Source organism: Hemibagrus wyckioides, linkage group LG01, assembly GCF_019097595.1.
Source record: "Hemibagrus wyckioides isolate EC202008001 linkage group LG01, SWU_Hwy_1.0, whole genome shotgun sequence".
Lineage (NCBI taxonomy): Eukaryota > Metazoa > Chordata > Actinopteri > Siluriformes > Bagridae > Hemibagrus > Hemibagrus wyckioides.
The window spans coordinates 4,601,725-4,659,896 of record NC_080710.1 but is presented as its reverse complement, the minus strand read 5'-3'; the positions used below and the strand labels follow the sequence as shown (position 1 = coordinate 4,659,896).

Here is a 58,172-nt window from a genome sequence, read left to right as displayed (position 1 = left end):
ACGGAGCTAAATGTTACCCCGCTGTCCGCCTCTCTTTCGCTAAGATATTACAGTAGGATGGTAAACTTATTGCAGCACTCCACTGTATTGCACATGTGAACACACACACACACACACACACATTATTTCCTATGGGGAAAAATAATTTGGTTTTTGAACAAATCGGTATTCGACCAGACTTTTTTAACAAATTAAGGTTGAACACAGAGGTACCACTGTATTTAAAATATTTATATATCAAAACCTCATTAATCATCATCATACCCTGTGAAAACCTTTAACTTTTGTCACATTACACCCTGGAAAATAAAACAAATTAAGTCTAACTTTTTTAAGCTGCATGTACACATTATAACCATTATAATTAAAGTAAAAATATAATTTTAAAAAATTTTGGTTTGGTAAAATGATTAGCCCCTTAGAGTATACCATTATAAACTTGCTCAGGTGCAAGCAATCAACTTCCAGATTAAACACAGGCTAATCAATAGTACTGGTGTTGATTACTTCAGAATAATACAAGCTATTTCTTGAAGATTCCACTGTTAGTAGTGCATAGTATGGCAAATGATTCACCATGGTTAGGAAAGTGCTTTCAAAAGTTGTAGAAAGGTACAAGTTAGAGGCTACAAAAATATTTCAAAGGCTATAGCTACCCCTTTGAGTACTGTTCAGAGCATCATTAAGAAGTGGAGAGCGTATGGCACCACCAGCACATTCCCTAGATCAGGCCATCCGTCCAAAGTGGATGACAGAGCCAGGAGGACTACCAGGAGGCCGAAGGCAACTTTGAAGGACTTATGAGGCTTTATGGCTGGGTCTGGTCAGTCTGTGCATGTGACAACTTTCTCCTAAGCTTTACACAAAGCTGGCCTGTATGGCAGGGTGGCACGAAAGAAGCCTTTCCTAAAAAAAAAGTGTGTGCTATGCAAAAACACATTTGGAAGAATCTGATACCTTCTGGCAAAAGGTGCTATGGTCTGATGAGACCAAAATTGACCTTTTTGGACTGAACTCCAAGTGCTATGTTTGGCATAAAGCAAATACAGCACACAACCCAAAACACACCATACCTACTGCGAAGCATTGTGGTGGCAGCATTATGTTGTGGGGGTGTACATCTTGAGGAAACCTCCGTCCCTCTGCTAGACATCTGAAGATGGGCAGGTCATTCACCTTCCAACATGACAATGGCCTTAAACATACTGCCAAAACAACAACGTAATGGCTTAAGGATAAAAATCCAATTGAAAATCTGTGGCTGGATTTGAAAAGAGCAGTCAATGATTAAACAGGCAAAGCTGCTTATAAAACTTGAGTCTGAGTCAGGGCCGACTGACAGATTCACTCCTAAAATACCAACAAGGGTCTTCAACATCTCCATCAATGTCATCTCAGTTTGCTCCCAGTAACCATAGTTTTCCAGTCTCTTCAACCACTGCATCTCAACTTCACACTTTGTCTACCTCAACTTTGACTGCTACTGAAGAGCACCTCAGCAGCTCACCTACCCCCACTGAGCCAGTAACTGAGAGGTCCCCAAGTTCTGCCTCTTCCCCTTATGAATCTCTTTCTGTTGCTAAGTCCAATAACCCACCACCTCTGGATCCTGCAGACTGGCCTGCTCTGTCTAATAAAGTAAGGGCTGAGTTAGTCACCCGAGGACCTTTTCAGGTCGAAAGGGATTTCATTTTTCCTAAAGGAAAAGATAAAGGAAGTTGCCATCATCATTACTTTTATTCTGTTTTAAGAAATGGTGAGAAGATAAAAAGGAGCTGGCTTGTCTATTCTAGGACAAAAAATTGTTTATATTGCTTCTGTTGCAAACTCTTCTCACAGAAGGACTTTAAGCTGATATCTGAAGGACTGACTGATTGAAAGAATGCCACCCAGGTTTTGAAATCCCATGAAAATAGCCCAGAACATCAACAAAACATGAATGCATGGAAAGAACTGGAGATTCGCCTTGAAAACTGCCAGACAATTGACAGCCATGCAATGGCTCTTATTGAGACAGAGAGAAGGAGGTGGCAGGAAGTATTGAAGAGAATAGGGGCAATAATCCAGTCCCTAGCTGAGAGAAACATGGCTCTGAGAGAATCCACAGACTCACTTTCCCACCCCAATAATGGCAACTTTCTGAAAGAAGTCGAGTTTATGGCCAAATTGGATCCTGTCTTAAAGCAACATATAAATAGGATACAGAGTGGAGCGAGGAACATGACAACATACCTGGGAAAAAACATACAAAATGAACTGATAAGTGCTATCAGTGGAAAGATCATGGATGCAGTTGTAAGTGACATCAGTCTCTGCAAATACTTTTCCATTATACTGGATTGCACCCCTGATATAAGCCACACAGAGCAATTATCAGTTGTCATTAGGACTGTGTCAGTGGAGGACAAGCCACAAGTTAAGGAGCACTTCAGGGGCTTCCTTGAAGCTGAAGCCTCTACAGGGGAAGAACTATCTGGTCTTATCTTACAGAGGCTTGAAGACCTGAACATACCTTTTGAGGATTGCAGGAGGCAGTCATATGACAATGGGGCAAACATGAAGGGCAAAAGGAAAGGTGTTCAGGCTAGATTGCTGGCAATAAACCCCAGAGCACTGTTTGTGCCTAGTATCGAGGTAATGGCTTTGCCTGGGTTCATGAATGCTCAAGTCATGAATGTGAAGGCTGTTCTCAAAGAGAAGAGGCTGATATCAACATCTAAACAATTCTCATATGAATGTCCAGATGAGCCCAGTGATGCACTGAAGAGGATGGAGACTGAATTTTTTAACGTAGTGGTGGATATGGCCATTTTCTCACTGGAGGAAAGGTTCAAGACAATAGGAGAGGTGAAGGAGAAGATTGGTGTGCTTCCCTAAGATGACAAATGAAGAACTAGTACAGCAGTGTGAAACACTTAGCACCACTTTAAGTAACGGTGAGCAGTCAGACATAGATGGAAAACAACTAGTCCTCAAAATGAGAAGTTTCCCAGACTTACCATCAACCAGCCGGCCCTGGTCTGAGTCATTCAACATGATCCATCAGGACTAATCAAGGGTTAACATAAATTTTCCCTCATAAATGTTGAATATGAAGAAAATAAATCCCTTCAATTAATTAATCAAAAAAAAGTGAGAGAAAAAATTAAAGGTCGAGGAGTCAGTGTTGTAGTTAGGTGTGTTTCGTTTATTCAGAGCTAGAATAAACACTTTCTCACTGTGGTAATAACAGCAGCAAGCGAAAACTGTTAGAGAGAATTTCACTCTGCAAGAAAACACAAAAATAATGCAAAAAGATTTTTTTCAGTGTTCATTTGAATAGTGTCTTGGTTACTCCCTGTCTTTCAGTGTCATTTCAGGTGAAACACTGAACAATGTGGGAGATGGCTCAGCCTGCAGGTAAAGGCTTTTTTGCTTTGAAGTGCCTTTGCCCAGGAATCATGCCTTTGCTCATGTTAATTCTGACAAACAGCCCAAAAGTGTACTACAAGATCCTTCTGTTTCTAATCTAGCCTGGTCCAGAAAAAGTATTGTCAGCATTGTGCCCCAATCTGGGCCCAGTGTTCTGTCAGAACCTCTACATCCCACTCACTAGGTGCTATTCAAACAGCCCTGCTCTCCCTGGCTCTTTGCTGGATTATTGTTTGCCTCTAGTGTTCGATTCTCTCGTTTTTGACCTCGCTTTTTCCTCAACTCTCGCTCTCGTCTCGCCTGTTGGATTTATTGCCTCTAGACTTACATTTTTGGGTTTTTATTTTTGTTTCTTCCTGTTCCCCGTTTTTTTCTGGATTTTTGGGTTTATTTTTCTCCTCCTGCTCCAGAGTTTTTGTGAATTCCTTTGTACCCCCCGTTTTTTTTCTAGTGTTTCTATTTTCGGTCTTTGCCTTTTTCTCCTGTCTCTCTTTGCCATTTTGTTTTTGGTGCATCTGCTTTTATTATTTCATTAAAGATTCTATGAATCGTATCTGCTGCCTCCTTCTGCATTTGGGTCCACTTAGCCTCATGGTCCCTGACATAAAGTATACTTTCACAATGATTACTAAAAGAAGAAAAATGATATAAACCTCAATAATGACAAAAGATGGATGAGTTCAAAACAGTCATTTTTTATTACAAATAGAATAAGTTTACAAATCTCAGAATGAAAAGCTGACTATTTGCAAAATTTAAAGCTCCAGGGACGGGTTCCTTTTCCATCTGCTTTTTTCATCTTCTCAGGTTGATCTTTCCATTCGATGCTCTTTCGTTGTTGTTGCTTTATCATTGACATTGTGAACATTTTCTTCTCAAATTTAGTTATACAGTGTAACAAATATACAAGGCTCGGTGGAATGGGATACACACAGAACAAAAAAATGGTAAGAATGAAATACAACTTTTATACATAATTTTACATTTTATATTTTTCTGTGTGTTGTATCTTGTAAGTGACTAATCTGCTGTAACATAAGAATTTGCCTCATGGGATCAATAAACTATATCTATCTAGCTATCTACAACTTATATTTCTGGTGTTCAGACCCAGGGTAGAAACTGTTGAGATATTGTAGTACAGAAACCATAAATCTGTGAAGGATCTCCAGGGTGTGTAATGCAGCCCCGATATATGCCAATCATTTCATCTTTAGCGTTGAAAATAGGAGACCCACTGTCTCCAGGTTTACCTGCTACAGATATTATAAACTCCTTGGTACAGGATTGTGCCTTCATGCCTAAATTTTGAGGGAGTATTTTACCATCCTGCCTCTGAAAATTCCAATTCTGAGATAAAGTGTAAAAGTATATATTGTCAGTATCCTTCACGTTACCAATCTGACTATGTAGACCAGGACCAAGTGGAGTAGTATCTCCGAACAATTTAATAAAAGCATGATCTTTTTTAATATTGAAGTTACAAGATTGTGTAAAGCTAGACTTATAGATCAATGCTTTGTTTTCTGTAGAGAAAATAGTCAATATTTTTGAGTTTGCTACATTTTCAGTAACATGTAAGGCAGTCAAGACATGTCCATAACCATAATAACAGCTAAGTCCACGAGTAATTGTTTTTGATGTAATAATTTCTATCTAGCAAGGTTGTTTCATTGTAATCATAGTTTGTAATTCATCATTATATTCTTTTAATGTTTTATTTATAAGAACTATGGGTCCATTTGAATATTCTAATTTTTCTAGACGTTGTTCTGCAATATCTACTTTACGCAAGTAATAGTTCTGTAAATGAGTCATATTGATAGCACTGAAATAAAATGAAAGGAAATGAAAAGAAATTAGATGAAATGATAGATACTCTTAAAATTCTGTTGATCTATATTCGTGATGCTCTTGCACTATATTCATAATCAATATCTATTTCTTAATTTTCGTAATTTCTCAAGTTTACAGATTAATTTTTTATTCTATTTATTTTGTAAAGCAATTTGGTCAACTTGTAGTTGTTAATAAGTGCTATAGAAATAAATTATCGTCTGATTGATAGATAGATAGATAGATAGATAGATAGATAGATAGATAGATAGATAGATAGATAGATAGATAGATAGATAGATAGATAGATAGCACTGAAATGAAATGAAATGTAATGCTAAAAGAAGTGTGTGCATCCAGGTCAGAGCCAGGGGTTTTTATATGCTGGTTTACTCCACCCCTCACCCCCACCCCACTCAGGTGCATGTACATGTCATGTTTTTGAGAATTTTCTTGAGACTTCTATGGCATCAATTTCATGGCATAAGTATCAAAAAATATAATATGCGCTAAATACATGATTGAATACAAAATTTGAAAAATAATAAGTAAAAAACTTAAAAGAAAAGAACACAAAATACTAGGAATTAAAAGCGAAATTTTATTTTCCTTACTGGCTAGAGAAGTGTTATTGGCCAGTGAACCAATGGAGAACTTTATCCCGCCCCCTAATCTGTAACATGACTCATTTCCTGGGCAAGGGGACTTCCAAGCAAAAAAAAAAACTCATCTTGAAAGGAGCGTGCACATAAGAAACAGCGTCCTCACTTTACACAATATGTTCAACTACAACACTCTGTACCTCTGGAGGATTCACATCAGGCACTGACACTCTCCACACTTCTTCTCTGTTCACATCGTCACTCTGATTACACGTTAATTTGGCTCTTAAATTCACAATATAAGAATTAAAGAACGGATTAAAACTGTACATGAAAGTTTTGAAGCTTGAATTTTTTTCCAAACTTGAATTGATGTTAAACTGGAAAGGATTACTAAAACAAGACCGATATCTAAACTTCCTCTATTGTTTTCTCTTTGCAGTCTGCTCCACCTCCCACATTGTTCTGTTTCACCTCAAATGACTGTGAAAGACAGGGTACAATCAAAATACTATTGAAATGAACACTGAAGACTTTAAAAACATCTTTTTGCATTATTTCTGTGATTTCTTGCTGTGAGAAATTCTTTCTAACAGTTTTTACTTGCTGCTGTTATTACCACTGGAGCCAGGGTTTTTATATGCTGGTTTACTCCACCCCCTGTTATTTGACTGTTTAATTCGTGTTGAATTGTTGTCACATATTTGAATGTTTAATTCGTGTTGAATTGTTGTCACATATTTGAATGTTTAATTCGTGTTGAATTGTTTTCACATATTGGAATGTTTAATTCGTGTTGAATTGTTTTCACATATTTGAATGTTTAATTCGTGTTGAATTGTTGTCACATATTTGAATGTTTAATTCGTGTTGAATTGTTGTCACATATTTGAATGTTTAATTCGTGTTGAATTGTTTTCACATATTTGAATGTTTAATTCGTGTTGAATTGTTGTCACATATTTGACTGTTTAATTCGTGTTGAATTGTTGTCACATATTTGAATGTTTAATTCGTGTTGAATTGTTGTCACATATTGGAATGTTTAATTCGTGTTGAATTGTTTTCACATACTTGAATGTTTAATTCGTGTTGAATTGTTGTCACATATTGGAATGTTTAATTCGTGTTGAATTGTTTTCACATACTTGAATGTTTAATTCGTGTTGAATTGTTGTCACATATTGGAATGTTTAATTCGTGTTGAATTGTTTTCACATACTTGAATGTTTAATTCGTGTTGAATTGTTGTCACATATTGGAATGTTTAATTCGTGTTGAATTGTTTTCACATACTTGAATGTTTAATTCGTGTTGAATTGTTGTCACATATTGGAATGTTTAATTCGTGTTGAATTGTTGTCACATATTTGAATGTTTAATTCGTGTTGAATTGTTGTCACATATTTGAATGTTTAATTCGTGTTGAATTGTTTTCACATACTTGAATGTTTAATTCGTGTTGAATTGTTGTCACATATTGGAATGTTTAATTCGTGTTGAATTGTTGTCACATATTTGAATGTTTAATTCGTGTTGAATTGTTGTCACATATTTGAATGTTTAATTCGTGTTGAATTGTTGTCACATATTTGAATGTTTAATTCGTGTTGAATTGTTGTCACATATTTGAATGTTTAATTCGTGTTGAATTGTTTTCACATATTTGAATGTTTAATTCGTGTTGAATTGTTTTCACATATTGGAATGTTTAATTCGTGTTGAATTGTTGTCACATATTTGACTGTTTAATTCGTGTTGAATTGTTTTCACATATTTGAATGTTTAATTCGTGTTGAATTGTTGTCACATATTTGACTGTTTAATTCGTGTTGAATTGTTTTCAGATATTTAAATGTTTAATTCATGTTGAATTGTTTTTTAAAAGATATTTGTTTAAATCGTTTAATTCGTTGTTTAAACCCTACCACTACACCAACCACAAAAATTGATTTTTTGTTTTTTTATTTTTGTAGAAGGTTGTTAGGTCTTATTTACCAAATAAGGCGAATTCAAATCACCTGTTTTGTCTTGTTAATCATTATTATTATTTTTTTTGTTTTGTTTTTTACTTATGAAGAACTACTAGAACTTGAATTCTACTACAAGGTTTAACAATTACCTTTCTAATACAAGATGAATAATTTACACAGATCAAACCTGGCTTAAACTATACTTTCACAAGCATTACTAAAACAAGACTAAAATCATATGAATCTTAATAATGACAAAAGATGGATAAGGTCAAACCAGTCATTTTATTAAAAATACAATTCATTATTAATTACTGCTAAACTTTTTCTCTCTTTATAGTTCCACAGCTGTTGCTTAAGGTAGTAAGTGGTGTGTCATGTTGGTATGTTTAAAACACAGGAGATTTAGTTCAAATCCATTATAAGACATGTTTCTTGTGATTTATACATAAATGCCAATTGACACTATATCAAGAAAAAAATGACAAAAGTCACAGTTACTGTTTATTTTTATTTAAATAGTGGTTATAGATTTTGTTGTCTACACAATCGCGCACACACACACACACACACATATATAAACAAATATTTTGAAGTTTTTATTGAATTTTCCTTTAACTGTTTTCACTGTTGAGTTTTTATTGAAATCCAAATGATTTATTTTAAACGTGTAAAACCTGTAATTGAGAAAAAAAATGTGTTAAAAAACCTAATCTGATTGTTTTTTTTGTCCCTTTTCCTGTGCTCTCTTCATCTTCTCATGTTGATCTTTCCTATTGATGCTTTTTGGTTGTTGTTGCTTTATCATCTATATTATGCAAGTAATAATTCTGTAAATGAGTCATATTGATAGCACTGAAATGAAATGAAATGAAATGAAAATAAATGAGATGAGATGAAAGATACTCTTAAAATTCTGTTTTTATTTCTGAATATCCTGTTTTTATCCTATGTTGATCTATATTCTTGATGCTCTTGCACTATATTCTTAATATTATGTTTTATGCTTTCTGTTTTATTGTCTATCAATATCTATTTCTTAATTTTCGTAATTTCTTAATTTTACAGGTTTATTTTTTAACAGCTTCTGTAGATTTCATATTTTTCTCTTTATTATTGTTTAATTTCTTTATTTGTTTTGTAAACTACTTTGGTCAACTTGTAGTTGTTAATAAGTGCTATAGAAATAAATTATCGACTGATTGATTGATTGATTGATTGATTGATTGATTGATAGCACTGAAATAAAATGAAATGTAATGCTAAAAGAAGTGTGTGCATCCAGGTCAGAGCCAGGGGTTTTTATATGCTGGTTTACTCACCTTGAACAACCAAGACACTATTCAAATGAACACTAAAGACTTTAAAAATATCTTATTTGTGTGATTTGTGCTTCTGCAGATTGGGGCACAATGCTGTCAATAATTATTCTAGACAAGGCGAGGGCAGAAACAGAAAGATCTTGTGGAACACTTTTGTGCTGTTTGTCAGAATTAACATGACTCATTTCCTGGGCAAGGGGACTTCCAAGCAAGAAAAAATAAAAAATAAAACTCATCTTGAAATCTCTTCACATAAGAAACAGCTTCCTCATTGCTCTATTGGTTTTTCACTGCAGGCTGCTCCACCTCCCACAGTGTTTCACCTCAAACAACTCTGAAAGACAGGGAACAACCAAGATACTATTCAAATGAACACTGAAGATTTTAGAAACATATTTTTGCATTATTTCTGTGATTTCTTGCTGTGAGAAATTCTTTCTAACAGTTTTCGCTTGCTGCTGTTATTGCCACAGTGAGGAAGTTTTTATTCCAGCTCTGAATAAACGAAACACACCTAAATACAACATTTATTTTTTGAACTTTGATTTTGATAACTGAGTTGAAGGGTTTTATTTTCCTTTTATTGAAAGTTTTATAACCAACTTTGTGATTTTAATCATTTGTTTTTGAGTCATGAACATGTCTTCAATCTTATCTAAATAAAGTGTTCAGTTAGTATTGGAACTCTAGTAAAAGCTTTAACTATATACTACAGACACCAACTGCTTACAAATAAACACTAAAGTTCCACCATTTCACCAACAACAGAAATCATTTTTTTGTTTTTCATTAAGTAGATCAAGTTTACCGACTAAGCCTAATTCTAATACTTATGACCTGGTTTATCATTTTTCTTTTTATTCCTAGGTTTTTATGAAGTTCTATTCCTTTAATAAAATTTGAATTCTACTATAAGATTTAGCAATGACTTTTCTTATGCAGGATCAATAAATAACACTTACATTTGGCAGATACCCTTACTCATTCATTTTTATACAAATAAGCAATTGAGGTTTAAGGGCCTTGCTCAGGGGCCCAGCAGTGGCAGCTTGTTGTACCTGGGACTCAAACAACACTCAGTTGCATGCACCCTTTCTCGGGAGTTGCTGTGATTTTCTTTTTCTATTCAGGTTGCTCTTTTCATTGCCTCTGCCCTCCACTCTGCCAAGAGCAGGGGCGTAATTTCCAGTGGGGACATGGGGGACATGTCCAAAATGGTGGAAGTTTTCAATTTGAATCCCATTTCTTGCATTTACATACATTAATTAAATTAATTTGTAATCGGAGTGCTGATGTGAACATAGAAGAAATGTGAAGAGTGTCAGTGCCTGATGTGAATCCTATACATATTTTATTTTAAAAAGTGAGGAAGCTGTTTCTTATGTGCACGCTCCTTTCAAGATGAGTTTTATTTTTTTTCTTGCTTGGAAGTCCCCTCACCCAGGAAATAAGTCATGTTCATTTTGAGAAACAGCACAAAAGTGTTCTACAAGATCTTTCTGTTTCTAACCTCGCCTGGTCCAGAAAAATTATTGAGACCATTGTGTCCCAATTTGGGCCCAGTGTTCTGTCAGAACCTCTACACCCAGAGATAAACTTGACTTTTTAGATTCAGCTTTTTCCATGGTGTAAGATGTTAAACAATTGTACAAGTAATCTGGTCATAAAGAGAGGTGGTGTGTCTGCTGTAGTGAGGCTGATTGACACTGACTGAAACGGTTTTGTATCTCAATATAGTTTCAGCTTGAACAAAGAAAAACTGATCCTTTCTCCAGAGTTGTTACTGCTTTTCAGAAGACAAACAAAGAACTTCAGGGCCAGGGTGAGAGATTTAAAAAGTCTAAAGACCAACCCAAGGGTTCTCATGAGTGTGGGTTATGTGATTTGAGTCAGATTGTTCACGGTCTTGAATAAGAACTTTGTAATAATGGCAGCAAGCAAAAGCTCTTTTAGAGAGGATTTCTCACAGCAAGAAAACACACAAATGATGTTTTTGCAATGTTTTTAATGTCTTCAGTCTTCATTTGAATACAGCTAGAGTCTTGGCTGTTCTCCAGGGGTTTTCCCTGTCTGAGGAGAAACAGATGTCTGTGTAGAAGAGTGAACTGAACATGTTGCAATGTGGGGATTTGAAGGCAATGAAAGTCTGTGGTGTCAATTTTACACCAAAAGTATGATTGTTGTAAAACAAATATAAATCTCGCAAATCACAGAATTGAACACAAAATTTAAAAAATTAGAAAAGAAACTAAAAGGACACAAAATTCTAGGAATTAAAAAGAAAATTTTATTTTCCTTGCTTTCTTTGCTCATAATGAAATTTTGTGTTTATTCACGCTTCAGTTTTCTTCGCTCTCTTTTCCAAGTTGCTCATTTGTGCAAATAAAAAAAAATGCAGATTAGGGGGCGGGATAAAAGTCTCCATTGGTCCACTGGTTCTCAACTGACAACCGTTCTCTAGCCAGTAAGAAAGTAGGCAAGGAAAATAAAATTTAGTTTTTTTCAATTCCTATTATTTTGTGTTCTTTTCTTTTAGTTTGTTTTTCTTGTTATTTTTCACATTTTGTACTCAATTATGTAATTAGCGCATATTATATATTTTTTTTATGACACTGATACTTATGCCGTGAAATTGATGCCATAGAAGTCTCGAGAAAATTCTCGAAAACATGACGTGTACATGCAGCTGAGCGGGTTGTGGCTGAGGGGCGGAGTAAACGAGCATATAAAAACCCCTGGCTCTGACCTGGACGCACACAGCGCTTCGGACGCGGACGTGTGGACAGTTCTTTCAGCGTTCCATTCCATTTCATTTCAGTGCTATCAATATGACTCATTTACAGAATTATTACTTGCATAAACCAGATATTACAAAACAATGTCTAGAAAAATTACAATATTCAAACGGACCCATACTTCTTATGAACAACACATTAAAAGAATATAATGATGAATTACAACCTATGATCAGAGCGAAACAACCTTGCTTGATAGAAATTATTACATCAAAAACAGTCACTCGTGGTCTGGGCTGTTACTACGGGGACGGGCATATCCTTACTGCCCTACATGTCACTGAGGACGCAGCAAACTCAGAGATACTGAGTATTTTCTCTACGGAAAACAAAGCACTGATCTATAAGGCTTGCTTCACAAAATCCTGTAAGACGGATCCGAACAGAGATCAAGCTTTTATTAAATTGTTCGGAGATACTACTCCACTTGGTCCTGGTCTACATAGTCAGATTGGTAACGTGAAGGATACTGACAATATATACTTTTACACTTTATCTCAGAACTGGAATTTTCAGAGGCAGGATGGTAAAATACTCCCTCAAAATTTAGGCATGAAGGCACAATCCTGTACCGATGAGTTTATAATATCTGTAGCAGGTAATAGTGGAGACAGTGGGTCTCCTATTTTCAACGCTAAAGATGAAATGATTGGCATATATCGGGGGTGCATTACATTCCCTGGAGATCCTTCACAGATTTATGGTTTCTGTACTACAATATCTCAACAGTTTCTACCCTGGGTCTGAACACCAGAAATATAAGTTGTAGATAGCTAGATAGATATACTTTATTGATCCCATGAGGGAAATTCTTATGTTACGGCAGATTAGTCACTTACAAGATACAACACACAGAAAAATATAAAATTATGTATAAATACACAAGTTGTATTTCATTCTTACCATTTTTTTGTTCTGTATGTATCCCATTCCACCGAGCCTTGTATATTTGTTACACTGTATAACTAAATTTGAGAAGAAAATGTTCACAATGTCAATGATGAAGCAACAACAACGAAAGAGCATCGAATGGAAAGATCGACATAAGAAGATGAAGAGAGCACAGGAACAGAAACCTCCCCTTGCAGCCCTCAAAATTTCCATATTAGTCTGGTGTTCAGAGATTTGTAAACTCATTGAACTTGTAATAAAAATGACAGTTCTGAACTCATCCATCTTTTGTCATTATTGAGATTCATATGATTTTAGTCTTGTTTTAGTAATCCTGGTGAACATAGGACAAGTTGTTCATAAGTAAAATATAATGATTAACTAGACAAAACAGATCATGAATCTTAGAATGAAGAAATGACTTGATACACCGTTTCCTGGTTTGTGGAGATGAGTCAAATAGAGTCATGTGAGATTCTTTAGAAAAGCTTCACACAGGGTGCAGGAAAATCCTTTTGCCATCTGTTACTAGATGATTGGCTGGCAACAGACAAAAAAAAACAATCAGATTAGGTTTTTTCGTGTCAGTCGTCGGCTTGAAACAACTTCCGTGAAATTGGTGAGTGTCTCCTAAAGTTTTTAAACAAATTATTTGGCAGACACTTAAAAGTTGTCATTTTAGAATCTTTTTTTTTTCATTTACAGGTTTTACATATTTTTTGATTTCACGCAAACATTTACAGCATTTAATTTCTCAAGATGACTCAGTTTGATACGAATTTTTAATATTTTTCAATTAACTAATGGTCCTATGATTTATAGAAATGGACAAATTCATGAATTTGTTCCCAGCATGGAGCTGACAATCACCATGCATCATAAACAAAGTTATTTCGGTCATGTTTAGACTGCTTTACGTGTTTTTGAGGACGTATATGTCTCAGAAATGTTCATCTTTTTTATGCTGGAGACATGTGGCTGATCTATAAGGTTGAATTTAGAAAATCATACAACAGATAAAAAAAATTACTCAGTTTGGTAAAATAAATGAATCTGAAAAGTGTATACTTTTACACTTGAAATGGAAATTTCAGAAGAAAAAGAGTAAAACTCTTCATCTGAATTCATGTATGAAGTCACAGATGTGTCCTGGTGCATTTGTAATAGCTGATGTTCTTTGTAATGTAATGTAAAGTGTTTTTGGAGAATTTGTAATGATGGCTGGGTTGTCCTTTATTATAGAAATGTACCATGAATATTTAAACTAACAAATTTCACAATTAAAATCATATTTTTCAAGTTTATACCTACATAATAATTTTACTTACTGAACTTAAAATGGCGAACGACGTGAAGCTCAAATCCTGAACTTCGCGGTATCAGCAACAGGCATTAAGGACCGCCTTTGGTCAATTGAGTTAAAAAAATGACGGAAAACCACTGAACTTCACGACACGTGACGCTACAAGAGTGAAAAAAATCATCCTCTGATTAACGTAACTACTTTCTACTCAGTGACCTTGACAGAAATGTAGTGGAGTAAAAAGTACAATATTTGTCTTTCAAATGGAGTAAAGTTAAAGTAACAAGTTTCCAGAAAAAATAATACTCAAAACGTGTACTTAAGTACAGTACTCAAGTAAATGTACTTCGTTACTGTCCATCTCTGCCTCTACAGGAAGTTTAGATTTTAGTCTTGTTTTAGTAATCCTTTCCAGTTGAACATCAATTCAAGGTTGAAAATAAATTCAAGCTTCAAAACTTTCATGTACAGTTTTAACCTGTTCTTTAATTCTTATATTGTGAATTTAAGAGCCAAATTAACGTGTAATCAGAGTGACGATGTGAACAGAGAAGAAGTGTGGAGAGTGTCAGTGCCTGATGTGAATCCTCCAGAGGTACAGCGTGTTGTAGTTGAACATATTGTGAAAAGTGAGGAAGCTGTTTCTTATGTGCACGCTCCTTTCAAGATGAGTTTTAATTTTTTTTTCTTGCTTGGAAGTCCCCTTGCCCAGGAAATATGTCATGTTAATTCTGACAAACAGCACAAAAGTGTTCTAAAAGATCTTTCTGTTTCTGACCTTGCCTGATCCAGAAAAATGATTGAGACCATTGGGCCTCAATCTGGGCCCAGTGTTCTATCAGAACCTCTAAACCCAGAGATTACCATGACCTTTTAGATTCAGCCATTGCTATGGTGTAAGATGTTAAACAATTCTGCAATTTAATCCTGCCATAATGAGAGTTGATGTCTCTGCTATCATGAGGCTGATTGACACTGGCTGAAACAGTTTTGTAGGGGATGTTGGGACAGTGCCCTCACATCAATATAGTTTCAGCTTGAACAAAGGAGAACTGGTCCTCCTTCATTCTCCAGAGTTGTTACTGCTTTTCAGAAGACAAAAAAGAGTCTCACAAGAGAAAGCAGAACTTCAGGGCCAGGTTGAGAGCTTCAAGAAGTCTAAAGACCAACCCAAGGGTTCTCATGAGTGTGGGTTATGTGATTTGAGTCAGATTGTTCACGGTCTTGAATAAGAACTTTGTAATAATGGCAGCAAGCAAAAGCTCTTTTAGAGAGGATTTCTCACAGCAAGAAAACACACAAATGATGTTTTTGCAATGTTTTTAATGTCTTCAGTCTTCATTTGAATACAGCTAGAGTCTTGGCTGTTCTCCAGGGGTTTTCCCTGTCTGAGGAGAAACAGATGTCTGTGTAGAAGAGTGAACTGAACATGTTGCAATGTGGGGATTTGAAGGCAATGAAAGTCTGTGGTGTCAATTTTACACCAAAAGTATGATTGTTGTAAAACAAATATAAATCTCGCAAATCACAGAATTGAACACAAAATTTAAAAAATTAGAAAAGAAACTAAAAGGACACAAAATTCTAGGAATTAAAAAGAAAATTTTATTTTCCTTGCTTTCTTTGCTCATAATGAAATTTTCTCTTTATTCACGCTTCAGATTTCTTCGCTCTCTTTTCCAAGTTGCTCATTTGTGCAAATAAAAAAAAATGCAGATTAGGGGGCAGGATAAAAGTCTCCATTGGTCCACTGGTTCTCAACTGACAACCGTTCTCTAGCCAGTAAGAAAGTAGGCAAGGAAAATAAAATTTAGTTTTTTTCAATTCCTATTATTTTGTGTTCTTTTCTTTTAGTTTGTTTTTCTTGTTATTTTTCACATTTTGTACTCAATTATGTAATTAGCGCATATTATATATTTTTTTATGACACTGATACTTATGCCGTGAAATTGATGCCATAGAAGTCTCGAGAAAATTCTCGAAAACATGACGTGTACATGCAGCTGAGCGGGTTGCGGCTGAGGGGCGGAGTAAACGAGCATATAAAAACCCCTGGCTCTGACCTGGACGCACACAGTGCTTCGGACGCGGACGTGTGGACAGTTCTTTCAGCGTTCCATTCCATTTCATTTCAGTGCTATCAATATGACTCATTTACAGAATTATTACTTGCATAAACCAAATATTACAAAACAATGTCTAGAAAAATTACAATATTCAAATGGACCCATACTTCTTATGAACAACACATTAAAAGAATATAATGATGAATTACAACCTATGATCAGAGCGAAACAACCTTGCTTGATAGAAATTATTACATCAAAAACAGTCACTCGTGGTCTGGGCTGTTACTACGGGGACGGGCATATCCTTACTGCCCTACATGTCACTGAGGACGCAGCAAACTCAGAGATACTGAGTATTTTCTCTACGGAAAACAAAGCACTGATCTATAAGGCTTGCTTCACAAAATCCTGTAAGACGGATCCGAACAGAGATCAAGCCTTTATTAAATTGTTTGGAGATACTACTCCACTTGGTCCTGGTCTACATAGTCAGATTGGTAACGTGAAGGATACTGACAATATATACTTTTACACTTTATCTCAGAACTGGAATTTTCAGAGGCAGGATGGTAAAATACTCCCTCAAAATTTAGGCATGAAGGCACAATCCTGTACCGATGAGTTTATAATATCTGTAGCAGGTAATAGTGGAGACAGTGGGTCTCCTATTTTCAACGCTAAAGATGAAATGATTGGCATATATCGGGGCTGCATTACATTCCCTGGAGATCCTTCACAGATTTATGGTTTCTGTTCTACAATATCTCAACAGTTTCTACCCTGGGTCTGAACACCAGAAATATAAGTTGTAGATAGCTAGATAGATATAGTTTATTGATCCCATGAGGGAAATTCTTATGTTACAGCAGATTAGTCACTTACAAGATACAACACAGAAAAATATAAAATTATGTATAAATACACAAGTTGTATTTCATTCTTACCATTTTTTTGTTCTGTGTGTATCCCATTCCACCGAGCCTTGTATATTTGTTACACTGTATAACTAAATTTGAGAAGAAAATGTTCACAATGTCAATGATGAAGCAACAACAACGAAAGAGCATTGAATGGAAAGATCGACATAAGAAGATGAAGAGAGCACAGGAACAGAAACCTCCCCTTGCAGCCCTCAAAATTTCCATATTAGTCTGGTGTTCAGAGATTTGTAAACTCATTGAACTTGTAATAAAAATGACAGTTCTGAACTCATCCATCTTTTGTCATTATTGAGATTCATATGATTTTAGTCTTGTTTTAGTAATCCTGGTGAACATAGGACAAGTTGTTCATAAGTAAAATATAATGATTAACTAGACAAAACAGATCATGAATCTTAGAATGAAGAAATGACTTGATACACCGTTTCCTGGTTTGTGGAGATGAGTCAAATAGAGTCATGTGAGATTCTTTAGAAAAGCTTCACACAGGGTGCAGGAAAATCCTTTTGCCATCTGTTACTAGATGATTGGCTGGCAACAGACAAAAAAAAACAATCAGATTAGGTTTTTTCGTGTCAGTCGTCGGCTTGAAACAACTTCCGTGAAATTGGTGAGTGTCTCCTAAAGTTTTTAAACAAATTATTTGGCAGACACTTAAAAGTTGTCATTTTAGAATCTTTTTTTTTTTCATTTACAGGTTTTACATATTTTTTGATTTCACGCAAACATTTACAGCATTTAATTTCTCAAGATGACTCAGTTTGATACGAATTTTTAATATTTTTCAATTAACTAATGGTCCTATGATTTATAGAAATGGACAAATTCATGAATTTGTTCCCAGCATGGAGCTGACAATCACCATGCATCATAAACAAAGTTATTTCGGTCATGTTTAGACTGCTTTACGTGTTTTTGAGGACGTATATGTCTCAGAAATGTTCATCTTTTTTATGCTGGAGACATGTGGCTGATCTATAAGGTTGAATTTACAAAATCGTGCAACAGATGAAAAAAATCGACTCAGACGGGTAAAATAAATGAATCTGAAAAGTGTATACTTTTACACTTGAAATGGAAATTTCAGAAGAAAAAGAGTAAAACTCTTCATCTGAATTCATGTATGAAGTCACAGATGTGTCCTGGTGCATTTGTAATAGCTGATGTTCTTTGTAATGTAATGTAAAGTGTTTTTGGAGAATTTGTAATGATGGCTGGGTTGTCCTTTATTATAGAAATGTACCATGAATATTTAAACTAACAAATTTCACAATTAAAATCATATTTTTCAAGTTTATACCTACATAATAATTTTACTTACTGAACTTAAAATGGCGAACGACGTGAAGCTCAAATCCTGAACTTCGCGGTATCAGCAACAGGCATTAAGGACCGCCTTTGGTCAATTGAGTTAAAAAATGACGGAAAACCACTGAACTTCACGACACGTGACGCTACAAGAGTGAAAAAAATCATCCTCTGATTAACGTAACTACTTTCTACTCAGTGACCTTGACAGAAATGTAGTGGAGTAAAAAGTACAATATTTGTCTTTCAAATGGAGTAAAGTTAAAGTAACAAGTTTCCAGAAAAAATAATACTCAAAACGTGTACTTAAGTACAGTACTCAAGTAAATGTACTTCGTTACTGTCCATCTCTGCCTCTACAGGAAGTTTAGATTTTAGTCTTGTTTTAGTAATCCTTTCCAGTTGAACATCAATTCAAGGTTGAAAATAAATTCAAGCTTCAAAACTTTCATGTACAGTTTTAACCTGTTCTTTAATTCTTATATTGTGAATTTAAGAGCCAAATTAACGTGTAATCAGAGTGACGATGTGAACAGAGAAGAAGTGTGGAGAGTGTCAGTGCCTGATGTGAATCCTCCAGAGGTACAGCGTGTTGTAGTTGAACATATTGTGAAAAGTGAGGAAGCTGTTTCTTATGTGCACGCTCCTTTCAAGATGAGTTTTAATTTTTTTTTCTTGCTTGGAAGTCCCCTTGCCCAGGAAATATGTCATGTTAATTCTGACAAACAGCACAAAAGTGTTCTAAAAGATCTTTCTGTTTCTGACCTTGCCTGATCCAGAAAAATGATTGAGACCATTGGGCCTCAATCTGGGCCCAGTGTTCTATCAGAACCTCTAAACCCAGAGATTACCATGACCTTTTAGATTCAGCCATTGCTATGGTGTAAGATGTTAAACAATTCTGCAATTTAATCCTGCCATAATGAGAGTTGATGTCTCTGCTATCATGAGGCTGATTGACACTGGCTGAAACAGTTTTGTAGGGGATGTTGGGACAGTGCCCTCACATCAATATAGTTTCAGCTTGAACAAAGGAGAACTGGTCCTCCTTCATTCTCCAGAGTTGTTACTGCTTTTCAGAAGACAAAAAAGAGTCTCACAAGAGAAAGCAGAACTTCAGGGCCAGGTTGAGAGCTTCAAGAAGTCTAAAGACCAACCCAAGGGTTCTCATGAGTGTGGGTTATGTGATTTGAGTCAGATTGTTCACGGTCTTGAATAAGAACTTTGTAATAATGGCAGCAAGCAAAAGCTCTTTTAGAGAGGATTTCTCACAGCAAGAAAACACACAAATGATGTTTTTGCAATGTTTTTAATGTCTTCAGTCTTCATTTGAATACAGCTAGAGTCTTGGCTGTTCTCCAGGGGTTTTCCCTGTCTGAGGAGAAACAGATGTCTGTGTAGAAGAGTGAACTGAACATGTTGCAATGTGGGGATTTGAAGGCAATGAAAGTCTGTGGTGTCAATTTTACACCAAAAGTATGATTGTTGTAAAACAAATATAAATCTCGCAAATCACAGAATTGAACACAAAATTTAAAAAATTAGAAAAGAAACTAAAAGGACACAAAATTCTAGGAATTAAAAAGAAAATTTTATTTTCCTTGCTTTCTTTGCTCATAATGAAATTTTCTCTTTATTCACGCTTCAGATTTCTTCGCTCTCTTTTCCAAGTTGCTCATTTGTGCAAATAAAAAAAAATGCAGATTAGGGGGCAGGATAAAAGTCTCCATTGGTCCACTGGTTCTCAACTGACAACCGTTCTCTAGCCAGTAAGAAAGTAGGCAAGGAAAATAAAATTTAGTTTTTTTCAATTCCTATTATTTTGTGTTCTTTTCTTTTAGTTTGTTTTTCTTGTTATTTTTCACATTTTGTACTCAATTATGTAATTAGCGCATATTATATATTTTTTTATGACACTGATACTTATGCCGTGAAATTGATGCCATAGAAGTCTCGAGAAAATTCTCGAAAACATGACGTGTACATGCAGCTGAGCGGGTTGCGGCTGAGGGGCGGAGTAAACGAGCATATAAAAACCCCTGGCTCTGACCTGGACGCACACAGCGCTTCGGACGCGGACGTGTGGACAGTTCTTTCAGCGTTCCATTCCATTTCATTTCAGTGCTATCAATATGACTCATTTACAGAATTATTACTTGCATAAACCAGATATTACAAAACAATGTCTAGAAAAATTACAATATTCAAACGGACCCATACTTCTTATGAACAACACATTAAAAGAATATAATGATGAATTACAACCTATGATCAGAGCGAAACAACCTTGCTTGATAGAAATTATTACATCAAAAACAGTCACTCGTGGTCTGGGCTGTTACTACGGGGACGGGCATATCCTTACTGCCCTACATGTCACTGAGGACGCAGCAAACTCAGAGATACTGAGTATTTTCTCTACGGAAAACAAAGCACTGATCTATAAGGCTTGCTTCACAAAATCCTGTAAGACGGATCCGAACAGAGATCAAGCCTTTATTAAATTGTTTGGAGATACTACTCCACTTGGTCCTGGTCTACATAGTCAGATTGGTAACGTGAAGGATACTGACAATATATACTTTTACACTTTATCTCAGAACTGGAATTTTCAGAGGCAGGATGGTAAAATACTCCCTCAAAATTTAGGCATGAAGGCACAATCCTGTACCGATGAGTTTATAATATCTGTAGCAGGTAATAGTGGAGACAGTGGGTCTCCTATTTTCAACGCTAAAGATGAAATGATTGGCATATATCGGGGCTGCATTACATTCCCTGGAGATCCTTCACAGATTTATGGTTTCTGTTCTACAATATCTCAACAGTTTCTACCCTGGGTCTGAACACCAGAAATATAAGTTGTAGATAGCTAGATAGATATAGTTTATTGATCCCATGAGGGAAATTCTTATGTTACAGCAGATTAGTCACTTACAAGATACAACACAGAAAAATATAAAATTATGTATAAATACACAAGTTGTATTTCATTCTTACCATTTTTTTGTTCTGTGTGTATCCCATTCCACCGAGCCTTGTATATTTGTTACACTGTATAACTAAATTTGAGAAGAAAATGTTCACAATGTCAATGATGAAGCAACAACAACGAAAGAGCATCGAATGGAAAGATCGACATAAGAAGATGAAGAGAGCACAGGAACAGAAACCTCCCCTTGCAGCCCTCAAAATTTCCATATTAGTCTGGTGTTCAGAGATTTGTAAACTCATTGAACTTGTAATAAAAATGACAGTTCTGAACTCATCCATCTTTTGTCATTATTGAGATTCATATGATTTTAGTCTTGTTTTAGTAATCCTGGTGAACATAGGACAAGTTGTTCATAAGTAAAATATAATGATTAACTAGACAAAACAGATCATGAATCTTAGAATGAAGAAATGACTTGATACACCGTTTCCTGGTTTGTGGAGATGAGTCAAATAGAGTCATGTGAGATTCTTTAGAAAAGCTTCACACAGGGTGCAGGAAAATCCTTTTGCCATCTGTTACTAGATGATTGGCTGGCAACAGACAAAAAAAACCAATCAGATTAGGTTTTTTCGTGTCAGTCGTCGGCTTGAAACAACTTCCGTGAAATTGGTGAGTGTCTCCTAAAGTTTTTAAACAAATTATTTGGCAGACACTTAAAAGTTGTCATTTTAGAATCTTTTTTTTTTCATTTACAGGTTTTACATATTTTTTGATTTCACGCAAACATTTACAGCATTTAATTTCTCAAGATGACTCAGTTTGATACGAATTTTTAATATTTTTCAATTAACTAATGGTCCTATGATTTATAGAAATGGAGAAATTCATGAATTTGTTGCCAGCATGGAGCTGACAATCACCATGCATCATAAACAAAGTTATTTCGGTCATGTTTAGACTGCTTTACGTGTTTTTGAGGACGTATATGTCTCAGAAATGTTCATCTTTTTTATGCTGGAGACATGTGGCTGATCTATAAGGTTGAATTTAGAAAATCATACAACAGATAAAAAAATTACTCAGTTTGGTAAAATAAATGAATCTGAAAAGTGTATACTTTTACACTTGAAATGGAAATTTCAGAAGAAAAAGAGTAAAACTCTTCATCTGAATTCATGTATGAAGTCACAGATGTGTCCTGGTGCATTTGTAATAGCTGATGTTCTTTGTAATGTAATGTAAAGTGTTTTTGGAGAATTTGTAATGATGGCTGGGTTGTCCTTTATTATAGAAATGTACCATGAATATTTAAACTAACAAATTTCACAATTAAAGTCATATTTTTCAAGTTTATACCTACATAATAATTTTACTTACTGAACTTAAAATGGCGAACGACGTGAAGCTCAAATCCTGAACTTCGCGGTATCAGCAACAGGCATTAAGGACCGCCTTTGGTCAATTGAGTTAAAAAAATGACGGAAAACCACTGAACTTCACGACACGTGACGCTACAAGAGTGAAAAAAATCATCCTCTGATTAACGTAACTACTTTCTACTCAGTGACCTTGACAGAAATGTAGTGGAGTAAAAAGTACAATATTTGTCTTTCAAATGGAGTAAAGTTAAAGTAACAAGTTTCCAGAAAAAATAATACTCAAAACGTGTACTTAAGTACAGTACTCAAGTAAATGTACTTCGTTACTGTCCATCTCTGCCTCTACAGGAAGTTTAGATTTTAGTCTTGTTTTAGTAATCCTTTCCAGTTGAACATCAATTCAAGGTTGAAAATAAATTCAAGCTTCAAAACTTTCATGTACAGTTTTAACCTGTTCTTTAATTCTTATATTGTGAATTTAAGAGCCAAATTAACGTGTAATCAGAGTGACGATGTGAACAGAGAAGAAGTGTGGAGAGTGTCAGTGCCTGATGTGAATCCTCCAGAGGTACAGCGTGTTGTAGTTGAACATATTGTGAAAAGTGAGGAAGCTGTTTCTTATGTGCACGCTCCTTTCAAGATGAGTTTTAATTTTTTTTTCTTGCTTGGAAGTCCCCTTGCCCAGGAAATATGTCATGTTAATTCTGACAAACAGCACAAAAGTGTTCTAAAAGATCTTTCTGTTTCTGACCTTGCCTGATCCAGAAAAATGATTGAGACCATTGGGCCTCAATCTGGGCCCAGTGTTCTATCAGAACCTCTAAACCCAGAGATTACCATGACCTTTTAGATTCAGCCATTGCTATGGTGTAAGATGTTAAACAATTCTGCAATTTAATCCTGCCATAATGAGAGTTGATGTCTCTGCTATCATGAGGCTGATTGACACTGGCTGAAACAGTTTTGTAGGGGATGTTGGGACAGTGCCCTCACATCAATATAGTTTCAGCTTGAACAAAGGAGAACTGGTCCTCCTTCATTCTCCAGAGTTGTTACTGCTTTTCAGAAGACAAAAAAGAGTCTCACAAGAGAAAGCAGAACTTCAGGGCCAGGTTGAGAGCTTCAAGAAGTCTAAAGACCAACCCAAGGGTTCTCATGAGTGTGGGTTATGTGATTTGAGTCAGATTGTTCACGGTCTTGAATAAGAACTTTGTAATAATGGCAGCAAGCAAAAGCTCTTTTAGAGAGGATTTCTCACAGCAAGAAAACACACAAATGATGTTTTTGCAATGTTTTTAATGTCTTCAGTCTTCATTTGAATACAGCTAGAGTCTTGGCTGTTCTCCAGGGGTTTTCCCTGTCTGAGGAGAAACAGATGTCTGTGTAGAAGAGTGAACTGAACATGTTGCAATGTGGGGATTTGAAGGCAATGAAAGTCTGTGGTGTCAATTTTACACCAAAAGTATGATTGTTGTAAAACAAATATAAATCTCGCAAATCACAGAATTGAACACAAAATTTAAAAAATTAGAAAAGAAACTAAAAGGACACAAAATTCTAGGAATTAAAAAGAAAATTTTATTTTCCTTGCTTTCTTTGCTCATAATGAAATTTTCTCTTTATTCACGCTTCAGATTTCTTCGCTCTCTTTTCCAAGTTGCTCATTTGTGCAAATAAAAAAAAATGCAGATTAGGGGGCGGGATAAAAGTCTCCATTGGTCCACTGGTTCTCAACTGACAACCGTTCTCTAGCCAGTAAGAAAGTAGGCAAGGAAAATAAAATTTAGTTTTTTTCAATTCCTATTATTTTGTGTTCTTTTCTTTTAGTTTGTTTTTCTTGTTATTTTTCACATTTTGTACTCAATTATGTAATTAGCGCATATTATATATTTTTTTATGACACTGATACTTATGCCGTGAAATTGATGCCATAGAAGTCTCGAGAAAATTCTCGAAAACATGACGTGTACATGCAGCTGAGCGGGTTGCGGCTGAGGGGCGGAGTAAACGAGCATATAAAAACCCCTGGCTCTGACCTGGACGCACACAGCGCTTCGGACGCGGACGTGTGGACAGTTCTTTCAGCGTTCCATTCCATTTCATTTCAGTGCTATCAATATGACTCATTTACAGAATTATTACTTGCATAAACCAGATATTACAAAACAATGTCTAGAAAAATTACAATATTCAAACGGACCCATACTTCTTATGAACAACACATTAAAAGAATATAATGATGAATTACAACCTATGATCAGAGCGAAACAACCTTGCTTGATAGAAATTATTACATCAAAAACAGTCACTCGTGGTCTGGGCTGTTACTACGGGGACGGGCATATCCTTACTGCCCTACATGTCACTGAGGACGCAGCAAACTCAGAGATACTGAGTATTTTCTCTACGGAAAACAAAGCACTGATCTATAAGGCTTGCTTCACAAAATCCTGTAAGACGGATCCGAACAGAGATCAAGCCTTTATTAAATTGTTCGGAGATACTACTCCACTTGGTCCTGGTCTACATAGTCAGATTGGTAACGTGAAGGATACTGACAATATATACTTTTACACTTTATCTCAGAACTGGAATTTTCAGAGGCAGGATGGTAAAATACTCCCTCAAAATTTAGGCATGAAGGCACAATCCTGTACCGATGAGTTTATAATATCTGTAGCAGGTAATAGTGGAGACAGTGGGTCTCCTATTTTCAACGCTAAAGATGAAATGATTGGCATATATCGGGGCTGCATTACATTCCCTGGAGATCCTTCACAGATTTATGGTTTCTGTTCTACAATATCTCAACAGTTTCTACCCTGGGTCTGAACACCAGAAATATAAGTTGTAGATAGCTAGATAGATATACTTTATTGATCCCATGAGGGAAATTCTTATGTTACGGCAGATTAGTCACTTACAAGATACAACACACAGAAAAATATAAAATTATGTATAAATACACAAGTTGTATTTCATTCTTACCATTTTTTTGTTCTGTATGTATCCCATTCCACCGAGCCTTGTATATTTGTTACACTGTATAACTAAATTTGAGAAGAAAATGTTCACAATGTCAATGATGAAGCAACAACAACGAAAGAGCATCGAATGGAAAGATCGACATAAGAAGATGAAGAGAGCACAGGAACAGAAACCTCCCCTTGCAGCCCTCAAAATTTCCATATTAGTCTGGTGTTCAGAGATTTGTAAACTCATTGAACTTGTAATAAAAATGACAGTTCTGAACTCATCCATCTTTTGTCATTATTGAGATTCATATGATTTTAGTCTTGTTTTAGTAATCCTGGTGAACATAGGACAAGTTGTTCATAAGTAAAATATAATGATTAACTAGACAAAACAGATCATGAATCTTAGAATGAAGAAATGACTTGATACACCGTTTCCTGGTTTGTGGAGATGAGTCAAATAGAGTCATGTGAGATTCTTTAGAAAAGCTTCACACAGGGTGCAGGAAAATCCTTTTGCCATCTGTTACTAGATGATTGGCTGGCAACAGACAAAAAAAAACAATCAGATTAGGTTTTTTCGTGTCAGTCGTCGGCTTGAAACAACTTCCGTGAAATTGGTGAGTGTCTCCTAAAGTTTTTAAACAAATTATTTGGCAGACACTTAAAAGTTGTCATTTTAGAATCTTTTTTTTTTTCATTTACAGGTTTTACATATTTTTTGATTTCACGCAAACATTTACAGCATTTAATTTCTCAAGATGACTCAGTTTGATACGAATTTTTAATATTTTTCAATTAACTAATGGTCCTATGATTTATAGAAATGGAGAAATTCATGAATTTGTTGCCAGCATGGAGCTGACAATCACCATGCATCATAAACAAAGTTATTTCGGTCATGTTTAGACTGCTTTACGTGTTTTTGAGGACGTATATGTCTCAGAAATGTTCATCTTTTTTATGCTGGAGACATGTGGCTGATCTATAAGGTTGAATTTAGAAAATCATACAACAGATAAAAAAATTACTCAGTTTGGTAAAATAAATGAATCTGAAAAGTGTATACTTTTACACTTGAAATGGAAATTTCAGAAGAAAAAGAGTAAAACTCTTCATCTGAATTCATGTATGAAGTCACAGATGTGTCCTGGTGCATTTGTAATAGCTGATGTTCTTTGTAATGTAATGTAAAGTGTTTTTGGAGAATTTGTAATGATGGCTGGGTTGTCCTTTATTATAGAAATGTACCATGAATATTTAAACTAACAAATTTCACAATTAAAATCATATTTTTCAAGTTTATACCTACATAATAATTTTACTTACTGAACTTAAAATGGCGAACGACGTGAAGCTCAAATCCTGAACTTCGCGGTATCAGCAACAGGCATTAAGGACCGCCTTTGGTAATTATCTACCAATCGGTGCATTAGTTCTCTTGTTGCCAGGCAGAACTCCTTACATAGCCAATCATATCAAAGGGAGACCAGCGTGAGCTATTTTAATAGGTCAGGATTTTGAGTTCATAAAAGTTTAAATGTTAAGTTCAAGTATTTTGCAGGTAAGTAAGTTAAACTAACTTATATTTTTGAGTTAAGGGAAGAAAATAGGAACTTTCAAGTCATGTTTAGTGAGAATTACTTGATTGTTTAAGTAATGACAGCACTAGGGTTTACAGTGTATGTAGCAGGTAAACCTAGAGACAGTGGCTCACCTGTTTATAATGATAAAGATGAGCTGATTGCCCCTGAATCTGGCCACTGTGTGAGAATTTCTTCACTATAAAACTTCACAGCTGGAATTGTATAAAATACAGCTGGAATTCAATGATCTGTAAGAGTCTGCAATGAAATCTATGCAATCTGTAAACATGATCAATTGATACAAATTCAACAAAGAAATCAGTGAAAATGAGAAGACAATCAAAAAACAACATTCAAATGTCTGAAAACAACAGTTTAAAAAGTCTATTTTCAAATATCTAATAAAAATTCAATGAAAATGTAAAATTCAAATTTTTTAAACAACACAGTGAGAATTCAACATTTAAAAATTCAAGGTTTTAATGTCTAAAAACGACAATTCTAATAAAATTTCAATGAAAACTTTTTTAATGGATTTGAACTAAATCTCCTGTGTTTTAAACATACCAACATGACACACCACTTACTACCTTAAGCAACAGCTGTGGAACTATAAAGAGAGAAAAAGTTTATCCGTAATTTATAATAAATTAGTAGTTTTTCCAGATGTCTGTGTTATAAGAGGAATAAACATTTCATACAGTGCTGTTATTGGAGAATCAGGATTATTTTTCAAATGCATTGCGCCCCCTTGTGTTTCATTTATTTGTTCACTAAGACAAAAGATTTATGAAGAAAAGTGGAATGTATTTTTCTTGAATCATCTCCAGATGTGGCCCTACACCATAACTGGAGTTAATAGATAATTTTAAGAATAAATATAAGTGAAAACATCAGATACTTTTTCAAGTGTATTGTTGAGCATGGATTTGTAACCTCATTGTACATTTAATAAAAATGACTGTTTTAAACTTATCCATCTTTTGTCATGATTAAGATTCATATGATTTTAGTCTTATTTTAGTAATCCTTGTCAATGTATAGTTTTAAACAACAATTCAACATGAATTCAACATTCAAATATGTTCTCAACAACAAAATCTAACAAATTCAACATTCACATATCTGAAAACAACAATTCAATGACACATCAAGAGTGAAAACGGTAATGAAAATTCAACAAGAAATTCAAGATCTTTGTGTGTTTGTCCATGTGTAGACAACTAAATCTCTAACCATTATTTAAATAAAAATAGCAGCAACTTTGACTTGACATTTCTTTCTCGGTATAGTGTGAACTGGCATTTATGTACAAATCACATAGAACATGTTTTCTAATGGATTTTGATTAAATTAACTGAAAAGTCCAGCTCTTAAAGTAGGATCTGTTTAGTTTAATCAGATAGGTTGTTAAACTGCAGGAGATCCAGATCCAGATGGTTCATTGATTGGACCCGGGATATCACTCAGGTACTTGGTGCTGTGTCAGATGAACAGGGGCTTCACTACCACTATATCCAGCATAGAGAATTTTACTGCATGCTGGATTTCCTTGTCACCTTTCAGTTTTGAGATTTGTAAGCTCATTGTATTTTTAATAAAAAATGACTGTTTTGAACTCATCCATCTTTTGTCATTATTGAGGTTCATATGATTTTAGTCTTGATTTAGTAATCCTTATGAACGTATAGTTTAAGCTGGGTTTGCTCTGTGGTAGCTTAGGGGTTAAGGAGTTGGAATACTGGTTAGTAGGTTGTAGTTTTGAGTCCCAGGTACAACAAGCTGCCACTGCTGGGCCCCTGAGCAAGGCCCTTATACCTCAGTTGTATAAAATGAGGTAAAAATGTAAGTCGCTCTGGGTAAGGGCATCTGCCAAATGTTAATTATTGATCCTGCATTAGAAAAGTAATAGTTAAACCTTATAGTAGAATGTAAATAAAGGAATAAAAATCTGAGGGTGATAGAGTTTAAGTGGTTTCTTCAATCAGGTCGAAGGATTTCATTGACTTCCATTAGAGAGAAATGAAAAGTTGTTCATAAATTTAAAAAAAGAAATATGATTAACCAGACAAAACTGGTCATAAATATTAGAATTTGGTAAACAAGATGTACAAAAAAGATTTTTGTGTTTGGTGAAATGGAGGAACTTCAGTGTTTTCTCAAAGGCAGTTGGTGTATTAACTGTTCTGTAGTATAGGTAATAGTTTTTACTAGAACATTTACTAGACTTCTAATACTAACTGCACACTTTATTTAGATAAGAATGAAGACATGTTCATGACTCGAAAACAAATGATTAAACAGACAAAGTTGGTTAAAAAACTTCAAATGAGTCAACAAAGGACTAATCAGAGGTTGGCATGAATTTTGCCCTAAAACTTATTTATCAAGGGCAAGTGACACAAATCATGAGAGAAAACGATCAAAGTTCAAGTTAGTTAGGTGTGTTAGAGCTAGAATAAAAACTTTCTCAGGGTGGTAATAACAGCAGCAAGTAAAAACTTTTAGAGAGAATTTCTCACAGCAAGAAATCACACAAATAATGCAAAAAGATGTTTATAAAGTCTTCAGTGTTCATTTCAATAGTGTCTTGGTTGTTCCCTGTCTTTCAGAGTCGTTTGAGGTGAAACACAGAAAAATGATTGACAGCATTTTGCGCCAATCTGCAGAAGCATTGTGCCCCAATCTGGGCCCAGTGCTCTGTCAGAACCTCTACGCCCAGAGATTATCTTGACCTTTTAGATTCAGCTTTTGCCATGGTGTAAGATGTTAAACAATTCTACAAGTAATCTGGTCATAAAGAGAGGTGGTGTGTCTGCTGATGTGAAAAACAAGCATTATAAAATCAATAACAGTGTCAGGGTGAGATGAACGAGTACATTAATGAGAGAGACATACTGAGTTACTGTAAAAAAAAATGGCTCCTATATGTACTAGTAATTATTATGTTAACAATTCTCTTGTTATTACACTTTTATTTTTACCTTACAGGTTTCCTGAATGGCCAAGGCCATCTCATTCATTAACTCTTACAAAAACTCTGATGTAGAGAGTGAAAGTGTGCGTTACTGTCACTGACTTCTCTTTTTGCCTACTTAGAAGCTGAGAAACCAGAAGATTACAGACATGTCCAGGAGACACCAACAATCTGAGGATGCAGAATGTCTGATAAGTGATGATAAAGGACATTTTGGATCTTTATCACAGTTACTGTCTTGATCATTATTGTACGCTGGTTTTGCGTATGTGTGTGAAGGCAACCACCTATATAGATATTGTTTAGTACGACTAAGAATGTGTTGTGATTGAAGGAAATGTTTCCCTTTAATTCTAGATATGTAGAAATGCACAGATAAACAGGAACAGTCTCCTGAATCATTATCGCCAAAATTTCTAACATTGATTTATAGATTTTTAGAAAAAGATTCCTTTTGATTCTGGTTCCTCTTCATTTATTATCAAAACATTGTTAGCACGGTGTATTATTAAGTGTTTCTGAAAGGGAGCTAACCACCCTGCATCCACCACACCTTACATCAATAGATGAAGTGGAGAAGAATGGAATGGCGAATGCCATATGATGTCAAAAAACACTGATGCTTAAGGTTCAGAGAAAACGGAATACATTTCAGGTTACAGCGCGACGTGACTTTCGGGTTTTATTGCAACATGCCACCTTCACGTGCTATCAAAATGATCTTAATTACCAGTTTATCTTGTCAGAATGTTAAACATAAGCCACATCAGGATCATTCAAAGAGGAATGTAAAATGCCATTACACAATCTTACCTTTACTTCATAAATAATCTGGCTTAGTGGTTAGCGCATTCGCCACACCTCCAGCGTCCTGGGTTCAAGTCTCGCTGCCACTCACTGTGTACAGTGTGGAGTTTGCATGTTCTCCCTGTGCTTGGTGGGTTTCCTCCTGCAGTCCAAAGACATGCTTCTAGGTTGATTGGAGTCTCTAAATTGCCCGTTGTGTGTGCCCTGTGTTGGGTTGGCACTCCGTCCAGGGTTTATCTTGCCTTGATGTCTGAGGCACAGGCTCCCCGTGACCCGAGGATAGATTGGATATGCGGTACAGGCAATGAAATGAAAAATAAAGTTTAAAAAATGATCAAAGAAGGAGAAAAAAGACCACTGTTTTTAGAATATTACAACAAGAAAACAAATAAGAGAAAGCATTTCAAATGCTTGCTGAAGAGATGTGTCAACACAGCACAGAGAAACACCCTCAGTAAAGCTCTTCCTTCTAAACTTGGATGAGTCATGTCACTCTTGAAGCCTGAAGGTACGTAGGTAGGGTTTTGCCCAAATTTGGAATTGTTGGTGAGCTTTCCTGTACGAAGATGATTGGCTGACGACCGATAGAAAACGAATCGGCTTCATTTTCTCTGTGATACTTGTCAAGAGAAGGAAATGGTAAGTGTCTTCAAACAATTTTATTACTGTCATTAATGTACTTATGACTAGACTCCTCAGTTTCATATTTATCTGACTTGAACTCTTGTGCTAAAGGGTGAGGTTAGCTAAAGGCTTGCTTGTTCTTGCTTGAATTAGTGTTCAGTGCCAAGAGTCAAGTGACAACAAGCATTTGGGGGAAAAGAATAGCTGATGGTGTTTGCTAAGCTTACCACATTCTTTATATTTATTTTACACAAACTTATAGTACATCCTAAAACACTTCTTTATCCTGCACTGCCAGGTTATTAATCCATCAGATTTCAAATGAATAATGGTTTCTATAATGTTGTGTTAACTACATGAACATAATATGAAATTTCCAGAAAAAATGCAGTATTTGTATAGTGTTGTGTGTTTATTAGTTTATTGTTTACTGTAACTCTCACACTGTCATTACTGATAGTTATTATCTGGATACACACTCTACCTGAACAAATACACATCATTCATTTGTTTGTGTGTAATGTGATTACTGAGATTTGAGTAACCAGATGGGAGAAATACTGTAAAGATTACTGCAACTACTAATCATCATCATTGTCATGCTGTGTTCACACTGATTTTTTTCTCATTTTACAGGTTTCCACATATTTTTACCGGACTCTACAAAAAATCTTCAAACAAAATAGTAATGAAAGTGCATATTTAGATGCACAGCCTAATAATAGATCAGATCCACCATGGCTTAAGAAGGACATTATAGAGAAATATACTGATCAACTAGAATCTACAAATGGCCCAGTAGTTTATAAAAATGGAGAAGTTTTAGAATATAAAGCCAACATGGAGCTACTGATTCAACACAAAATACCTTGTGTAATAATCACTAAGTTTGATGCTTTGAAATTTGTAAATTTTATTCCAAATGGACTCGGCTGTTATTATGGTTACGGTTATGTCTTGACTGCTTTACATGTAGTTAAGCCTCCACGTTTCGGGAAGTCTAAAATACTCATTGCTTTCCCTACTGAAGACTTTATACTGGTCTACAAGGCTGATTTTAATCAATCTTGTAACACTGATGCAGATCGAGATCTGGCTTTTGTTAAGTTACGGGGCAACACTCATCCACTTGGTGATGGTTTACATAATCAGATTGCTAATATGAATGTAAATGACAATATTTACTTTCATACCCGGGCCCTTAATGGGAATTTTCAGAAGCAGGAGGGTGAAGTATATAAAAAGATGACGAAACCTGATATGTTTGCAATATCTGTAGCAGGTAAACCTGGAGACAGTGGCTCACCTATTTTCAACTCGAAACATGAACTGGTTGCCATATATCGAGGTGGCTTTCAGAATTCTGAATTTGGCCACTGTTCTAAAATTCCTCAAAACTTTACACCCTGGGTCCAAAGTCTTAGACTTAGTTCATACTTCTTGCATAAATGGCAGTTGTTCCTATGCTTTTTGAGTAAAATTGGTGATGAACCCCTGTAGCCACTTATCTGATCTCAAATTTCTGGAAAAAAAAAAAAAAATTTAACCAAAAAAACCTGCTCCTGCTTTTTTCCCCTCTCATGGCTTGTCTCCCTCTTTCTATCTTAGGTCGCCTTGCCTGAGCATTTTGTTTTTCTGAGTGTGTGACTATGTGACTGTGTGTGTGTGTCTGTGTGTGTGTGTGTGTACGTATACGAACACGCCCAACACGTGAGCCAAAGCGAACCACTGTACAGAAGCCTTCTATACTTTTGAAAGTTTTGAAAAGTTGTTAAAAAGCTTGCGTCAAAGTGCAAACCCGCTGAGTTTCACCTGATGACAGCTGCTGGCATGAGCCGCCCTCTAAACTCTTCCTCTGTGTCTGAAAGACATGGACTCCTGGTCTGGATGATGTGGAAGATGAACCTGGAGATGCTCAAGAGTGTCTGGCTCACGTGTCTCTCACACACACACACACACACACAGAACACTCAGGCTTGGCTCACTAATACAGAAAGAGTCAGAACACCTTGGTAGATAAGTAGATCACCGTTATTAACTCTTTCTTATTACTTATAGGGCCATTTTCAGGTTTGTGTATCAGTTTCTCTATTACATGGCAATTTCTCAAGTTCTCAAATCAGTTGCTTAAACATTTTCTTTAACCCTCCTGGAAATCTGATGCCGCAAAATGTGTAGTTGTCCCCATTAAATTAGACAAATTGGACAAAAAATGACGTGAAAAAGAATGTCAAACATATATTTAGAGACATTAAACAAAAAAACAAACAAAAAAGGTATTTTATAAGAATTTTGATTTTGCCTAAACAAAAACAGTATACAAAATTAAAATCTCCCTTGCTAAAATTAAACTACATTACAAAAACATAGTTTATTTTTTTTTTAAATATAATATTATTATTATTATTATTATGTTGAGGAAGGCAGGTCCATGTATGTATGATCATCTGGAAACCATTTCCTCCTCTATTATACCTGACGGCTACCCAGGGTGAGGTGCTCAAATTTAAGTAAGTATTATTTTAAAATAAGCACCTTCTGATAAACACTGTGGTATAAAAATAACAATCTGTTCTCTCTTTCTCTAACTCCTAGATTTTCCGGAAAAAATCCTCACCTTTACTTAACTGGATAGAAGACACCTGGATGCAGAAGATTTCTCTCTACAAAATGCTGCTGTAATCGTCATCACTGCAGTCGTCACTTCGGCACATTTAGTCCATTTAGTCCATTACTCTTCTCCATCTGTGGACTGTAATGATTCTAATCGCATCATCTGGTGTCACCCATAAGAGGATGGGGTCCCTTTTGAGCCTGGTTCCTCTCAAGGTTTCTTCCTCATGTCATCTCAGGGAGTTGTTCCTTGCCACCGTCGCCTCAGGCTTGCTCATAAGGGATTTTAATCTATATCCAGAATCCTGTAACAGAAAAAGAATTGTACGAATAAATTTAAGCTGAATTGACCTGGTGTGTTTCTCTCACTAGATGGTGGGTCATGTGGTATAAAATGACAAAATGACCAAATTCTGGGTCCGAAGGTGGAAATGGACAAAGCTATCAAATTCAATAGATTCACAGGATGACACGTTTTAAATAGTGTTCACTGATAGCATTTATAATGCATAAACAACCTTTACTATAACCTTTACAGGTGAAATTTCAGGATGCACCTAAAATGCACTATAACCTTTACAGGTGAAATTGATTTGACCTTCTCTACACTTTTGAATGCACATGTCCAACTGTTCAGTGTTTCAGTACTTTCTGCAGAACTTGCTGTTCTCTAACAAGGTGCTTAACGGCAAAATTCACAACTGGTGTTTGATCCATGAATCGACCAATAAATTTTCTGGTTCAATTAGAATTGGTATTTAAACAGTCCTCTTCATCATGCTGTTCACATTTTGACATCATGAGACCAAGACCACACCTAACAATTGATCAACAGTACCTCGCCATTGCAAGGCTTCAAACAGGATGTTCTCAGAGGGAAGTGGCCACTGAGCTTAGAGTGTCACAGAGTGTCATCAGCAGGTTGTGACAGAGATACAGAGAGACTGGAAGAGTCACAGAAAGGCATAGAAGTGGACGTCCTTTGGCCATATCCCATGACCGCTTCATTGTGAACAGTGCCCTGCAGAACCGGATGATAAATGCCACTCAACTCCAGGCACATTTAAGAAGATTTTAAATGTTTTGCTTTATGAAGATTTTCGAACCTTCAAGGAGAAGACGCCAACCCTGTGAAGACTTTGAGAACAACAACCTCTTAATAAATACACAGAATAACATTCTACATATACAATATCTCCTTTATTGAACATTTGAAGGCTCTGGTGTGAGGATGGGTTTACTTTTGAACTCGGTTCCTCTCAAGGTTTCTTCCTCATATCATCTCAGGGAGGTTTTTGTGGCCATAGTGACCTCAGACTTGCAAGGATAAATTGAAATATTAATCTGGTCTGCAGGCTGACTTTAATAAATTTTGTAACACTGACACAAAGCAAGATCTGGCTTTTGTTACGTTACTAGACATCTCTTATCCACTTGGTGATGGTTTACATAATCAGATTGCTAAAATGAATAAAAAATGACAATATATACTTTTGTACACGAGCCCCCAATGGGAATTTTCAGAAGCAGGAGGGTAAAATCTGTCGGCCAAATTCAAACATGAGGAAACAAATGGGTAAGAATCAGTTTGTAATATCTGTAGCAGGTAATAACGGAGACAGTGGCTCACCTGTTTTTAACGCTACACATGAATTGATTGGCATATATCAAAGTAGGTTTAACGTTCAAACATTGAAATCTGAACCCAGTGGATCTAAACCTCAACGCAATGGATCTAAATCTGAATCCACTATATCTAGCTCTGAAACCAGTAGATCTAAATCTGAACCCACTGGATCTAAATCTGAACCCAGTGGATCTAAATCTGAATCCACTAGATCTAGTTCTGAAACCAGTAGATCTAAATCTGAACCCACTGGATCTAAATCTGAATCCAGCTGATCTAGCTCTGATCCCAGTGGATCCAAATCTGACCCCACTGGATCTAGCTCTGAAACCAGTAGATCTAAATCTGAACCCAGTGGATCTATGTCTGAACCCAGTGGATCGAAAAGTCTCCCCAATGGATCTAAATATGGCCGCTGTTTTGAAATTTCTCCACACTTTACACCCTGGATCCAAACAAATTAGTACCTTTGTGAATTTCATTCATATTTTTGTCATTTTTGTTTTGTTTCAACAAATTTTTGTAACGCAACCCATGATTTAGAAAATATTGACTTCAGTTTTAAATGACATTGATTTATTAAACTAATCAGCCATACCATTAAAACCACCTGCAACCCCTTACAAAGCCTTTAAACTGTGGAAAATATTTTTGTCTGAAACTATAATGATCTATTTAATACTATTCAATTAACACTTCACTAAAATCTGACTCCAGACTCCACATTGACCCGACAGCTCAGTCAAGCAAGACTCTAACTAAAGAAGACGAATCATGCAGACTGGATGAATGCAGATATCAGTATGTAATCAGCGCTGGTTACAAGAACTGAGCTGCTCACGAATGAACATCCCAACAACCTCTGAAATAATCATCACAAAACATAACCTTTTATTCTTTTCTCTTACCTTTTCATAATATTCAAACCAAACCCTCTTTACTGAGAAAATCCCACCTACAGTATCTTTTTCCTTGGAATTTCGGGTTCTTCTGGACACCATTATCTCTTAATTTATAACTCTTTCACATTCCATTACAATTGGACTTTCGAGATCAGTCATATAAAAATAATGGACATCTGTGCTCTTATCAGTGGCACTTTCTAGCTTTTTCCATTTAGCAGTTCACTCTGACCTCTGAAGACAGCATGGTTGAATTTCGGGGCCTCTGCGCCGTCTTTGCTTGGGTTTAATTTATTGCTCCATTTTTCTTTACATTTGCACTAGCCTGCAGTTTTAATTGTGTTCTCTCACATACTCACAGCTCTATCTCCTCTGACCTCTGACTGAGGGCCCAACTCTCCCCTCCTCGAGGTACCCATACACCTATAGTTGGTTTTCCACGACCCTTGATACAGCTCCACATTTCGTCTACCACAAAAAAGGCCTGCCAAACTGATGTTACCCCCACCGTTAATCACTCTACACAGGCCATGCAATCTCAGTCCAGAGTTAACGACCATACCAACCTCTCATCCCACACTCTACATTATTAAACCTGTAAATAGAGGTGATCAATTAATTGAGGTGGTACCTGACAACCCAAAAGCTCACACTTTTGTCTAAAAGTGTAAAGTGCCCCTCTCTTCTCATAGTAAATTATTATTATTATTATTATTATTATTATTATTATTATTATTATTATTATTATTAATGTCATTATTATAAATAACAATACACTTCTATACCATTTGTCACTAACAATAATAGCCCTTGCTGCCACATTTCTGGCAATATAGTGTGTATATATATATATATATATATATAGAGTAGACATGCGCACTTTCAGTTGGGTTGGTGCACAGTAATATAAAGTATACATGCTCACCAGGCACTGGTCTTTACCTTCTATAAGTGGATGGTCGTTTCAACACAATATTAATCTTAATTTCAAGTAAGAACTATTTCAATATCACATTTGTCTTTTCTTTGTTATTTTTACAGCGTATCTCTGGAAAATATGTCTCAAATTCAACTTGTATACACTCCATACACCACGGTGTATTTATGCAATACAAGAATTAACAGTGCAATCACCACTTCAATCCAGCTTCATTTCAAATGCAGCACAATCAGCAAAATATCTCCCCCAGATTCAGATCACACTTCAGAATTATACAGTGATTTTTGACATTCCAAAATTAAAAAGTCAAACACAGAACTATTTACAACGCACACAACTAGCCATGCAATACCATCGCCTAGACTTAAAGCCGCACAGTAATCCTCAGATATACCACAACAACAAAGACAAACACAATTTATTTACAACAGGGCCCCCTTTTTAAAATTTTCTTTATTTTCTTTATTTATCTCTTTTTTGTCTTTATTTTTTTCTCTCTTCACTATCACCTGGATCCAGGAATTTCTACTCAGTGCTTTTCTCTTCGTTTCTTTTCTCTTTCATCACTATCACCTGGACCCGGGAATTTTACGTCTTATTTCTCTGTATTTCTCTTTATTCTCTTTATTTCTCTGTATCACCCGGGATCCAGGAATTTTTACTACTTACACCTGTTACTTGACTCTTGATTTTCTCCCATTGACAGTGTTCTTGTTCACAGAATTTAATTTCCGCTACTGAACGCTCTGTTTGCTTCAAAACAAGGGCTTTTTCACAGGACTTTCTCTCATACCACCTGGAACCCACCAGGACTTCCGAACATACTGAACCCTGCAGGGTCATTTTTTAGTTCATTCACACATCTGACACCATCCAATATTTATCAGGCATTAATCATGCAATTTTATTTTATATATCTTTAATTTACTATTACTGAAGACAGCGTGGTTGAATTTCGGGGCCTCTGCGCCGTCTTTAATTGCTTGGGTTTCATTTATTGCTCTATTTTTCTTTACATTTGCACTAGCCTGCAGTTTTAATTGAAAAGTGGGTGCATCAGAGAGAGTGCTCTGAGAGGATCTGGCAATGTAGGACCCGGGGGTAAAACTCAGAGTGAAGCTTCCCTCCACCCCTTTATGCAATTAGTGCTCCTCCCTCTCTTCTGATTCAAGATTCAAGAAGCTTGATGTGTAGGGCCCAGTGATAGGCAGGGAAAGATGGGAAAAAGAGAAGGTAAAGTCAATATTGGCATAAAGGGAATCTTTAGAAAGTTTAGAAAAACTGACAGATTTGGTCTTGAATTATTTTAATTAATATCACTGATGGAGAGATAGTTAGTGGGTAGAAGCAGAGAAAGCCAACAGTGAAAGAGACAATCACGATAACTCAGACACACACACACCTGTGATCCACAAAAACTCTGATGTAGATAGTGAAAGTATGTGTTACTGTCACTGTCTTCTATTTTTGCCTACCTAGAAGCTGAGAAAGGATATTTCTGACTTGTCCTACAAGATAATTCCTACAGGGTGTGTTCTGTATTCTCGGTTTTCTCAGAGACTTCTCAGAAACTGAATGAAAAGATGCTTTCATTTTTGAGGTGTGACATTGGTCACTTAATTCTTGCAGTCAGGTTGTTAAAAACAATGATTATAAAATCAGTCACAGTGTCAGAGTGAGATGAACGAGTACATTAATGACAGAGAGTCATTTTTTATTGAATTAATGTATAATGCATATAGTTTAGTGTTTACTGTAATTGTTGGCTTACTGTAAAAAATGGCTTCTATATGTACTAGTAATTATTATATTAACAATTATCTTGTTATTACACATATTCTACATCACTGTCCTGATCATTATTGTACGCTGGTTTTGTGTATGCGTGTGAAGGCAACCACCTATATAGATATTGTTTAGTACGACTAAGAATGTGTTGTGATTGAAGGAAATGTTTCCCTTTAATTCTAGATATGTAGAAATGCACAGATAAACAGGAACAGTTTCATAGTCTCCTGAATCATTATCACCAAATTTCTAACAACATTGATTTATATTTATTTTATTTTTTTTTAGAAAACGATTCCTTTTGATTCTGGTTCCTCCTCATTTATTAACCAAACATTGTTAGCATAGTGTATTATTAAGTGTTTCTGAAAGGGAGCTAGCCACCCTGCATCCACCACACCTTACATCAAAAGATCTCATTTATTTTCACAATAAATATAGTATAAACATAAGGGAAAACAGAAGGCCATTACAGCATGCAAGAGACATTCTGTTGGTGATTTTACTTTCATAATTGTTTTTGAAAAGTAGAGGAGAAGAACGGAATGGCAGAAGTCACATGACCAGTATTAAAACACCACTGATGCTTAAGCTTTGGAGAAAACAGAATACATTTCTAGTTTTAAAAAAAAAAAAACGCCTTACAGCACGACGTGGCCTTACAGCGGGTTTTATTCCGACATGCCACCTTCACGTGCTATCGAAATGATCTTACTTTCTACTTCTGAAGTGGGAATTACCAGTATATCTTGTCAAAAAGACATTAAACATAAGCAATGTCAGGATTATTCATACATAATTTTACACCATAAAAAAAAAAAATTCAATTTCTTCTGTGGGATTTTTTTTTTTGTAATAATCTTACTGTACCTCAGCTTGTGCTTTATTGGAAAGCGTGCCCTAGGAGTTTGACTTTAAAACTGAACATTTTATAGAGTGTATATAGTATTTATTAATATCCGGAAGGATTCAAATAGGAAACTTGTCCAAAAATTCAAATTAAAATGGCTTTTCCTAAAAAAAAAAAAAATACCTACAGGAAGTGTCTGTAGACCTGTAGGACTAATTATGCAGTATTTTGTAACAGGATCCATTTGGGTTCCTACTCAGGTCTTGGTACAACTGTTTAAAAAAAGTCTCTTAACCCTTTTTAGCAAAATGTCATTTTATATTACCCTTTTTTCAGATTTTGACAAAAGAAATCTCATAGCTGCATCAGTAAAAGATGATGAACAAATAATGATTAATAATGAACAAATTCAGAACTTGGACGTCCGTCAACATCCACTGATGAAGGCACAACCGAAACGTTGCTGATGAACACAATGCTTTATGGATGGAGACTTTAGGGACACGCTGTACTACAGAATCTAATTGTAGATTTGTATATATGTTGCAGCTTGTGTGACTGATTTCCAGGAAAATGGTCAGGACACAAGAAATGAAAGTAAGGTGAATGCGTAAACACCAGAACTGTAAAGCCAGTAAAACAGTGAAGCTCTGGAGTCCTGGAGCAAAACTTGTGCAACTGATCAACGAGGAATGTTCAATGCCATTACACAATCTTAACTGAAATTCATAAATAATCTGTTATAAACTAAAATATATAAAACATGTTAGTGATGTAAAATACAACTATAGAACATAATATAATTTTTTTTAAATGATCAAAGAAGGAGAAAAAAGACCACTGTTTTTAGAATATTACAACAAGAAAAATAAGAGAAAACATTTCAAATGCTTGCTGAAGAGATGTGTCTCAACACAGCACAGAGAAACACCCTCAGTAAAGGTCTTCCTTCTAAACTTGGATGAGTCATGTCACTCTTGAAGCCTGATGGTACGTAGGTGGGGTTTTGCCCATATTTGGAATTGTTGGTGAGCTTTTGTGTTTGAAGATGATTGGCTGACGACCGATAGAAAACGAATCGGCTTCCTTTTCTCTGTTGTAGTCGTCAGGAGGAAATAACAGATAAGGAAATGGTGAGTGTCTTCAAACAATTTTATTACTGTCGTTAATGTACTTATGACTAGACTCCTCAGTTTCATATTTATCTGACTTGAACTCTTGTGCTAAAGGGTGAGGTTAGCTAAAGGCTTGCTTATTCTTGCTTGAATTAGTGTTCAGTGCCAAGAGTCAAAAGACAACAAGCATTTGGGGGAAAAGAATAGTTGGTGTTTGCTAAGCTTACCACATTCTTTATATTTATTTTACACAAACTTATAGTACATTCTAAAACACTTCTTTATCCTGCACTGCCAGGTTATTAATCCGTCATCATCCAGAGTCAAATTTCAAATGAATAATGGTTTCTATGATGTTGTGTTAACTACATTAACATATCACATTTTCAGAAAAAAGACAGTATTTTTATAGTGTTCTATATGTACATTAGTTTGTTTACTGTAACTCTCACACTGTCATTACTGATAGTTATTATCTGGATACACACTCTAACTGAACAAATACACATCATTCATTGTGTGTAATGTGATTACTGAGATTTGAGTAACCAGATGGGAGAAATACTGTAAAGATTACTGCAACTACTAATCATCATCATTGTCATGCTGTGTTCACACTGATTTTTTTCTCATTTTACAGGTTTTCAGATATTTATACATTATTCTACAAAAAATGAGCAAGTTTAAAAGATTATATTCATATATTGGATTTGAGAAAATATCAGATCCACCATGGCTTATTACAGAAAAATATATTCTACCAGAATCTACAAATGGCCCAGTAGTTTATAAAAATGGAGAAATTGCCGAATATAATGCCAACTCGATGCTAGCAATTTCAGAGGAAACACCTTGCATAATAATCACTAAGTTCAATGAAGGAAACTTTAGTTCACATGGACTCGGCTGTTATTACGGTAATGGGAATGTCTTGACTGCTTTACATGTAGTTAAGGAACCAAATTTAAAGACGTCAAAAATACTCATTGCTTTCCCCACTGAAGACTTTATACTGGTCTACAAGGCTGACTTGAAATTTCCTAACACTGACACAAAGCGAGATCTAGCTTTTGTTAAGTTACTAGGCAACACTCATCCACTTGGTGATGGTTTACAAAACAAGATTGCTGAAGTAAATAAAAATGATAGAATATACTTTCGTACCCAAACCCAAAATGGGAAATTTCAGAAGCAGGAGGGTAAAATCTGCCGGCCAAATTCAAGCATGAGGCAACAAATGGGTGAGAATGAGTTTGTAACATCTGTAGCAGGTAATGAAGGAGACAGCGGTTCACCTGTTTTCAACGATAAACATGAACTGATCGGTATATATGTAAAAGTCTTTACACACCACAGTGAACCTGAATATGGCTGCTTTTCTGAAATTTCTAATTTTCCACAGTGGGTATGATTGTAGCCTTAGTAATAGAATCTCAAAAATCAGAAAAATAAATAAATAAAAAATTATCCTGCAGAACACCAAAAACATGCAACACGTTAGCCAAAGCGAACCGCTGTACAGAAGCCAAGCCCCTTTTCAGATTCGTTTCTGCTTTCTGTCGGACTAAAAAAGCTCGGAAAAAGCTGACGTCCAAGCGCAACCTGAATCCGCTGAGTTTCACCTGATAACAGCGAACATTTACTACACTGGTGCCAACACCCGGGAGATCCGCGCACAAAGAAAGTGGAAACGGACACGCAGCCAAACCCCACCACCCCCACCTGGTGCAGATCCTGCAGTCTCCACGGTATAAGAACATCATCATCATCAGGCTCTCTTACATATGATGCAACAACAGCAAGAAATCCTCGCTGAAAAAAAAAAATCACAAAGGATCCAAAAACACTCACCATCCAGAACCTGCTGGCATGAGCCGCCTTCTAAACTCTTCCATGAGTTTAGACATGGAGACATGGAATCTGGAGATGCTCGAGAGTGTCTGGATGAGACCACACACACACACACAGAGTCAGAACACCTTGGTAGATAAGTAGATCACCGTTATTAACTCTCTTATTACTTATAGGGCCATTTTCAGGTTTGTGTATCAGTTTCTCTATTACATGGCAATTTAAGTTCTCAAATCAGTTGCTTAAACATTTTCTTTAACCCTCCTGGAAATCTGATGCCACAAAATGTGTGGTTGGCCCCAGTAAATTAGACAAAATGTCTTTAAATATGAAATAAAAAAATATCAAACATATTTGGAGACATTAAACATCGAATGACCACAAATTGACGCAGACGTTACAGCAACAATCAGATTAGGATTTTACACATTTTTTAAAAGCAATTTTATTTTTTTTTAAACAAATTATTTGGCAGACATTTAAAAGTTCATTTTAGAATTTTTTTTTTTTACAGGTTTTAGATGTTTAAAATGAATCTTCTGGATTTCAATAAAATCTCAACAGTGAAAACAGTTGAAGGAAAATTCAATATCGTCAAAATACACTCTATTGCCAAAAGTATTCGCTCACCTGCCTTGACTCGCATATGAACTTAAGTGACATCCCATTCCTAATCCATAGGCATCCTATCACAGTTCCACGCTGGAATTCACTGAGCTCCTGAGAGTGACCCATTCTTTCACAAATGTTTGTAAAAACAGTCTGCATGCCTAGGTGCTTGATTTTATACACCTGTGGCCATGGAAGTGAATGGAACACCTGATTCTGATTATTTGGATGGGTGAGCGAATACTTTTGGCAATATAGTGTGTGTGTGTGTGTAGACAACAAAATCTATAACCACTATTTAAATAAAAATAAACAGTATCTGTGACTTGTCATTTTTTTCTTGATCTAGTGTCAATTGGCATTTATGTATAAATCACAAGAAACATATTTTTAATGGATTTGAACTAAATCTCCTGTGTTTTAAACATACCAACATGACACACCACTTACTACCTTAAGCAACAGCTGTGGAACTATAAAGAGAGAAAATGTTTAGCAGTAATTAATAATGAATTGTATTTTTAATAAAATGACTGGTTTGACCTTATCCATCTTTTGTCATTATTAAGATTCATATGATTTTAGTCTTGTTTTAGTAATGCTTGTGAAAGTATAGTTTAAGCCAGGTTTGATCTGTGTAAATTATTCATCTTGTATTAGAAAGGTAATTGTTAAACCTTGTAGTCGAATTCAAGTTCTAGTAAAGAAATAAAACTTTTGATAGTGATAATGTTTATATGATTCCTTCATCCAGGTCGAAAGATTTCACTTTTTTTGATTAGATAGAATAAAAAGTTCTTCATAAGTAAAAAATAAATAAAAATAATAATGATTAACAAAAGACAAAACAGGTCATTTGAATTTGTCTTATTTGGTAAATAAGACCTAACAACCTTTTACAAAAGTAAAAAACAAAAAACAATTTTTGTGGTTGGTGTAGTGGTAGGGTTTAAACAACGGATTAAACAATTTAAACAAATATCTTTTAAAAAACAATTCAACATGAATTAAACATTGAAATATATTTTAATAAACAATTTAACATAAATTAAACATTCAAAGATCTTTTAAAAAACAATTTAACATGAACTAATAATTCAAATGTCTCTTAAACAATTCCACACGAATTAAACAAATATCTTTTTAACATCAATTCAACATGAATTAAACATTTAAATATCTGAAAACAATTCAACACAAATTAAACATCAGCAACTTTGACTTGACATTTCTTTCTTGGTATAGTGTGAACTGGCATTTATGTACAAATCACATAGAACATAGTTTCTAATGGATTTTGAAATCAAAGTCCAGCTCTTAAAGTAGGATCTGTTTAGTTTAATCAGATATGTTGTTAAACTGCAGGAGATCCAGATCCAGAGGGTTCATGGATTGGACCCGGGATATCACTCAGGTTGTACTTGGTGGTGCGTCAGATGAACAGATTTGGGGCTTCACTACCACTATATCCAGCATACAGAATATCAAACAAACACTTCTCTCATTCTAATATAGTCCAATATGCCTTAAGTATGTACTTAGGTAAAAACAGTTTGTAAATAAAAAAAATCATAAATCTTCATGATAAATGTGTATGAATTAGGCTCAGTCTGTAAACATGATCTAGCAGCAGTCTACAAAAATGAACTAACACCACATCACCTGGGGAAAAAAGGGTGAGTCAGCTACTCGATGAGTAGAGGGAGAGAGGCAGAGGCATTGGCATGCACATTGTTCAATTTTATTTACCAGCGTTTGAGTAAAATCACAGACAATAATCACCTCCAGGTTACCTGTAAAGGAAACACCAGGATTAGCTTTAGTCCATAGGTTTGAAAATAGCCTGATGGACTATCAATGGAAAATGGAGCGTTGCAGTCAGGCAGCTCTAAAGCTGGAGTAGAGCTCAGGGATTGTTTGAGGTAACACAAAGTGTTCATAATTTCTTTAGTCCATTCCACAGTATCAGGCATGTCTTTGAGACAGCACTGGTGCAACATTTTGTCATGGCATAAACAGTCAGGTACATACTAGCAGCATTGATTGATGTCGCAGAAAACTGAGCATACCCTTCTGTGCTTTTGGTGGATGGACTTCTATTATACCTCTCAGATGATTAGATGAGAATTTGCACTGTTCTTAGGAGATCTGAAATCCTAGATACTGCACCAATTAAACATTCAAATATGTGACAACAATTCAACACGAATTAAACATTCAAATATGTGACAACAACAATTTTGGCAGATAGCTGTGTTATAACAGGAATAAGCATTTTATGAAGTGCTGAGATGGGAGAATAAGTGAAAACTCCATCACATCATGGATTATTTTTCGAGTGTACTATACCCCGAGGCAGAGTGGAGGGCAGAGGCGATGAAAGCAGTAACCTGAAGAGAAAAAATATCACAGGAATTCTCGAGAATATTCTCGAATGCACAAAGATTACATGCTGCTGAGCGGGTCAGGGGGCGGAGTAAACCAGCATATAAAATCTCTGGCTGCAGTGGTAATAACAGCAGTAACTAAACACTGTTAGAAAGAATTCCTCACAGCAAGAAATCACAGAAATAATGCAAAAAGATGTTTTTAAAGTCTTCAGTGTTCATTTCAATAGTATTTTGATTGTTCCCTGTCTTTCAGAGTTGTTTGAGGTGAAACACAGAACAATGTGGGAGGTGGAGCAGACTGCAAAGAGAAAACAATAGAGGAAGTTTAGATATCGGTCTTGTTTTAGTAATCCTTTCCAGTTGAACATCAATTCAAGGTGGAAAATAAATTCAAGCTTCAAAACTTTCATGTACAGTTTTAATCCGTTCTTTAATTCTTATATTGGGAATTTAAGAGCCAAATTAACGTGTAATCAGAGTGACGATGTGAACAGAGAAGAAGTGTGGAGAGTGTCAGTGCCTGATGTGAATCCTCCAGAGGTACAGAGTGTTGTAGTTGAACATATTGTGTAAAGTGAGGACGCTGTTTCTTATGTGCACGCTCCTTTCAAGATGAGTTTTTTTTTTTGCTTGGAAGTCCCCTTGCCCAGGACATGAGTCATGTTACAGATTAGGGGGCGGGATAAAGTTCTCCATTGGTTCACTGGTCCTTAACTGACAACACTTCTCTAGCCAGTAAGGAAAATAATGGAATAAAATTCCATTTTTAATTCCTAGTATTTTGTGTTCTTTTCTTTAAGTTTTTTACTTATTATTTTTCAAATTTTGTATTCAGTTATGTATTTAGCGCATATTATATTTTTTGTACTTATGCCATGAAATTGATGCCATAGAAGTCTTGAGAAAATTCTCAAAAACATGACATGTACATGCACCTGAGTGGGGTGGGGGTGAGGGGTGGAGTAAACCAGCATATAAAAACCCCTGGCTCTGACCTGGATGCACACACTTCTTTTAGCATTACATTCCATTTCATTGCTATCAATCAAACTATCTATCTATCTATCTATCTATCTATCTATCTATCTATCTATCTATCAATCAGTCGATAATTTATTTCTATAGCACTTATTAACAACTACAAGTTGACCAAATTGCTTTACAAAATAAATTGAATAAAAAATTATGCTGTAAAATTGAGAAATTACGAAAATTAAAAAATAGATATTGATTAAGAACATAGTGCAAGAGCATCACGAATATAGATCAACATATCTAATTTCTTTTCATTTCCTTTCATTTTATTTCAGTGCTATCAATATGACTCATTTACAGAACTATTACTTGCATAAAGTAGATATTACAAAACAATGTCTAGAAAAATTAGAATATTCAAATGGACCCATAGTTCTTATAAATAAAACATTAAAAGAATATAATGATGAATTACAAACTATGATTACAATGAAACAACCTTGCTAGATAGAAATTATTACATCAAAAACAATTACTCGTGGACTTGGCTGTTATTATGGTTATGGACATGTCTTGACTGCCTTACATGTTACTGAAGATGTAGCAAACTCAAAAATATTGACTATTTTCTCTACAGAAAACAAAGCATTGATCTATAAGGCTTGCTTCACAAAATCCTGTAACACGGATCCAAACAGAGATCAAGCCTTTATTAAATTGTTCGGAGATACTACTCCACTTGGTCCTGGTCTACATAGTCAGATTGGTAACGTGAAGGATACTGACAATATATACTTTTACACTTTCAGAGGCAGGATGGTAAAGTACTCCCTAAAAATTTAGGCATGAAGGCACAATCCTGTACCGAGGAGTTTATAATATCTGTAGCAGGTAATCCTGGAGACAGTGGGTCTCCTATTTTCAACGCTAAAGATGAAATGATTGGCATATATATCGGGGCTGCATTACATTCCCTGGTGTTCCTATTTATGGCCTCTGTTCTACAATATCTCAACAGTTTCTACCCTGGGTCTGAACACCAGAAATATAAGTTGAAGATAGCTAGATAGATATACTTTATTGATCCCATGAGGGAAATTCTTGTGTTACAGCAAATTAGTCACTTACAAGATACAACACAGAGAAAAATATAAAATGTAAAATTATGTATAAACACACAAGTTGTATTTCATTCTTACCATTTTTTTGTTCTGTGTGTATCCCATTCCACTGAGCCTAGTATATTTGTTACACTGTATAAATAAATTTGAGGAGGAAATGTTCACAATGTCAATGATAAAGCAACAACAACAAAAGAGCATCGAATGGAAAGATCAACATGAGAAGACGAAGAGAGCACAGGAAAAGGGACCCGCCCCTGCAGCTTTAAAATTTGCAAACTAGCCAGCTTTCTGTTCAGAGATTTGTAAACTCACTGTTCTTGTAATAAATGACTGTTTTGAACTCATCCATCTTTTGTCATTATTGAGGTTCATAAGATTTTAGTCTTGTTTAGTAATCCTGGTGAACATAGGACAAGTTGTTCATAAATAAAAAATATTGATTAACTAGACAACACAGCTCATTAATCTTAGAATTAAGAAATGACTTGATACACCATTTCCTGGTTTGTGGAGATGAGTCAAATAGAGTCATGTGAGATTCTTTAGAAAAGCTTGTGGCGTCTCCAGGTCGGCTCACTTGCTCATGGGGTCCGTTGTATCCTTCTCAAAAACTCAGTTAACTATTACACAGCTCACAACTGAGCTATCACTACTTATAGTCATTTCATTATACCTCAACCGACATGCTGTAACTCATGGGAGCCAGGCTCTGGGATGTCTGATGGCTCTGGATAACCAATGACCCCCCCCCAAACAAGACTGGAGACAAAGGAGGAATCCTGTCTCCATGAATATTGGAGTTCTGCAGACCATCAGTACTGATAGCCCAGCCTCACACCCCTGGAACTTCCCATCAACTTGTGACCTTAACATGCAAATCACCCTGCGCCTAGCAGTTTTACTGCCGTTAAAAGTCAACAAGAATTCCCTAATCTAAACCAAATCAATGCCTTGACCGGGGGATGACCAAAGTTCTGACTGAAGACACACACACACACACACCCACAACCACACACACACACACCCAAAGCGTCTGGAAACGCTCATCCTGACCCCCACATGCACACACATAAGGAGAGTTCCTTGATTCAAGTTTCAATAAAACAATAGTAAAACCCTACCTGACCCATGCCTAACACACCTGTATATGTATTCCCCTTTTGCCTTTATATTTTTAAGGTTGTATTACCACTCATGACCTGTTGTTCTGTGTTTTTCATGAAACAGAACCATGTTTTATCAGATAAGAATGTATGTTTTAATTGCCTATACCCAGTTTCCTTTCCTCTCATACTGTTTCTTTCATGTCTACTATCAAAATGATCCGCTTTTACTTTTATAAGCAATAGTGTATGCCATATGGTCATCCAAGTACATAATATGAGCCTATAATACTTTAATTGAATCTTTATCCATTCCTGACTTCATCATAAAGTATGCAAGGAGCGGAGACAAAGAAACTTTTCCCTCCAAAAGTTTCAGGTATTGGATTGGTCACTCTGAAAAACTGGGCGCGACCAAGGGATCAATAAAAACCCTGAGCACCCATCTATCGTAGCTTTTTGGCTTTTTCCTCGGCTTTCGTTGCTCAGCTTTTTGCTCTGCTCAGCTCGGCTTGGCCCCACGGGGGCTAACCCCCTCTCCGCTCTGCGGTCGGGGGGGGGCCGTGCGCCTTTTCTTCCCGGCACGACATCTTCTATCGTGGCCTGACTCGACGCCGATCTTTCTTCGGGACAAGACTTTCACTTTCTCTTGAGACTTTGCCGGCAGCTTCAATCGAAGAACTTTGCACCACCGAAACCTTTTTCGTTCCAACAGAATGTCTCGCTTACTCCGAGGACTTCGAATCTCCGAACCTCCTTGATCCACTACATCAAGACTCTTATCAACGAACCAATGCAAGTAAAAGCTACTAATTATTTTAGATCCGCAATTTTAAGCTGAAGCCCCTTTATTAAGGCGAATCCTAATTACCTTGACGATTCTCACACGTGGTAACCAAAACTCAATTTGAAACTTGACATATTTGATCTCTTCTCTGTTTCCTTATCTCTTTCTCTCTCTTACTCTCTATATTCCCTTCCTTAATCTCAATCTCTCTTTGCCTACTCATCCTCTCTCTATAATCCTTATCCTGTCTTTTATGTATGTGTCGTGGTTAGTATGTGTTGTGTGTTTTTGTTTTATTAAATGCATTTTATTCACGAGTGATTGTCTCTGTGCTTTGCTCACAATATCGGGGTCCCTGAACATTGCTCTTGCTACATGCTAAATTACAGCTAGTACTTTATAAAGTAGTTATTCTTTATTGGCCAGGAAGATAACTTTCCCTGGAATTAATACATAATTATACTTTCTGTTCGCACTATGCGCCTCAGCATCCGCTGACCCCGCTCCGTCAGTTTACGTGGCCTACCACTTCGTGGCTGAGTTGCTGTCGTTCCCAAACACTTCCACGTTCTTATAATACAGCTGACAGTTGACTGTGGAATATTTAGGAGTGAGGAAATTTCACGACTGGATTTGTTGCACAGGTGGCATCCTATCACAGTTCCACGCTGGAATTCACTGAGCTCCTGAGAGCGACCCATTCTTTCACAAATGTTTGTAAAAACAGTCTGCATGCTGAGGTGCTTGATTTTATACACCTGTGGCCATGGAAGTGATTTGAACACCTGATTCTGATTTTTTGGATGGGTGAGCGAATACTTTTGGCAATATAGTGTATCTCAGAAATGTTCATCTTTTTTATGCTGGAGACATGTGGCTGATCTATAAGGTTGAATTTAGAAAATCATACAACAGATAAAAAAAATTACTCAGTTTGGTAAAATAAATGAATCTGAAAAGTGTATACTTTTACACTTGAAATGGAAATTTCAGAAGAAAAAGAGTAAAACTCTTCATCTGAATTCATGTATGAAGTCACAGATGTGTCCTGGTGCATTTGTAATAGCTGATGTTCTTTGTAATGTAATGTAAAGTGTTTTTGGAGAATTTGTAATGATGGCTGGGTTGTCCTTTATTATAGAAATGTACCATGAATATTTAAACTAACAAATTTCACAATTAAAATCATATTTTTCAAGTTTATACCTACATAATAATTTTACTTACTGAACTTAAAATGGCGAACGACGTGAAGCTCAAATCCTGAACTTCGCGGTATCAGCAACAGGCATTAAGGACCGCCTTTGGTAATTATCTACCAATCGGTGCATTAGTTCTCTTGTTGCCAGGCAGAACTCCTTACATAGCCAATCATATCAAAGGGAGACCAGCGTGAGCTATTTTAATAGGTCAGGATTTTGAGTTCATAAAAGTTTAAATGTTAAGTTCAAGTATTTTGCAGGTAAGTAAGTTAAACTAACTTATATTTTTGAGTTAAGGGAAGAAAATAGGAACTTTCAAGTCATGTTTAGTCAGAATTACTTGATTGTTTAAGTAATGACAGCACTAGGGTTTACAGTGTATGTAGCAGGTAAACCTAGAGACAGTGGCTCACCTGTTTATAATGATAAAGATGAGCTGATTGCCCCTGAATCTGGCCACTGTGTGAGAATTTCTTCACTATAAAACTTCACAGCTGGAATTGTATAAAATACAGCTGGAATTCAATGATCTGTAAGAGTCTGCAATGAAATCTATGCAATCTGTAAACATGATCAATTGATACAAATTCAACAAAGAAATCAGTGAAAATGAGAAGACACTCAAAAAACAACATTCAAATGTCTGAAAACAACAGTTTAAAAAGTCTATTTTCAAATATCTAATAAAAATTCAATGAAAATGTAAAATTCAAATTTTTCAAACAAAACAATGAGAATTCAACATTTAAAAATTCAAGGTTTTAATGTCTAAAAACGACAATTCTAATAAAATTTCAATGAAAACTTTTTTAATGGATTTGAACTAAATCTCCTGTGTTTTAAACATACCAACATGGCACACCACTTACTACCTTAAGCAACAGCTGTGGAACTATAAAGAGAGAAAAAGTTTATCCGTAATTTATAATAAATTAGTAGTTTTTCCAGATGTCTGTGTTATAAGAGGAATAAACATTTCATACAGTGCTGTTATTGGAGAATCAGGATTATTTTTCAAATGCATTGCGCCCCCTTGTGTTTCATTTATTTGTTCACTAAGACAAAAGATTTATGAAGAAAAGTGGAATGTATTTTTCTTGAATCATCTCCAGATGTGGCCCTACACCATAACTGGAGTTAATAGATAATTTTAAGAATAAATATAAGTGAAAACATCAGATACTTTTTCAAGTGTATTGTTGAGCATGGATTTGTAACCCCATTGTACATTTAATAAAAATGACTGTTTTAAACTTATCCATCTTTTGTCATGATTAAGATTCATATGATTTTAGTCTTATTTTAGTAATCCTCATCAATGTATAGTTTTAAACAACAATTCAACATGAATTCAACATTCAAATATGTTCTCAACAACAAAATCTAACAAATTCAACATTCACATATCTGAAAACAACAATTCAATGACACATCAAGAGTGAAAACAGTAATGAAAATTCAACAAGAAATTCAAGATCTTTGTGTGTTTGTCCATGTGTAGACAACTAAATCTCTAACCATTATTTAAATAAAAATAGCAGCAACTTTGACTTGACATTTCTTTCTCGGTATAGTGTGAACTGGCATTTATGTACAAATCACATAGAACATGTTTTCTAATGGATTTTGATTAAATTAACTGAAAAGTCCAGCTCTTAAAGTAGGATCTGTTTAGTTTAATCAGATAGGTTGTTAAACTGCAGGAGATCCAGATCCAGATGGTTCATTGATTGGACCCGGGATATCACTCAGGTACTTGGTGCTGTGTCAGATGAACAGGGGCTTCACTACCACTATATCCAGCATAGAGAATTTTACTGCATGCTGGATTTCCTTGTCACCTTTCAGTTTTGAGATTTGTAAGCTCATTGTATTTTTAATAAAAAATGACTGTTTTGAACTGACATCTTTTGTCATTATTGAGGTTCATATGATTTTAGTCTTGATTTAGTAATCCTTATGAACGTATAGTTTAAGCTGGGTTTGCTCTGTGGTAGCTTAGGGGTTAAGGAGTTGGAATACTGGTTAGTAGGTTGTAGTTTTGAGTCCCAGGTACAACAAGCTGCCACTGCTGGGCCCCTGAGCAAGGCCCTTATACCTCAGTTGTATAAAATGAGGTAAAAATGTAAGTCGCTCTGGGTAAGGGCATCTGCCAAATGTTAATTATTGATCCTGCATTAGAAAAGTAATAGTTAAACCTTATTGTAGAATGTAAATAAAGGAATAAAAATCTGAGGGTGATAGAGTTTAAGTGGTTTCTTCAATCAGGTCGAAGGATTTCATTGACTTCCATTAGAGAGAAATGAAAAGTTGTTCATAAATTTAAAAAAAGAAATATGATTAACCAGACAAAACTGGTCATAAATATTAGAATTTGGTAAACAAGATGTACAAAAAAGATTTTTGTGTTTGGTGAAATGGAGGAACTTCAGTGTTTTCTCAAAGGCAGTTGGTGTATTAACTGTTCTGTAGTATAGGTAATAGTTTTTACTAGAACATTTACTAGACTTCTAATACTAACTGCACACTTTATTTAGATAAGAATGAAGACATGTTCATGACTCGAAAACAAATGATTAAACAGACAAAGTTGGTTAAAAAACTTCAAATGAGTCAACAAAAGGACTAATCAGAGGTTGGCATGAATTTTGCCCTAAAACTTATTTATCAAGGGCAAGTGACACAAATCATGAGAGAAAACGATCAAAGTTCAAGTTAGTTAGGTGTGTTAGAGCTAGAATAAAAACTTTCTCAGGGTGGTAATAACAGCAGCAAGTAAAAACTTTTAGAGAGAATTTCTCACAGCAAGAAATCACACAAATAATGCAAAAAGATGTTTATAAAGTCTTCAGTGTTCATTTCAATAGTGTCTTGGTTGTTCCCTGTCTTTCAGAGTCGTTTGAGGTGAAACACAGAAAAATGATTGACAGCATTTTGCGCCAATCTGCAGAAGCATTGTGCCCCAATCTGGGCCCAGTGCTCTGTCAGAACCTCTACGCCCAGAGATTATCTTGACCTTTTAGATTCAGCTTTTGCCATGGTGTAAGATGTTAAACAATTCTACAAGTAATCTGGTCATAAAGAGAGGTGGTGTGTCTGCTGATGTGAAAAACAAGCATTATAAAATCAATAACAGTGTCAGGGTGAGATGAACGAGTACATTAATGAGAGAGACATACTGAGTTACTGTAAAAAAAAATGGCTCCTATATGTACTAGTAATTATTATGTTAACAATTCTCTTGTTATTACACTTTTATTTTTACCTTACAGGTTTCCTGAATGGCCAAGGCCATCTCATTCATTAACTCTTACAAAAACTCTGATGTAGAGAGTGAAAGTGTGCGTTACTGTCACTGACTTCTCTTTTTGCCTACTTAGAAGCTGAGAAACCAGAAGATTACAGACATGTCCAGGAGACACCAACAATCTGAGGATGCAGAATGTCTGATAAGTGATGATAAAGGACATTTTGGATCTTTATCACAGTTACTGTCTTGATCATTATTGTACGCTGGTTTTGCGTATGTGTGTGAAGGCAACCACCTATATAGATATTGTTTAGTACGACTAAGAATGTGTTGTGATTGAAGGAAATGTTTCCCTTTAATTCTAGATATGTAGAAATGCACAGATAAACAGGAACAGTCTCCTGAATCATTATCGCCAAAATTTCTAACATTGATTTATAGATTTTTAGAAAAAGATTCCTTTTGATTCTGGTTCCTCTTCATTTATTATCAAAACATTGTTAGCATGGTGTATTATTAAGTGTTTCTGAAAGGGAGCTAACCACCCTGCATCCACCACACCTTACATCAATAGATGAAGTGGAGAAGAATGGAATGGCGAATGCCATATGATGTCAAAAAACACTGATGCTTAAGGTTCAGAGAAAACGGAATACATTTCAGGTTACAGCGCGACGTGACTTTCGGGTTTTATTGCAACATGCCACCTTCACGTGCTATCAAAATGATCTTAATTACCAGTTTATCTTGTCAGAAAGTTAAACATAAGCCACATCAGGATCATTCAAAGAGGAATGTAAAATGCCATTACACAATCTTACCTTTACTTCATAAATAATCTGGCTGAGTGGTTAGCGCATTCGCCACACCTCCAGCGTCCTGGGTTCAAGTCTCGCTGCCACTCACTGTGTACAGTGTGGAGTTTGCATGTTCTCCCTGTGCTTGGTGGGTTTCCTCCTGCAGTCCAAAGACATGCTTCTAGGTTGATTGGAGTCTCTAAATTGCCCGTTGTGTGTGCCCTGTGTTGGGTTGGCACTCCGTCCAGGGTTTATCTTGCCTTGATGTCTGAGGCACAGGCTCCCCGTGACCCGAGGATAGATTGGATATGCGGTACAGGCAATGAAATGAAAAATAAAGTTTAAAAAATGATCAAAGAAGGAGAAAAAAGACCACTGTTTTTAGAATATTACAACAAGAAAACAAATAAGAGAAAGCATTTCAAATGCTTGCTGAAGAGATGTCTCAACACAGCACAGAGAAACACCCTCAGTAAAGGTCTTCCTTCTAAACTTGGATGAGTCATGTCATTCTTGAAGCCTGAAGGTACGTAGGTAGGGTTTTGCCCAAATTTGGAATTGTTGGTGAGCTTTCCTGTACGAAGATGATTGGCTGACGACCGATAGAAAACGAATCGGCTTCATTTTCTCTGTGATACTTGTTAAGAGAAGGAAATGGTGAGTGTCTTCAAACAATTTTATTACTGTCATTAATGTACTTATGACTAGACTCCTCAGTTTCATATTTATCTGACTTGAACTCTTGTGCTAAAGGGTGAGGTTAGCTAAAGGCTTGCTTGTTCTTGCTTGAATTAGTGTTCAGTGCCAAGAGTCAAGTGACAACAAGCATTTGGGGGAAAAGAATAGTTGATGGTGTTTGCTAAGCTTACCACATTCTTTATATTTATTTTACACAAACTTATAGTACATTCTAAAACACTTCTTTATCCTGCACTGCCAGGTTATTAATCCGTCAGATTTCAAATGAATAATGGTTTCTATAATGTTGTGTTAACTACATGAACATAATATGAAATTTCCAGAAAAAATGCAGTATTTGTATAGTGTTGTGTGTTTATTAGTTTATTGTTTACTGTAACTCTCACACTGTCATTACTGATAGTTATTATCTGGATACACACTCTACCTGAACAAATACACATCATTCATTTGTTTGTGTGTAATGTGATTACTGAGATTTGAGTAACCAGATGGGAGAAATACTGTAAAGATTACTGCAACTACTAATCATCATCATTGTCATGCTGTGTTCACACTGATTTTTTTCTCATTTTACAGGTTTCCACATATTTTTACCGGACTCTACAAAAAATCTTCATACAATATATTAATAAAGGTGCATATTTAGATGCACAGCCTAATAATAGATCAGATCCACCATGGCTTAAGAAGGACATTATAGAGAAATATACTGATCAACTAGAATCTACAAATGGCCCAGTAGTTTATAAAAATGGAGAAGTTTTAGAATATAAAGCCAACATGGAGCTACTGATTCAACACAAAATACCTTGTGTAATAATCACTAAGTTTGATGCTTTGAAATTTGTAAATTTTATTCCAAATGGACTCGGCTGTTATTATGGTTACGGTTATGTCTTGACTGCTTTACATGTAGTTAAGCCTCCACGTTTCGGGAAGTCTAAAATACTCATTGCTTTCCCTACTGAAGACTTTATACTGGTCTACAAGGCTGATTTTAATCAATCTTGTAACACTGATGCAGATCGAGATCTGGCTTTTGTTAAGTTACGGGGCAACACTCATCCACTTGGTGATGGTTTACATAATCAGATTGCTAATATGAATGTAAATGACAATATTTACTTTCATACCCGGGCCCTTAATGGGAATTTTCAGAAGCAGGAGGGTGAAGTATATAAAAAGATGACGAAACCTGATATGTTTGCAATATCTGTAGCAGGTAAACCTGGAGACAGTGGCTCACCTATTTTCAACTCGAAACATGAACTGGTTGCCATATATCGAGGTGGCTTTCAGAATTCTGAATTTGGCCACTGTTCTAAAATTCCTCAAAACTTTACACCCTGGGTCCAAAGTCTTAGACTTAGTTCATACTTCTTGCATAAATGGCAGTTGTTCCTATGCTTTTTGAGTAAAATTGGTGATGAACCCCTGTAGCCACTTATCTGATCTCAAATTTCTGGAAAAAAAAAAAAAATTTAACCAAAAAAACCTGCTCCTGCTTTTTTCCCCTCTCATGGCTTGTCTCCCTCTTTCTATCTTAGGTCGCCTTGCCTGAGCATTTTGTTTTTCTGAGTGTGTGACTATGTGACTGTGTGTGTGTGTGTGTGTGTGTACGTAACAAACACGTGAGCCAAAGCGAACCACTGTACAGAAGCCTTCTATACTTTTGAAAGTTTTGAAAAGTTGTTTAAAAGCTTGCGTCAAAGTGCAAACCCGCTGAGTTTCACCTGATGACAGCTGCTGGCATGAGCCGCCCTCTAAACTCTTCCTCTGTGTCTGAAAGACATGGACTCCTGGTCTGGAT

General features: G+C 35.7%; 4 long non-coding RNA genes across 7 annotated transcripts in view; 3 read left to right on the top strand and 1 right to left on the bottom strand.

Moving 5' to 3' along the window:
- Nucleotides 1–9,490: 9,490 nt before the first annotated feature.
- On the bottom strand, nt 9,491–31,259 carry LOC131361169 (uncharacterized). 4 transcript variants are annotated; one of them, XR_009205974.1, is made up of 4 exons: nt 31,120–31,259; nt 27,461–27,541; nt 22,767–27,203; nt 9,491–21,979 (listed from the first exon to the last, which is right to left on the bottom strand). It is a non-coding gene; the product is annotated as an uncharacterized LOC131361169 (long non-coding RNA). The 4 variants fall into 4 exon arrangements; XR_009205971.1 differs by having other exon boundaries at nt 22,767–27,541; XR_009205972.1 differs by lacking the exon at nt 31,120–31,259 and having other exon boundaries at nt 22,767–26,284; nt 27,073–30,435.
- LOC131361164 (uncharacterized) lies at nt 26,349–34,700 on the top strand. The gene is made up of 4 exons (XR_009205970.1): nt 26,349–26,363; nt 30,429–31,752; nt 32,374–34,247; nt 34,333–34,700. It is a non-coding gene; the product is annotated as an uncharacterized LOC131361164 (long non-coding RNA).
- A 6,635-nt stretch (nt 34,701–41,335) lies between these two features.
- Nucleotides 41,336–43,308, top strand: LOC131361178 (uncharacterized). Its single transcript, XR_009205975.1, has 2 exons — nt 41,336–41,590; nt 42,213–43,308. It is a non-coding gene; the product is annotated as an uncharacterized LOC131361178 (long non-coding RNA).
- A 12,871-nt stretch (nt 43,309–56,179) lies between these two features.
- LOC131361160 (uncharacterized) overlaps nt 56,180–58,172 on the top strand; it is a 3,102-nt gene continuing 1,109 nt past the window's right edge. The window contains exons 1-2 of the long non-coding RNA XR_009205967.1: nt 56,180–56,317; nt 56,939–58,172. The exon at nt 56,939–58,172 is cut by the window's right edge and continues 654 nt beyond it. This is a non-coding gene — a long non-coding RNA (uncharacterized LOC131361160). The remainder of the gene's footprint in view (nt 56,318–56,938) is intronic.